At 37.8% G+C, this 72,089-nt stretch overlaps 1 protein-coding gene across 1 annotated transcript; it reads right to left on the bottom strand.

Annotated features, from left to right (window-relative positions):
• Positions 1-31,258: 31,258 nt before the first annotated feature.
• On the bottom strand, positions 31,259-65,491 carry MAL2 (mal, T cell differentiation protein 2). The gene is made up of 4 exons (XM_020975544.2): positions 64,878-65,491; positions 44,774-44,944; positions 38,288-38,443; positions 31,259-33,746 (listed from the first exon to the last, which is right to left on the bottom strand). The coding sequence occupies exons 1-4, from the start codon at positions 65,004-65,006 to the stop codon at positions 33,675-33,677; spliced, it is 528 nt and encodes a 175-aa protein (XP_020831203.1). The 5' UTR covers positions 65,007-65,491; the 3' UTR covers positions 31,259-33,674.
• Between the last annotated feature and the right edge of the window lie 6,598 nt (positions 65,492-72,089).

The raw sequence follows: 72,089 nt of genomic DNA, 5'->3' as shown, positions 1-72,089 counted from the left end.
CCTCCTAGCCTCTTCCAGTCTTAGTGAGCGATGCTCCCTGAGTAATTTGCATGGGATAGGGCGTTATGGGATTTGAAAGTTCTCTTATGTTGAACTGCTTCAGGCTGAAATTTTCTCACACTTCCTTGATGGAGGCTGAAAAAAAAAATCAATTAAAAAGACAGATTTAATGCTTAAGGACTTCTCTGGCTGACTGACTTCCTGGCTATAGCTATGGGTTCCAACTAAGAAAAGCAACACAACCCTTGGAGCTGTGAGCTACAAGTTCTGAGACCTATTGTTATATAGGGAAAAGGTTGCAAAGGATTACATAAAATTTTTTTTTACAATGTACTGGAAAGAATCCTAGAGATCATGGAGTCCAATACTCTCATTTTGTATATGAAAATACTGAGACAGGCAGCTAGGTGGCACAATGCATAGAGTACTGGGCATGGAGTCTGGAAGACATGAGTTCAAATCCAACCCTAGGGCAAGTCACCTAACCCTGTCTGCCTCAGTTTCTTCATCTGTAAAATGGGAAAGGAAATGGCAAACTGTTCCAGTACCTTTGCCAAAAAAAAAAAAAAAACCAAAGCAAAACGAAAAACCAAATGGGGTCATGAAGAGCTGTATGCGACTGACGTTACTAAACAACAAAAATAACATACTGAGACTAAGAGAGGGTAGGTGATTTGCCCAAGGTCACAGGTGTCTAGGATGAGATGTTGACCCTACAACTTTCTGGTTCTAAGTCAGGGATCTACTACACCATGCTGCATTTCAGCAGAGAGCCAACAGATGGCAGTGAAATGGAGACAGAGGAACCAGGCAAGTAAATGACATTAGCATCTCAATGAGAAAGCAAACAGTAGCATCAAAGGCGGACAGGGAGAAGGGTTCCAGAAGGCATATGCCTCTAGAAGCATGAGTTTCCTTGGCTCTGCGTGTTGCCTCTGTGGGTGTCTTCTCCACACCTGTCCCTACCAGGGGTGGAGAACCTGTGGCCCTCAGGCCATATGTAGCCCTCTAGGTCCTCAAATGCGGCCCTTTGACTCATCCTCATGAGTTCAAATCTGGTCTCAGACACTCACTATCTGTGTGACTCTGGGGAAGTCACTTAGCCCTATTTGCCTCAGTTTCCTCATCTGTAAAATGAACTAAAGAAGGATACGGCAAATCACTCCAGTATCTTTGCCAAGAAAACCCCAAAGGGGTTCATGAAGAATTGAAAATGTCTGAAAGACTACATAACATCTCTCACATCTAATTTCTTTCTTTTTATTCCTTATGTCTGCCACACATCCAGAAATTGATCTCCTGATGCCTATGTTACTGAAATAATTTACTATTGCTATAGTTTTAGCCCTTCCCATCTTGAATCTATCCTATTAAACTTTGAGGCCAGCTCTCTATTCAATGTCAGCTAGAAAAAACATTTGAGAAGGGGAGAGAGAAGGCTAGGGATGCATTTCCTTAAATTCTGTTGTATTGATATTTTTCTTTTTGTGTCTATCTTATTTCCCCAACTCAGTTATAAACTCCTTGAGGCCTTGGTCCTGTATATTTTTATATCTCTGGAACTTAACACAGTATCTACCATGGTCAGTGTTTATTGATGATGATAATGCATATGGTGTAAGTTCTGAAAACGTACATGAGCCTGAACCAATTTTTGATTTGCAAGATATTAGAGTTGGGAGTTCCAGAGGCTGTTGAGTCCAGCCCATACCTTCAGAATTCTTTTTACAACATTCTTGACAAGTGGACATTCAATCCTTTTTTAAAGAGCTTGTGGGGAATCCAGTGTCTACTAAGTTAACCCATTTAACCTTCAAACAACTCTAATTGTTAGGTAGCTTTTTCCTTACAACAAGCATATATTTCTTCCACAAAGTCCTACTTCTTTATTGCTTTGGGACATGGAGGTGATCATTGGTTCCCAAAGATTATGCCCCTGGAGCAGAAGCTCTGGTTAGAAAACCTTCAAGTCTGGTTGGAGCAACAGATTGTGTTTACTGACCAAGGACCAGCCTAGATAAATATTAAGAAATAGAAAAAGTATAGGCAAAGTCAGCAAGGAGTTAGTGGTCTGGTACTGTTGGAATGGAGAGTTCAGGAAGGAGAATAATTTGAAATGCAATTAGAAATCCTTTTAATTTGGAGTCAAATTGTATAGGCCCTTAAATGCCAAACTAAGGAGTTCATATTTTCTTTTACTTTACTTAAAGACATTGTCTTCCACAGAGACCTTATCCTCTCTGATGCCTTCTTAACTTATAGGCTGATACCTTGAAAGTATGTATCTCTAGTCATCTCTCACTATCTTTGCACATAAGATTGTGTTGTTATTTATCTTCTTGTACATAGAAAGAAGAAAATTTATCTAAAAAACCAGGAGGCTTCTACTGGGAAAGTTTCCTCTTGTACTGTTGATAGTATATCCTCATGTACTATTGATGCTACACAAGCAAATCTTCAGTCTCACAATTCTCCTACCATATTCTTATTAATCATAAGAACCAAGCAGTGTGCCAATGTAATGCCGGGTTTGTTGTTCCCAAGGACTAAAATGACTACATACTGGAGAAGTAGTATTGTATAGAAGAAAAAGCACTCCAGAGTCAAGGAACACACGAGTTCAAATCCCACCTGCAACATTTGTTTAACCCCATGTGAACTTCAGGGTTTTTTTTAATCTGTAAAAAAAATAAGATTCAAAGATTTAAAATTGGTGAAAAATGCTTGTAGTACTGATGCAATAGGGTCGTTGTGAGGTTCATATTAATTAATGTAGGGAACATGTTATTATCACAGAATTGAGTAAACCAATTTATTTTCAATAACATATGTTAATATGAGGCATTGTTGTCTAGTGGATAGAGAGGTAACCTCAAAATCCCACCCCCTGTTGAACACACTGGCCCTGAATCTGTTCTTTGTTCTTTGCCATGTTCCCCCAATCTCCCCACAGTTGTTTCTCAATCAACTTTGCATTGGCTACACTTTCCTCCCTTCCCTCTCCCTAACCCCTTTGTAAATAAGTTCAACTTCACACTATACTTCACATTCAAATACCTTGCTCCCTTGCCAATTCTGCCTTGCCAGACCTCAACCCTGGAATACTCTCACCATCTGTCTCCACTCCCATCCTGCAGAATGGAGTTGGAGAGAATCACAAAACCATAGTTGATTGGGTCTACTATAAATTTATACTTCATAATCTCAAATGGGCCTTCACTGAAGAAAGGAAATCTTTTTCTGTCTCTAATTTGATATTCCACTCATCACAGCAGCTTTTCCAGATCTTTTCATTCATCTTCAAACCACCCATAGCACCTATTCCCATACTCTGTCTCTCAGCTGAGGACCTTATTTCACTGGGAAAAAAAAATTGAAATATTTCACCAAGACCCCCCTTCCCCCATCTTTTTCCATCCTCCTCATCTCACACCACTCACACATCTTCCCTCCATATCTCTAAAAATAACCTGGTCATTCTACTAGATGTTATGTCAGCTTTTAGTCTAAGAAGCATTGTTATAGATCCACATAGTTGTTTACACTTGGAAAAACACACAGGTTTTCTTTTCTTATCTTTGTCCCTTTTTTATGTTTCTGTCTTCCCGTTATTGATAGGTATTGGTGAAAGGAAGAAAGTCATGGAGAAGAAAAAGAATGCAAAGTGCCAGAAGAGGAAGACCATGAAAATTATTGCTGTAGATTTCATCCAAGGCACCAAATCACATTTCGTGAATTCAAACTAAAACTTTAGAGTTGAGTCCAACATTCAGGTTGCGAATTTTGGAGAATTTATCTCCATGTCATAGATCATATCCCCTTCTTGCCCTGTGTGCTTCTTGTCAATGTTTTCCCTTAAATCCTCAATACAGGTTCTAGTTAACCTTCTGGGGAACTTGAGACAGACAATAACAACAAAAAATTCGGCATATGTTGTTACAAATAAATCTCATTGTTCAAAATGAAGGGACTGACTAGTTAGGAGCAAGGTGGTACATTCCACATGAACTAACTCCTAACCCAATGGTTCCAACCCTACTAACTGTGGATTTTTGGGGGCCTTATTGCCTATATTGGTCTATGTTACCTATGCATTGGTCTACTCCAATCACACATTTTCTCAATTAACAAACACTAATCATATAATTACTATCATGTGGCACTTGTGATTCAGACCTTGTACTCTTACCCTGGGACTATGAACTCTGATTTAGTGGTTATTTATTTTAATCTGCTGAGGCTTGGGTACATCATGCCATCTCTTAGCTATCTCCATGCCATGGCACTGCAAATACACTTCCAACTCTACTTTCCAACTCTAGGCTTGAGGGCATCAGTCAAATCAGAACTACCATTCCTAGAAAAAATATATCAGTCAGTTACCGTATTACCCCAGTCATCGTTTCCTTAGACTTCCTTGTCTAAAACAGTCCTCCCTGACTAACATGTCCCAATATGTGTTGTCTTCTGTTAGAACGTAAACTCCTTAAGGGCAAGAGCTGTTTTGCTTGTTTGTATGTGTACTCACAGTGCTTAGCACAGTGTGTGGCAGAGAGCAAATTCTAAAACCATGATTTTTGGGGCAGCCAGGTGCCACGGTAGATAGAGCTCTGGCCTTGGAGTCAAGAGGACCTGAGTTCAAATCTGGCCTCATACACTTGACACTTACTAGCTGTGTGACCCTGGGCAGGTCACTTAACCTCAACTGCCTCGCCAAAAAACAAACAAAAAAACCCCATGATTTTTCATTCGCTCATTTCGCGATCAAAAGTTAAAATCATGGTCTAATTCATACGTATAATTCAAAATGACAGACTCAGACCAAGTGGGTCACATCATTTGATTTTTGTCTTTCTGTCTGTCTCCATTGGAGTATGCAATATAAAATAAATGCTTCTTGATAAAATAATTGATAATATCCATCTATTTTCTTGCTGGTTTTGCCTCTTCCATTCTAGGACTCTCTCCCTCTCTCTCTCTCCTCTCTCTCTCTCTCTCTTTTCTCTTTGTCCTCTCTCCCTCCCTTCCTCCCTCTTTCTCTCTCTCTCCCAAACATCTGTGAGAAAATTTATGTTTAGTAGGAAAGCGACAAAGCAGTGACCACATGCAGCAAAAAGGAAGCAAACAGGCCACAGTAAACATTTTCCAAGGTTGTATTTTGATCAAAAGTAAAATATGTATATACATATATGTATATATATATGTATATACATATATATAAAGAAGTGATGAAAATACACCTTTAAAAATGATGCTTGGTTAAACAGTGCTTTCATTAAAGTTTCACTCAGATGCCTCATTGTGTATTGCAGGTGACCCTGGATTTTCCAGGGCTATGCAAATAGGATTCAAATTCTAGCAAGTCCAGCCAAGTTCAAGAGGCTTCCAGGACAGGCACTCTACCAGACTGTGTGAATGTTGTTCAAAGAGCAGCCTGGCTAAGTTCAGAGAGGGTGAATCCCCCCTGAAGATTGGCCACCAAATGGTAAATTTAATTTTTGGTTTCAGTAACTCATGAACCCATCAACCAAGGCCTGATAGGCTGTGATCTGAACACATACAAGTGAAATCATGGAGTCTGGAAGAATCCATTTGCAGACATTTGATATCCATGTGATCCTTGGCAAATCATTTAGCCATTTGGAACCTCAGTTTCTTTACCTGTAAATAATGGGGATTGTGTTATTTATCACAGAGGAAGTTGTATGTAACAAATGGAATTATACCAATAAAGCACTTTGTAAACCTGAAAGTACTAAATAAAGTCAACTATTATTACAGATACATGTAAGGATAATTTTAAAAATTAATAATGTATGGGTTGCGCTTCCAGGAGCCAAGAGGCTGAGTGAAAAGGTAGTGGCTCTCACTCTCCCCTATCAACCTCTGAAAACCCAGAAAATATCACCCCAGAAAAAAAAAAAACCTGGAACAGCTGAACTAGAAGAAAGTCAGGGAGCAGCAGTGCAGCAGCCCAGCAAATGGGTCTCCCAGTGCCTCAGCAAAAAATAAGGGAAGCAGCACTAAAAAAGGCCCCAAGAAGATAAGTACCCTGCAGCATTCAACTGAAAAGAGCTGAAGAAAGCAAACCTAAAGACCTAGCCCTGCTGATTCCAGCCCAACACCAGGTAAGCTCTCAGAACCTACAACTGTCAACAAGGAAGAGATCCTGAAGCCCAGGTGGTAGAGCAGGCAAACACCAACACCTGGACCTCTGAGTGCCTCAGTGAGGGCAGGGGGAACAGGAGGAAACCAGCTCAGAAAACCACCAGGTGCCTCGGTACTCTACCACAAAGGAATCTCCCAGTGCATTAGCAGAAATGAGGAAGACAACACTGCAGGGGGCCCTAGGCAGATAAACATCCTGCAGCACCCATCTAAAAGGAGCTGAAGAAAGCTAAAGGAAAGGAAAAACAGACAACCTAGAATTATCTGAAAGTTCCATCCTTGCTGATTCCTGCCCAACAAGAGGTAAGCTGCCAGAACCCTACAGCCTCCAACTGCCAACATAAGAGGCCCCAGCACACAAAGCCAGTGACTAAGACCTAGGCTCCCAACACAAGAAGCTTGGGTCAGCGCCCTCTGTTCCCCCAGCAGGAGAGCTCAATCTCTTTAAAGGCCAGGGAATAAAGAAACACCATGAGTAAAAAGAAAAGTACCATAGATTCATATTATGAGAAGAGTGAAGATCAAGACAGAAATTCTGAAGAGGACAAAATTGTCAACAAACCCACATTTGCAACATCAAAAGGGAATATGAACTGGTCTGAAGCCCAAAAAGCCTTCTTAGAAGAGCTCAGGAAGGATTTTAATAGTCAAATGAGAGAGGTAAAAGAGTCCTTAAAAAATACAATCGGCCAATTGGAAAAAAAATACACTGAAGAAAACAAGTCCCTAAAAAACACAACTGGCCAGTTGAAGAAGGAAGTACAAAAACTAACAGAAGAGTATACTGAAGCAAACAAGTCCCTAAAAACCACAATTTTGGCCAGTTGAAGATGGAAGTACAAAAACTAACAGAAGAAATCTGTTAAAAACTAGAATTGGACAAATGGAAACTAATGTCTCTATGAGAGAGCAAGACCAACCAACCTGGAAAATCGATTCAGGAGAGACAATTTAAAAATTATTGGACTACATGAAAATAATGATGAAAAAAAGAGCCTGGACAGTATCTTTCAGGAAATCATAAAGGAAAACTGCCCGAAAGTCCTAGAACCAGAAGGGAAAATAACCACAGAAAGAATCCACCGATCACTACCTGAAAGAGATCCCAAATTGACAACGCCAAGGAATATAATAGCAAAATTCCAAAATTACCAGATGAAAGAGAAGGTGCTGCAAGCAGCCAGAAAGAAACAATTTAAATATCATGGAACCACAGTCAGGATTACACTGGACCTTGCAGCTTCTACAACAAAAGACCGCAGGGCGTGAAACATGATATTCCTTAAGGCAAAGGAGCTTGGAATGCAGCCAAGGATCAATTACCCAGCAAAAATGAGCATCATTTTTCAAGGGGGTGGAGGTGGATATTCAACGAAATAGGAGACTTCCAAACTTTCCTGATAAAAAGACCAGAGCTCAACAAAAAATTTGATCTTCAAGTACAGGACTCAAGAAGGACTTAAAAAGGTAAATGGGATAGAAAGATGCAATATGTTGTTAATAACGGAGGGGGGTGCTGTTTAATCCCCTACAAGGGAAAATGAGCATCATTTTTCAAGGAAGGAGATGGATATTCAATGAAACAGGGGACTTCCAAACCTTCCTGAGCTCAACAAAAAATTTGATCTTCAAGTACAGGACCCAAGAAAGACCTAAAAAGGTAAATGGGACAGAAAAATACAATATGTTGTTAATAAGGGTGGGCTGTTTACATCCCTACAAGGGGATATGCCACTTGCAACTCTTGAGAACTGTATTATTATACCACCATGGTAAAGGAGTATACATAAAGAGGGTGGATATTAGTTGACTTAGATGTAGTGATAAAAAAAATCTAATCAAGTGGGTTAAATGGATCCAAATAAATAGATTAATCTGATCTAGAAAATGTACTGAGAAAGGAGAGGCAGACAAAGGTAAATTACATTACAGGAAAAGACACAAAATCCTATTAGCAGAGGGAAAGAAGGGAGGGGAGCATTGTTTGAACCTTACTCTCATCAGATTTGGCTCAAGAAGGCATAACATAATCAGTTAGGTATAGAAATCTAACTTGCCCTATAGGCAGTAGGAGGGAAAAGGGGAAAGAAAAGGGAAGGGGGAAAGAAAAGAGGGGGGAAAGAAGGGAGGGAAGAAGCAGTAAGAGTAAAGGGGAAGAAAAGGGAAAGGGATAATAAAAGAGAGGAGGGACTGAAGGAGGCGGTGGTCAAAAGCAAAACACTAGTGAAGGGAGGGAAAGGGAAAAGGAGAAAGAAAAGCATAAATAGGGGGGGAAAAGGATGGAGAAAAAAGCACAGATAGTAATCATAACTGTGAATGTGAATGGGATGAACTCTCCCATAAAATGGAAATGGATTGCAGAATGGATTAAAAACCATAATCCTACAATATGTTGTTTACAGGAAACACATTTGAAAAAGAGTGACACATACAGGGTAAAGGTAAAAGGCTGGAGCAGAATATATTATGCTTCAGCTGAAGTAAAAAAAGCAGGGGTAGCAATCCTGATCTCAGACAAAGCAAAAGCAAAAATAGATCTAATCAAAAGAGATAAGGAAGGAAACTACATCCTGCTAAAAGGCACCATAGACAATGAAGTAATATCATTACTAAACATATGCACCAAATGGTATAGCATCCAAATTCTTAGAGGAGAAGTTCAGGGAGTTACAGGAAGAAATAGACAGCAAAACTATACTAGTGGGGGACCTGAACCTCCCCTCTCTGCACTAGATAAATCTAACCACAAAATAAACAAGAAAGAAGTTAAGGAGGTGAATAGAACATTAGAAAAGTTAGGTATGATAGACCTCTGGAGAAAACTGAATGGGGATAGAAAGGAATATACTTTTTTCTCAGCAGTACATGGCACATACACAAAAATTGACCATGTACTAGGGCATAAAAACTCACAATCCAATGCAGAAAGGCAGAAATATTAAATGCATCCTTTTCAGATCGTGACACAATAAAAATTATATGTAATAAAGGGCCATGGAAAGATAGACTAAAAAATAATTGGAAACTAAATAATCTAATCCTAAAAAATGATTGGGTCAAACAACAAATCATAGAAACAATCAATAATTTCATTCAAGAGAATGACAATAATGAGACAACATACCAAAACTTATGGGATGCAGCTACAGCAGTTCTTAGGTGAAGTTTTGTGTCTCTAAATGCTTACATAAATAAAATAGAAAAAGAAGAGACCAATGAATTGGGCATACAACTAAAAAAACTAGAAAAAGAATAAATTAAAAATGCTCAATAAACACCAAATTAAAAATATTGAAAACCAAAGGAAAAATTAAGAAAATTGAAATTAAGAAAACTATTGAACTAATAAATAAAACTAAGAGCTGGTTTTATGAAAAAACCAATAAAATAGATAAACCTTTGGTTAATTTAATTTAAAAAAAGAAAGAAGAAAACCAAATTACTAGTATCAAGAATGAAAAGGGTAAAGCTACCACCAAGGAAGAGGAAATTAAAACAATAATTAGGAATTATTTTGCCCAACTATATGCCAACAAATTTGACAATCTTAGTGGAATGGATACATTTCCTGAAATAAATCCAGGAACTCTATGAACACAATTACAAAACACTTTTCACACAAATAAAATCAGATGTAAATAATTGGAAGAACATCAGCTGCTCATAGGTAGGCCGAGCTAATATAATAAAAATGGCGATCCTACCTAAGCTAATTTACTTTTCAGTGCCATACCAATCAAACTACCAAAAGATTATTTTATAGAGTTAGAAAAAATAATAACAAGATTCATTTGGAAGAGCAAAAGGTCCAGAATATCAAAGGAACTAATGAAAAGAAATGCAGGGAAAGGTGGCCTAGCAATTCCATATCTTAAATTGTGTTATAAAGCAGCAATCATCAAAACTGCTTGGTACTGGCTAAGAAATAGAGTGGTGGATCAGTGGAATATGTTAAATATGAAAGACACAGTAGTCAATGACTGTAGTAATCTATTATTTGATAAACCCAAAGACCCCAGCTTCTGGACAAGAACCCACTCTTTGAAAAAAACTGCTGGGAAAACTGGAAAAGAGTATGGCAGAAACTAGGCATAGACTCAAATCTCACACCATATACCAAAATAAAGTCAAAACAGGTTCATGATTTAGATATAAAGGCTGATACTATAAGCAAACTGGGAGAACAAGGAATAGTTTACCTACCAGGTTTATGGAGAACAGAAGAATTCATGACCAAACAGGAGATAGAGAACATTACGAAAAGCAAAATAGATAATTTTGATTACATTAAATTGAAAAGTTTTTGCACAAACAAAGCCAATGCAACCAAGATTAGAAGGAAGGTAGAAAATTGGGAAAGAATTTTTACAACCAGTCTCTCTGAGAAGGGCCTCATTTCTAAAATACATAGAGAATTAAGACAAATTTATAAGACTAGAAGCCATTTCCCAATTGATAAATGGTCAAAGGATATGAACAGACAGTTCTCAGATGAAGAAATTAAAGGCATCTATAGTCATATGAAAAAATGCTCTAAATCATTATTGATTAGAGAAATGCAAATCAAAACAACTCTGAGGTACCACATCACACCTATCAGATTGGCCAACATGACAAAACAGGAAAATGATAAATGCTGGAGAAGATGTAGGAAAATTGGAACTCTAATGCATTGTTGGTGGAGTTGTGAAATATCCAACCATTTTGGAGAACAATTTGGAACTATGCCCAAAGGGCTATAAAAATGTGCATACCCTTTGACCCAGCAATAGCACTTCTAGGGCTATATCCCAAAGAGATCATACAAATGGGAAAAGGACCCACGTGTACAAAAATATTCATAGCAGCTCTTTTTGTGGTAGCAAAGAATTGGAAATTGAGAGGATGCCCATCAATTGGGGAATGGCTGAGCAAGTTGTGGTATAAGAATGTAATGGAATACTATTGTGCTATAAGAAATGATAAACAGGCTGACTTCAGAAAAACCTGGAAAGACTTGTATGGTCTGATGCTGAGTGAAGTGAGCAGAACCAAGAAGACTTAGTACACAGTAACAGCCACGTTATGTGATGACTAATTTTGTTAAACTGAACCCTTCTCAGCCTTACAAGGATCTAAGACATCTCCAGAGGCATCGGCACGGAAAATTCTGTCCACATCCAAAGAAAGAAGCATGGAAGTAGAATTGCTATCACTTATTTTTACCTTCTGTTGAGTTTTGTTTCATCTTTCTGATGGTTCCTCGTATTGGTTTTAATTTTTACTTACAACTTCACTAATGTGAAAATATGTTTAATAGGAATGTAAATGTATAGCCTATATCAGATTGTGCACCGTCTTGGGGAGAGTGGTGGGGAGGAAGGGGGAGAAAAATTTTCAACTCAAAGGCATATGGAAGTGATTGTTGATAAATCAAAATAAATCAATAAAATTTAAAAAAAATAATAACATATGGCAATATAAAACAATTGAAACTACATGTAGCAACAAAATATAAATTAGGCTCTGAGATTTAAATAACTTTTATATACACACACACACACACATAACTATTCTATACATACTTCTATTTATTGGTTCTTTCTCTGGATGCAGATAGTATCTTCCTTCATAGCTCCTTTGTAGTTAATTTGGGTATTTATAAAAGCCAAAATGACTTATTTACTCAAAGTTGTTCTTAAAATAGTATTGTTGTTACAGTATATGCAATGTTCTCTTGGTTCTGCTCATTTCACTCTTTTCACTGCAAGTCTATCCATGTTTTTCTAAGATCATCAAGCTCATCATTTCTTATAGCGCAGTAGCATTCCATCACAATCATATAATCATCTATTTACCTTTCTATGACATCTATCTCTTTATCTGATCTATCAATCTATCACTAGATGTCTTTACTCTATACCTTACATATAAACTGTATTCCTGACCCTCAGTCAGAAAATACGCACGCGTACACACACACACACAAACAAATATATAAACAAATACTACCAGGAGAAATTGTTGTGTTGTGTTGTGTTTTAAAGCTGGGATTGCTATGATATAGAACATCCATGACTTGAATATCTTGAAACCTTCTTTTCTATAATATTTTGCTTAATTTTTCTTTGGGTGTATGCATTGTTCTGTTCACGTTATGAGTTTGTGTATGTGTTCATGTTTATCTGGTATGGCAAAACAAAATTTGTTGATAAAATAAGTAAATGACTGTAATTCAAAAGCAAAAATGATCCAGGAATCTGGGATTGTTAATTGAAAGACTAGGAGAAATTCTACTCCCTGCATATACTTTGCCTGCCATCTTCTGGTAGCCTATAAGAATAACAAAATGATTTGGAAGAAGGTACATTGTATTTTTCTTTTCTCTTTATGGCTACTTGAAGAAGAAAGTAGCAAAGTATCTGAGTGGAATAAAATTTTTAAAAAATGAAGAATGATCTTCACTCATTGCCTTGGAACCCATACCATGATGTTTCAGCATAATTGGATACTCAGTAATAGTGGATGGTATACTCTAGAACTATTTAGCTTATGGGTTTGAGAAAATAGTCACCAGGTTGTGAGTGACACAAATACATCGGAGCTTCTGGCTCTTATTAGGTATATGTACACACATATATATGTATTTTATTTGTATATGCACATAAATATGTACACATGCATACACACATACATACACCTACATACATACGTGTATATGCCTGTCTTGGGATCATAAATCTAGAGAGCTGATGGCATCTTGCCCAGGGTTTTTGACCTGTGGCCTCAGACTTTGTTTTTGAAAATATTTTGATGATCAAATGAGGTAACATATGGACAATGCTTAGCAAACCTTAAGGTACTACATAAATTCTAGCCACTATATTTCAATATAATTGGTTTCTTTTGTAATCCTACATATTTCACTTCATGCATTTAAAAAATAATTCCGTCATGGTCTATAGTCTTCACCTGAGTGCCAAAGGGGTTCATGGCACACACACATGCACACACTTAAGATAAAGAACCTCTGACCTAGTCCAAGCCTATAATTTCCTAGATAAGGAATCTGTGGCCTGGAAAGTATGGGTGATTTGCTCAAGGTCACACAGGTTGTAAAAGGCTGAGTTGTTATTTGAATGAAGGTATTGTGACTCCAGGTTCAGCACTCTTTCCCCACACTACATATCACTGGAGAGCACCAGGAAGAACCAGTGTTTTCATCACAAAGTCATTTGGGTATAAACATTTGCTTTGTATGAAGGCCTTTACATTGTCCAATTCAATTTCATTCAATTTAGTGAGCATGTATTAAGCCCCTGCTCTGTACCAGGCCCTGTGCTAGGTACTAAAGATACAAAGACCAGTCCAAAAATAGACTTTATCCTGAAAGAGCTTATATCCAACTAGAGGAAATATGTTCACAAATTTAAAAGTAATGTGTGTATATATGTATATGCATATATATATGCCTATAAATGTGTGTATGTGATATGTTATATATTATATGACATATATAGTATATATTATACATACTATATATCATATATTGTTAACTTTGTGAATGTGAATCCTTTTTCCATATGTATATATGAAAAATATATGTATATGTGTATATATATATATATGTATACGTATATATATGTACATGAAGGCAAACTTTATGGAGAAAGTGAAAGGGGCAGAGAGAGAGAGAGAGAGAGAGAGAGAGAGAGAGAGAGAGAGAGAGAGAGAAAGAGAGCATGAGAGCAGTAATAACATAATAACATAACTGGGAAGATGAGGAAAGGCCTTGGACAGGTGGCACCTCATTTGAGCCTTGGAGGTTACTAAGACTTCTTAAAGATGGAAGTGAGGAGTGAGAGTACTCCAGAAAAAGGAGGACAATGCAAAGTCACAGAGGAGGGAGATGGAATGTCTATGTACTGGGAATGGTTTATTTGGGTGGAACACAGAGTGTTAGGGGGGGAAATGAGAAATTGGTTTAGGAAGGTGGGTGACAGCCAGGTTGTGAAAGGCTTTGAATGCTAGACATCTATTGATTTCTATTGTATCCTAGAGACAACAGAGAGTCACTGAAATCCAAATGTCAGACTAAATGGAAGATACTGGGCAGAAAATTCAGGAAGCACAGTGTGTTGGAGAGACATGAGAAATGCCTCTTAAAAACAATCTATAAAATCATAAGAGACTTATTAAGGTTGAACTGTTTACATTCCTGCATGGAAAGATTATATTTATAACTCATGAGACCTTTGTCAGTATTAGGGTAGTTGGAAGGAAAAACTTTTATGTAGTTAGATAGATAGATAGATAGGGGAGGCGGAGCCAAGATGGTGGAGTGAAAGCAGTGACTTGCTTGAGCTCTCCCCCAAACCCCACCAAATACTCATAAAAAATGGCTCTAAACAAATTCTGAAGCAGCAGAACCCACAAAAAGACAGAGTGAAACAAATTTCCAGCCCAAGACAACCTGGATGATTGATCAGAAAGGTGTATCTCGCTGGGCTGGGAGCACAGTGCACCGTGAACCTGGAGCAGGCCTCAAAGGACTGAATCGCAGGCAGCTGTGGAGGTTTCCAGACTCCTCAATCCACCAATGCCAAAGACAACTTAGAAGGTCAGTGGGAAAAGTCTGTTTCTGTCGGTGCTAAGAAAGGAAGGCAGGGTTTCAGCTCCATTCCCCAAGAGCATGGCGGGGGGGGGGGGGGGGGGCGGGCAGCTGCTTCCTGAGCTTCCAGCCCACAGTAGGAGGGGGAATCCAGTGGCTGATCAGAGAGGGATTGCAGGGATCTCTTTACCAGTGCTGAGGCAGGAATCTCTTGCTTTGCCCATGTTTGGATCTGGGTCACAGTTCTGGGCTGCGGTGCTGGGGTGAAGAGGAGCGCTGGCATGGTGGAGCTTGTAGGGGCTGTGGAGAGAAACCCCTCCTCACAGTTACAGGACAGAAAGGAGTACTTGTAGCCGCAGGCCAGGAAAGGAGTAAACACCTCACCCCTTATCATACCACCTTGGAAGAACTAAAAATTTACAGGGCCCTACAAGTATCTCTGAAAACAGCTGTACACACGCCCCAAAGCTTGGGACAGTACATTCTCCACATTGGAATCAGATTTGTACCTTAGCAAAGAGTTTAAAACTCAAGTAATTGGCTGGGATCATGAGCAAGCAGCACAAAAAGAGGCAGACTATATTATCTTACTTTGGTGAAAAAGAAGATCAAAATATACAACCAGAAGAAGACAACAAAGTCAAAGCTCCTGCATCCAAAGCCTCCAAGAAAAATATGAATCAGTCTCAGGCCTTGGAAGAGCTCAAAAGGAATTTTGAGAAGCAAGTAAGGGAAGTAGAGGAAAAACTGGGAAGAGCAATGAGAGTGATGCAAGAAAATCATGAAAAACAAGTCAACAGCTTGCTAAAGGAGACCCAAAAAATACTGAAGAAAATAACACCTTAAAAAATAGCCTAACCCAAATGGCAAAAGAGGCCCAAAAAGCCAATGAGGAGAAAAATGCCCTAAACAGAAAAATTGGCCAAGTGGAAAAGGAAGTCCGAAAGATTACTGAAGAAAATACTTCCTTAAAAATTAGACTAGAGCAGTTGGAAGCTAGTGACTTTATGAGAAATCAAGACACTGTAAAACCAAACCCAAAAGAGTGAAAAATTAGGAAACAATGTGAAATATCTCATTGGAAAAACAACTGACCTGGAAAATAGATCCAGGAGAGACAATTTAAAAATTATTGGACTATCTGAAAACCATGATCAGAGAAACAGTCTAGACATCATCTTTCAAGAAATTATCAAGGAAAACTGCTCTGATATAGTAGAACCAGAGGGCAAAATAGAAATTGAAAGAATCCATGGATCTCCTCCTGAAAGAGATCCCCAAAGAAAAACTCCTAGGAATATTGTAGCCAAATTCCAGAGTTCCCGGGTCAAGGAGAAAATATTACAAGCTGCCAGAAGGAAACAGTTCAAGTGTTGTGGAAACACAATCAGGATAATACAAGATTTAGCAGCTTCTACATTAAAGGACCGCAGGGCATGGTATGTAATATTCTGGAGGGCAAAGGAGATAGGATTACAACCAAGAATCACCTACCCAGCAAAACCGAGTATAGTCCTTCAGGGGAAAAAATGGTCATTCAATGAAATAGAGGACTTTCAAGCATTCCTGATGAAAAGACCAGAGCTGAATAGAAATTTGACTTTCAAATACAGGACTCCAGTGGAACATAAAAGAGGTAAACAGGAAAGAGAAATCATAAAAGACTTATTAAGATTGAACTGTTTACATTCCTGCATAGAAAGATGATATTTACAACTCATGAGATCTTTGTCAGTATTAGGGTAGTTGGAGGGAAAAAATTAATATTATATATATATATATTATATATATATAATATAATATATATATATATATATATATATATATATATATATATATATATATGTTATATAGATAGATAGATAGAGGGGACAGGGTGAGTTGAAGATTAAGGGGTCTTATCTGGAGAATAAAATTAAGGGATGAGGGAGGATTATATTTGGAGAAGAAGAAAGGGAGAGGTAGAATGGGGTAAATCATCTCACAAAAAAAAAACAGAAAAGAAAAGTCTCTTACAGTGGAAAGGGAAATGGGGGAAGGTGAGAGGGAATGAGTGAATTTTATTCTCATAGGATTTGGCTTAAGGAGGGAATAACATACACATTCAATTGGGTATGGAAATCTGTCTTACCCTACAGGAAAATAGGGGGAGAAGGGGACAAGAGAACAGGGGGATGATAGACAGGAGGGCAGATTGGGAAAGGGGGTAATCAGAAGTAAATACTTCTGAGGAGGGACAGGGTCAAAAGAAAGAATAGAATACATGGCGGGGGGCAGGATAGGATTAAGGGAAATAGAGTTAGTTTTTCACATGTCTACTATGGAAGTGTTTTGCATAACTGCACGTGCATAACCTATATTGAGTTGCTTGCCTTTTCAATGAGGGTGGGTGGGGAGAGAGGATGGGAGAAAATCTGGAACCCAAAGTTTTAAAAACATGTGGTTAAAAAAAATGTTTTCACACGCAGCTGGGAAATAATAAGTACAGGAAATCAGGTACAGAAGTTTTTCCTGCCCTACAGGAAAATAGAAGGGGAAGGGGATAAGAGAAGGGGGGCAGAGATGAAAGAGAGGACAGACTAGGGGAAGGGGTATTCAGAATGCATGCCATGTTGGGGTGGGGGGAGGGGGAAGATGGGGTGAAAATTTGGAACTCAAAATCTTGTGGAAGTAAATGTTGAAAACTAAAAATAAATAAATTTATATTAAAAAAAAACCCAAGATATATCAGGGTAAAAAAATTTTTTTAAATTAAAAAAAATTTTTAAAAATCTCTATCACTTCCTATTTATTCCCCTCTAGCCATCCTTCCCCTACCAAATAGAAACCCTCCCTTGTATCAGATCAGCACCAACAAGAAAACGAATCAATACACGGCTATGAGTGAAAATGAATATCTTTAGACAATCATCTCTCTTGCAAAAGGTAGGAAGCACATTTTATTATTAGTCCTCTGAAGACATGATTGATTATTTCTCTAATCAGAGATGAATAATTTTTCAAAGTAGTTTTCTCCTATGTCATCATAGTCATCATGCAAATGGTTCTCCTGTCTCTGATCATTTAACTTCGTATCAGTTCTTACAGGTTTTTCTGAATTTTTCACATTTATCATTTCTTATGGTACAACAATAATCCATTCCATTAATTCATACATCACAATTCATTCAGCCATTCCCCTTCTGGAAGAGCAAAGAATAGCCATCAATAAAATAAATTGGAAAACCATAGAAAAGCATCAAAAAGAAGGGAAAAAAGAAGTTAAGAAGGGGACGCACAAATCAATTTTGTTACTATTACGTCAAATTTAATGTAAACTTTCAAAAGAAAATAAGCTTTAACAGAAGTTCGTAGAGTTGTTCTTTGTTCATCATATGCCATCACATTAATGTTTATTATTGCTTGGTAAGTTAATATAAAAGAACACTCAGAAAAAAAAACGTTCTTTTTATAATTGAATGATTACTCTCAATGTTGTTTAGTTGTTTCAGTTGTGTTTGACTCTTCATGACCCCATTTGGGTTTTGTTGTTGTTGTTTTTGTTATTTTTTGGTTATTGGCAAAGATATGGGAGTGGTTGGCCATTTTCTTCTCCAGTGGATTAAAGTGAACAGAGGTTAAGTGACTTGTCCAGAGTCAAACAGTTAGTGTCTGGGGCCAGATTTGAATTCAGATCTTCCTGACTCCACCTGTAAAGCTCTATCCACTGTATCACCTAGCTGTCCTCATTCTCATTTCTCCAGAATTTATCAGCTTCGTCCTTTGCTTGAATTCAATAGACCAAATCTACAAAAGAAGCCACAATAGCAAATATTGACAGGGCTCCAAACAAAAGGGCAGAAAGAAAGAATAGTCCAGGAGCAATTTTGTGGCATATAGCAAAAGAAAAATAATCTCATTTGGGGATCTTCCCTGGGACATTGGCTATAATAAAAAGATGTCCAGTCTGTAAATTAAAAAAAAAGTTATCTTTGTCCTGGCACTCTAACCTAGTGAGACATATGGTAGGGCCTCCTACCAAGACCTTGATGGACTCATATGTTCTGTTGGCAACACATGATTCAACCAACACATAGGCACAGCCTGAAGGAATTACTAAGAACAGAATTGCTTTTGTGGCAAAAAGCACTCCATGATTTGCTGTTAATTGTTAAAATTCATTTCTTCAAGGTAAAGTTTCCTACCATTAATAGACAACAGTCATCCAAAAACAAACATTATCAGTTTAATCACAAAACAAAGAAGGGAATACCACTCTCTAAAAATAACTGAACCAGTCAAATGAAATAATGTAAATCAAGCTCTCTGCAAACCTTTAAGTGATATATTATTATTATTATTAGCTAGGTGGCAGAGTAGACAGAAGCTGAATTTGGAGTAAAGAAGAGTTCAAAAGCTCCCTCAGAAAGTTAATTAGCAGTGTGACCCTGGACAAGTCTTTTTATTTCAGTTTATTCTACATAAAATGGAGATAATAATAGCACCTACATCCTAGGATTGTTTTTTTTTAATTTATTTAATTTTTTTTGCTACATTTTAAGTTCTGAACTGTTTCCCTCCCTTGCTCCCCACTCCACACTACAGAAGGCTACCATTTAACATATAGATATATGTATATATGTACACATATGCATATGCTATTTATATCCATATATTTATATGGATATGTATGTAAAACCACACTATGCATACTTCTACTTATCAGTTCTTTCTCTGTAGGTGGATAGCATTTTCCTTCAAAAGGCCTTTTTAATTGATTTGAGTATTTATAATACTCAAAATAACTTAGTCTTTCACATTAATTCTTTGAACAATATTGCCATTACTATATGTAATGTTCTCCTGGTTCTGTTCATTTCACTCTTCATTACTCCATGCAAGTCTTTCCATGGTTTTCAAAAATCAACCTACTCATCATTTCTCATAGCACAGTAGTATTACAACAAAATTAATATACCACAGTTTGTTCACTCATTCCCAAATTGATGGATATCCCTTCAGTTTCTAGTTCTTGCCACCATAAAGACAGCTGCTACAAATATTTTAGAACATATAGGTGAAGCCTTTTTCCCTGATCACCTTGGGAAGTGGACCCAATAGTGGTATTGCTGGGTTAAAGGGTATACACAGTTTCATAGCTCTTTGAGCATAATTCCAGATTGCTCTCCAAAATGGTTGGATCACTTGACAATTCCAAAAATAGCGTGTTACTGTTGTTGATTCCTTTCAGTCATGTCTGACTCTCCATGACCCCATTTGGGGTTTTCTAGGCAAAAATATTGAAATAGTTTGCCATTTCCTCCTTCAGCTCATTTTACAGATGAAGAACTGAGGGAAATAGGGTTAAATAACTTGCCCAGGGTCTCACAGCTAGTAAATATCTGAACCAGATTTGAACTCTGGTCCTCCTTATTCCAGGGCAGGTGTTCTATCCACTGCACCACCTAGCTGCCCTACCTATGTATTAGTGTCCCACTTTTTTTACATTGTCTCCAACATTTGTCATTTTCTCCTTCTATCAGTTTAGCTAATCTGATAGATGTGAGATGATATCTCAAAGTTTTTCAAATTTACATTTCTTTAATCAACAATGATTTAAAGTATTTTAACATGACTTTATATAGCTTTCATTTCTTTATTGGAAAACTGCCTGTTCTTATTCTTTGACCATTTATCAGTTCTTCCAGGGTTGTTCTGAGGATCAAATGAAATACATATGTAAAACACTTTGCAAAATGTAAAGTTCTATATAAATGCTAGTTGTTGTTTTATTGTATGCAAATGAATGTATAACTATTTTTGAGTGTAAGGGAAACCCACCAAATCTTATTATTGGGAAAAACCTCAGAGATCATTTATTCTGATTAATACTGAAATAGTAACCCTCTCTATATCTTCAACAAGTGTACATCTAGCTTATGATCGAAGACCTTCAGTGAGGTCTTCTACCCACTACCTCTTGAAGCAGCCTATCACACTTTCAGAGAGCTCTAATAGTTGGAAAGGTTTTCCTTTAATCAAGTCTAAGTTTGCTTACCTCCCTCTTCTGCCTATTGTTCCTAGGTTTGATTTATGGAGCCACAGAGAACATACCTAATCTCTTTTTTTTACGTGACTGCATATCAAATGCTTTTGTAGGAAGTGCAGTGAAACATGTGTCAGCCTTAATGCCAAACAAAAAGATCAACAATTTTGATGTTGGCAGATATGTATTAAAATGTGGCTGGGGGAATTGGAGGGAAGAGGGTGGGGAGGAGCCTGTCTGTTTCACCTAGCCTTCTGTCCTTGACCTTAGTTTCATTTGCTGGAGCTCTTCAGAGAAAGTTGAACTTCCTTGCATCAGGTCCCATACAGCTCCTACAGGGGGAAGGTTTTTTTGCTGGTATGGTGACAGGGGGAGGAAAAAGTGAAAGGAGTCTCTGAAATGAGTTTTGGGATAAAGATGCATAGTTGATAAATTAATGGTCTTGAAAAAGCATTTTTTAGAAATTCTAAGTCCCTTGTTTGAGACAAAGGATTCTGAGTCAGTAACAAGAGAAATGTAGTCAAAAGAACAGGTTTCACTTTAGCCTGAAGACTTCTGTTAGCTTTTGATAATTTTCTGGATAGGATGGTGCCTCATAGCATTCAGCAATTCACTAAAAGGGCATCAACCCACCCACGTTTGGCATTAGCTGCACTTTACTGATGAAGAAACAAAGACACATTGCTTAGGGTCAACCATCAATAAGCATTCATTGAGTATTTACTGTGTACCAGGTACTGTCCATGGTGTCATGAACAACAATATACCAGGTACTATGCTAGGTGCTGAGCATACAAAAACACAAAATAAACAGTGCATTCTCCTAAAAAGCTTGTGTCTATCAGGGAGACAACATGTAAACATATAAGTATATTAACATCTATGTGCATTAAATATAAGATGATTTTGGGAGGAGGGGGAATCATGAAAAAAACCTTTATGTAGAAGGTGACATTCTAGGTGAGTTTCAAAGGAAATAAGAGATTCTAAGAGCTGAGGGTGTGGAAGGAGTAAATTCCAGGCAAATAGGACAGCCAGTGATAATCACAGAAATAAAAGAGGTGTGATAAATAACAATAAGCCCAGTCTACTTGGCCTGCAAAGTGTAGGAAAGGTAATAGTGTACAATGGGGTTTGAAAGGTAATGAAGGACTTTACAAGCCACACAGAGGAGTTTATCTTTTATCCTAAAGGTAATAGGGATTACTGAAGTTTATTGAGTAGGGCAGAAACTTTGTCAAACTTACACTTTAGGAAAAACACTTCAGTAGGTTTGTGAAGGATTGATTGGAGTAGAGTGAAACTCAAGGCAGGATGACCAATTAGTTGGTTATTGGAGTGCTCTGGGAAAGGTGAGGAGGACTGAACTATGATGGTGTCCATGTGACTACATAGAGAGAAGGGAGAAGATGCAAGAGATGTTGTGGAGGTAGAAAACATAAGATTTAGGAACTGATAGGCTATGTGCGGTAAGGAAGAGTGAGGACTCAGAAATAATACTGTGGTTGCTTCTGTATTGATATCCAGGCTTGAATTTCCAACTGCTTATTAAACATCTTAAAATGAATATCACATAGATATATTAAACTCAATATGGCCCAGACTCCCCATTTCTCCTCAGATGTTCCCTTCTTCCAAATTTCCCTATCACAGTCAAGGGCACCACCATCCTCCTCCCACTCAGGCTCACAATCTAGGTGCCATCCTCAACTCTTCATCCTTTTTCTCCCCCATATCTAATCTGTTGCTAAGACCTGTCAGTTTTATTCTTGTAATATCTCTGCCATATTCCCCTTTTTCTCCTCTGACCCTGCCACCACCCTAGTGCAGTCCCTTTTCACCCCACACCTGAACATTAGCCTGTTATTTCATCTGCCTGCAACAAGTCTCTCTCCATTATTCCATCAGTTGTCACATAGTAGATGATTAATAAATGCAGGCTGAATTGAATTAGTTTTGTGCCCCCTAACTGTGGGTGATCTTTCTAAAGCACAGGTCTGACCACACTACTCCCTTATACAATAAAGTCCAATAGCTCCCTGTTATCTCCTTATCAAATATAACATCCTTGAGCACTTAAAGCCTTTTACAACTGGCTTCTCCCATCTCTCTAACCTTTTCACACCTTCTACATACCACACCCCCATATACTCTTCAATCCAGTGATAATCCAGTCTCCCTGCTGTTCCAAGAACAAGATACACTCCAACTTCTCATGGACGTTTTCACTGGCTCTCCACCATGCAAGGAATGACTTTTCTCCTCACCTTTGCTTCCTGGCTTCCTTTAAGTCCCAGCTAAAATCCCATTTTGTACTGGAAGCCTTTCCTGAGCCCTGTTAATTCTCATGCCTTTTTATGTTGATTAGTTCCAACAGATCCTGTCCATAGCTTGTTTGTACATTGCTTCTTATGTGTTGTCTCCCCCATTAGATTGTGAACTCCTTGAAAGCAAGGATTGTTATTTAACCTTTCTTTGTATCCCCAGCACTTAGCACAGTGCCTGGTACATATAGTAAGCATTTAATAAATGATTAGTAAGTGATCTGATTTTATGTTGTCTTCTCCATCAGTCTATGGGTTCCTTAAGAACAGGGTCTATCTTTTGCCTTTGTTTGTATCCTTTGCACTTAGCACAGTGTCTGGTACACAGTAGGTACTTATAAATGTTTATTGATTAGCATCTTCCACAGAAATAGGAAAGTTTGCCAAGTGGGCTGAGCTTTAGAAACAGAGAAGTTAGGAAGAGGCATTTTTTTTTTGAGAGAAACATTTGAAAGTGTTGAGTTTGAGATGTCTTCACATATCTAATTTGAACTATGCAATAGGCAATTGGAAGTGAAATACTGAATACTTAGGACAGAAACGTAGCATTGAATATATAAATCTGGGAGTGATTAGTACTGAGATGATAATTAAGCCTCTGGAATCTAATGAGGTCATTGAGTGAAAGAATATATATAGAAAAGATGGCCCAGGGCAGAGCATTGTGGTACACCTACAGTTAGGGGGCACACAGCTGATTCAATTCAACAAGCATTTATTAATCAACTACTATGTGACAGGCACTCTGCTAGAACTGGGGATTTTAAAAAAAAACTATAAATGAAACCATCTTACTCACCTTAAATGTTACATTTGTCTAAGGGTAAGAAAAGAGAAAACAACAGGTAGATAGATAAGTATATATAAACAACATAAATCAACTTAATTTAAGGGGGAGACGAAAGACAAAAAAAAACAACTGAGGGAATTAGAGGAGGCCTCTACTAGAAGGTGGTCCTTGACTGAATGTTCAGTGGAGCTAGAGGTTCTGAATTCAGACTATCTAGAACCCACGCCTCCTATGCCAATGCTCTTTCTGCTAGACTGAAAACTTTTAAGATATGTATTGTTTTTTGTTGTTGTTCTTGATCTTTCATTTTTGTTTGTTTCTTTTTTGTGTTTTTGCCAGGCAATGGGGTTAAGTGACTTGCCTAGGGTCACACACGTGTCAGAAGCAGGATTTGAACTCAGGCCCTCCTGACTCCAGGGCCAGTGCTCTATCCACTGCACCACCTACCTGCCCCGATCTTTCTTTTTTTTTTTTAATTTAAATTTTTTTTATTTTTTCCATATGCTTTTGAGTTGAAAATTTTTCTCCCTTCCCCCCCTACCCTCCCCAAGATGGCACACAATCTGATATAGGCTTTACATTTACATACCCATTAAACACATTTTCACATTAGTGAAGTTGTAAGTAAAAATTAAAACCAATACGAGGAACCATCAGAAAGATGAAACAAAACTCAACAGAAGGTAAAAAAGTGATAGCGATTTGACTTCCATAGTTCTTTCTTTGAATGTGAACAGCATTATCCATCCCAAGGCCTCTGGAGATGTCTTAGATCCTCATAATGCTGAGAAAGGTTCAGTTTAACAATCTTAGCCATTGCATAATGTGGCTGTTATTGTGGACAAAGTCCTCTTGGTTCTGCTCACTTCACTCAGCATCAGACCATGTAAGTCCTTCCAGGTTTTTCTAAAGTCAGCCTGTTCATCATTTCTTACAGCACAATAGTATTCCATTACATTCATATACCACAACTTGCTCAGCCATTCCGCAGTTGATGGGCATCCTCTCAATTTCCAATTCTTTGCCACCACAAAACCGATCTTTCATTTTTGAAGAGGAACAATGACATCACAGGTGACATCTTGATTTGTGCATGAATTGCAGAATTGCACAAAGTAATCAACTTCACTTTCTCTTCCTGAGTCATCAAAGTCCTGTGGTAGGACAAATGTCTAGACCATCTGCAGTGGCCCAAGACGCAGTCAACAACAACAACAACAACAACAACAACAACAACAACACATGATGTAGAATTTGCATCAAGTTGCTGGGGTATAGTGGAATGAGTACTGGTTTTGGATTAGAAGATCTGGGTTGAAATCAAGGTCTCATCTTTTGTGTAATCATGAGAATACCACAGGGATCTTTCTTGGCCCTCATCTCTTCACCTTCTATACCGTTTTACTTCATAATCTCATTGGTTCTTATGGATTCAATTATAATTTCTCTGCAAATGACACTCAGATTTATTTATCCAGCCCTAGCTTTTCTCCAGACCTCCAGTCTTATCTTTCCAACTACTTATCTGATATCTCAAACTGGATGTCGCATAGACATCTTAAACTCAATGTGTTCAAAATCAAACTCATTACATTTTTCTAAAAATTCTCTACCTAAATTCCCTGTTACTATTGAAGGTAATCCCCAGTCTCCCAGTCAGCCAGGTTCACAACCTAGGTGTCTTTCTTACTCTCATTCCCCCATATTTGATCTATTGCCAATGCCTGTCAATTTTATCTTTGTAATATCTCTTGTGTTCCTTATCCCCCTCCTCTCCTCTGACATTGTCACTTTCCTGGTGCAGAACCTCATTACTTCACACTTGAACTATTGCAGTTTTACTTCTGGTTGATCTCCTTGCCTCAAGCTTCCTTGCTCTCCAGTCCTTCCTCCCCACAGCTATCAAAATGATCTTCATAAAACATAGGCATGACCATGGGTCTCTACTGCACAATAAACCCCACTTGCTCCCCATTTCTTCCAGTATCAAATAATGAATCCTCTGTTTGGCATTCAAAGTACTTCATAATCTGACCCTCTCCCACCTTTTCAGTCTTCTTACGCCTTACTCTTCTCCATATACTCTATGATCCAGCAACACTGTCTCATTACTGGACTTCAAATAATATATTCCATATCCTACTCTAGGCATTTTCACTGGCTAACCCCTCCCCCCACGCCTGGAGTTCCATCCCTCTTCATCTCTATCCTCTGATAGCAAGTTTCTTTCAAGTGCCAGCTAAAATTTCATCTTCTACAAGAAGCCTTTTCCAGTCCCCTTCAATGCTAGTACATTCCCTCTGAGCTTACCTCCAAGTTATCCTGTGTATATTTTATGTGTACCTAGTTGTTTGCATGTTGTTTTCTCTCATTAGATTATAAGCTTCAATGAGAGTGGTGACTGTTTTTTGCCTTTCTTAGTATCCCCATAACTTAGCTTTAACTTCATCATCTGTAAAATGGAAGAGATTGGACTTGATGGCCTTTGTGGTTCCTATCATTTTTAAATCTATGACCTTATCCTTCAGATTGTTTACTTCTCAAGAAAAACAAGGCAGAGGATAGTCCAGAAACTTGAAAAGAAGAAGACAGTGGAGAAAGGACAGATGATTTTATTATAAATAGAATACATCTTGTCAATATCTTTAAAATTATATGCCTCTTATGCCAAGTGGTTAATAGATAAATACACAATTTTGCACACAAGAGAGGCATATCTTCAGAAGAGGTATCATCAGATTTCTTTCAAGGAGAAAGTGACGAATGTTGGAGGGGATGTAGAAAAAGTGGGACACTAATTCATTGTTGCTAGAATTGTAAACTGATCCAATCATTTTGGAAAGCAATCTGGAGTTATGCCCAAAGAGTTAGAAAACTGTGTATACCCTTTGTACCACTGTTAGGTCTGCTTCCCAAGCTGATCAAGGAAAAAGGAAAAAAAAACCAACCAACCTTGTATGTTCTAAAATATGGATAACAGTTCTCTTTGTGGTGGCAAAGAACTCAACATTGTAGGCATGCTGGTCAGTTGGGGAATGGTCAAACAAATGTGGTATATGATTGTGATGAAATACTACTATGTTATAAAAAATGATGAGCTCAATGATCTTAGAAAAACGTGGAGAGACTTGCATGAAACAATGAAGAGCAAAATGAACAGAACCAAGAGAACATTGTACACAGCAACAACAATATTGTTTTAAGAACATCTTTGAGCAAAAAGTAATTTTGACTATTATAAATACCCAAATTAACTAAAAAGGACAGATGAAGAAAGATGCTATCTATATCCACAGAAAGAATTGATAAATAGAAGTACGTATAGAATGATTTTATATACATACATATATGCATACATACCTACATATACCTAAATATACACACACATATTTGTGTCTAATGGTAGCTATCTCTAGGGCAGAGGGAGAGAAAGAAGAAAAAAAGGGGGAAAAAGAAATTTACATGACAACTTTATGGATTAGCAAGTTTTTCATAATAGATTTGCAGTTTTGTATGCAATTATCTTTTTTTAATTATACTATATTACAGAACTGTTTGTTTTATTCCATAAATTTAAAAAATAAAATAAAATTTTAAAAAAGAGAAAGAATACCCAGTCAGATAATAGATTTAAAACTAGAAGACATTTTATGGGCCACCTGGTCCAGCCTACCACTCAAATGCAGGAATAGGATTTGAACCCAGGAACACTTGACTCAAAATTCAGTTCCTTTTCCACTATGGTACATTGTAGTTCATTACTCATACCACCACTATAGGCTGATTTGTTTGTGTTATTTCCTTTGGAGTTGAGATTCACTTGCAGCCTGGGTGGCATGAAGCAATTATCATATTGATAGTGAGCAAGGGGATGGAGGTGATAATTGTGTCTTTATTTTCCCAAAGCCATGAGTTAGTTTAGTAGTGTGTACATAAGCTTCTACTGTCAATTTTGTTCAAATGTCACTTTGAAATAGTTCTCATCGCACAGTAATATAAATTGTATTTTTTTAGTAATATAAATTTTAGACCTATAAGAGACCTCAGAAGATTTTATACTTTGACCACCCCATTTTACAGAAGAGGAAATTGAAGCACAGGTTAGCGAAATGTTTTGTCCAAGATCACATAACTAATCGCTGGCAAAGATACAAATAAAACCCATGTTTTTTCACTCCTAATCTATTGCTCCATCGAACTAGCTAGAAGTAGCCAATCTCTAGCCAAACTGTGAAGCATAATATAGTTTACTCTCAAAAATTTTTAGCCATAAATTTCCAGTGTTCCTCAATCAACAGAATGTAATTAAACATTATCAATAAATTATAACTCCTGTGAAAGGGTAGCTTGTTCCAATGGTTCTTTGATGCACCCGGACTCTATTGCTATGGAAAATGATGCTTGAAATCAGGTATAATTAGCATGATTCATGAGAGAAAACTGCAGCTAGAGTTGCTTGTAATATGAGACCCTCATATTTCCAAGGATGAAATTTAGAGATAACTAAAAATTACGCATCAGACTCAAAAGACCAAGCTGTTCGTGTAAGACCTATGCCTATTTTTAACCAAGAATCTAGGCTAAAGCAAAGACAGATTCAGAATTATTTGTCAAAGCAAGTGGCCATTTATTCTTTGATACTTTTTCATGTTAACATGTAGAACATCTGGACCACTTTATTTAATGTCAAGTTAAAACCAGAGACTTTCTAGTACTGTTTTGTGTGTGTGTATGTGTTTGTGTGTGTGTGTGTTTGTGTGTGTGACTACAGATGAAGTTTCTTTTTAGTTTGGTAATAGGTACATCCACAGTCCTTGTGCAGCTGTGTTACCATGGAAACAGGATTAGATCTGCAGCAAAAGGACCTTGGTAGTAATCCTCATTCTGCCACTTATTAACTGTGTGATCCTAGACAAGTTCCTTAACCTCTCTGAGGTTCACACTGTTTTGTCATCTGCAAATACTTGTGAAAAAAGTGCCTTGGAAACCTTTAAGAACTACCAAATGTGTTGTTAGAGGCTTGTGTAAAAAAATGGAATGAGGGGATCCAGTTCATCTGTTGTGTTCACATTTTGAGAGGGATGCTGATGAACTGGATATTCCCAGAGAACACTCAGGAAGTGAAGAGACTGGAAACCCTATCATGCCAGAGTTGAAAGAATGTGGGATGCTAGACCTAGAGAACAGGTCTTCTCCTTCCTGAAGAAGTGATAACTGATTGAATATTTGAAGGGCTGTCATGGGAAAGGAGGATTATATATGTTTTGTGTGATTTCAGTGGACAGCACTAGGACTTGCTGTAAGAAGTTGTAGGGAATCACATTTTTGTCTCACCATAAGGAAGAACCTCCTAAAAATTAATTCGTTGTTGTTTAATCTTTTCAGTTGTATCCATCTCTTCATAATCTCCTCTGAGGTTTTCTTGGCAAAGATATTGGAGTGGTTTTGCCATTTCCTTCTCCAGCTCATTTTACAGATGAGGAAACTGAGGCAAATAAGGGTAAGTGACTTGGCCAGGGTCACATCACTAGTATGTTCCTGAGGCCAGACTGGCACTCAGGAAGAGGAGTCTTCCTGATTCCAAGCCCAATACTCTATACCTGAGCCACCTAGCTGCCCCTGACACATAAAAAATGTTTGCTGACTTCCAACACCTTACATTCTTTCTAAGTTTTAATTTCCTCAAAAGGTAACAACATTGAATTTTGAACATTATATAGACTACAGGGCCAAACAAGTAAGGTCAGGGGCCCAAGATTGATTTCTTGCTACAATTGTAAGGCTTAAGCCAAATTCTCAATTTTTGAAGTTTCAGTATCCTATTATTTGACATTTTTAAACACATGTGCTTTCACTGCTTTCTTCCAAAGTGCTGTATACTATATTTTGGGGATTTTGTTTTAAAATTAAAATAGGGTTTGATTAAACAGCAACAATTCTTACCAGTTGGTTGAAAAGGAGCCATTTCCAAGTGATAATTGTTTCCATGTGGCTACTTAGGTGAGCAGGCTTACACCCACATCAGAACAAGATTATAGTGACATAAAATTAATATGAAAGGCCTGTGACAATCAGAATCACAGGGATGGAAGGTACCTTAGAGGGCAACTGATATAACCCATATTTGAAAAAATACCATCTATTATATGTAACACAAATGATTATCCAATCTTTTCTTTGAAAATTTTCAGTGAGGAAACTTAACTATCTCCCCAAAGCCCATTCTACTTTTGGATAGTTAAAATTATTAGGAAGTTTTTCCACTTCTCAAGCCTAAACTGACCCCTTTGGAATTTCTAGTCGTTAGCCTTAGTTTTGTCTCCAAGGACAAACAGAGCATGTCTATTCCCTCTTCCATGAAGCAGTCCTTCATATGTTTAAAAAGAGCTATCAATTTCCTCCAAGCCTTCTCAAAGCTAAACATTCACATTCCTTCAACTGATTCCCACAGATGTTTACTCAAGGCCCTTCTCCATCCTCTGGACACAATCCAGACACACGATCTCTTTCTTAAATGTGATACTAAAGACCGACTACAATACTTTTGATGTGTTCCAGTAAGGCCACAGCATAATGGCTCTATGCCATCCCTATTCCAAGACGCCATGTCACTGTTAACACAGCCTCAGTCTGTATTACCTTTTTTTGTCTTGTCATATAGCATTAATGGATTACATTAAGCTTGCAACCTACAAAGTCCCCAGGTCTTTTTTTTTTCAGATAAACTTTGAATTAGCCCAGTCTTGTACTCAAAAAAGTTGACTTTTTGAGCCCATGTATAACATTTTGCATTTATCCTTATTAATGATAATGAATACCAATAGCTGGCATTTATATAGTACTTCAAGGTTTGCAAAGTACTTCACATACATTATCTCATTTGATCCTATTAATCATATTAATTAATTTAGCCAGTCAAGATCTTTTTGAAACCTTCATCATCCAGTACTTAATCTAACCTTATTGGCTCTGTGTCATTTGGCAATTTGATAAATCATGCCATTACTTAAAATGTCAAACAGCACGGGGCCAACCGCAGGCCCTTGTGTACAGTGTTACTAAAGAGAGTCCTTGCATATAGACTAAGAATTGATAGTACTAGCATACATATGAAGAAATATGTTTGTCATAGGCCACCTGTACAGGGTCAAAGACCTCCTTCACTTAGAAAATCATAACCTAACATAATGCACTGCACAGAGTACACTTTAAAAATGTTTCCTGCTTGTTTCCTCTTTTATAAATAAGCAGGGAAATCAGAGCTACTTTAAAAAGCACTCCGTACCTCATTCAAATCACACTCAGACCTTTAAACTAGAATTAACACGGAATTATCTGAATAAAACCTGCTAGGAAAAGGATTAGCAAATGAATACTTTATTAGAGATTCATAACACTTAAAAAAGAAGTCTTATTTAATTATAGAATTACCAGGACTTTAAAATCATCCAAACATTCTTTTTCTTTTTACAGTTTTCAGACACACAATGAAGTTTTTAAATGCCATAATTTTTGTTCAAGTGTTTGTCGTTCATTTCACAAATCTAGTATGCATTTAATCCACAGAGATAAGTATTCACAGTAAAGATAAGTGTTTAAACTTTTCCCTTAGCAATTTAAAAGCTTTTCATTACAAAAGCACCTCCATAACACTTTATTTTGAGAGAATTGTTTGATTTAATGTTACCAAGCACAGAACTCAGATGTCTTACTGGGAGAGAAGAGGAGACAGCAGAGCCAATGGAGCCCACTTACTTCAATACAATTCTAGCTAAAAGAGACTATCTCCTTATGGCACAGTGTATAACTCATATACAAGTCATAATACAAATGTGAATAAGTGATATACAAGTAGAAATTGCAGATTTTCAAAGAGAAGAGGAAGCTTCAGAAAAGACATACGTCAGTGTGATACATAAGGAAAGAAGACAAATTTCCATAAGTCATACACACAGATGAGTCACACTATAGTCATACCTCATATGTTTCACATCACACAGACTACAATTTACATGTTGACATATTAGGGCATTAGGAGAAATATAACTTGCCCTTTGATCAGCAACTACCCCCAAGCTGCCACTTTTTATGGCTAACCTATGGTTTATGAGGTGGCTTGGCTATCTTGGCTTAGTATTTATACCCTTAAAAAAATCCAACATATGTGGCACCATTTGGGATGGGATTAGTAAACACACAAAGGGATGAGGGGCATGAGGACCCAGTGGTCCTCTTATTCTAAAGGAATTTCTCTCAAGATAAGCTGGAAACACCTTGTTGAGCTAACATGGAAAGGGTTCTCATATAACTCCCACAGTGTTCGCATTCAAGCCTTTATAGTTCAAACATTTTGGCACCTTTCCGAAAATAATAAAGGTACATTGCAATCAATATCTGCATGACTCAACCAATAGAGACTATATAAATATATATATACACACACACACACATATGTGCATACACAATATATAGAACACATATATACACATCTGTGCATATATACATGTGTGTATATATACACACATATATACACAGTGCATATATTAATATATTATATGCATATACACTGGTGTATCTATGAATACACACATACACATATTACTTAAAAAAACCCTAGCTTCTGCACATCTATCATCATTTCTAGGGCAATATTAAAGCATTAAGATTTTATAGACAGAGTTGCTTTTTTAAAAAATCCATTCAAATTCAGCTTCAGAAAAATTTTAAAAAAAACTATTCAGAATAAAAGTAAACAATTTTGAAAAATACCCACATTCATGAACATATTTATACAATACACTGAAATATATCTTGAGACATAAATAAATCTAAAAGACAAAAAAACTAAAAGAGCTACATATCAGTTCCAGTGTTCATCAGTGGATGTGAGGGCCTCAGTGTAGGTAGGGGTAAGAACAAAGGCAATTCCTTTGAGAGAGAACTATGGTTCATTTCTTCTACAAACTTGTCAAGTAACCAAATAGTTTCCTAAGTGGCTAGGAAGAATCATTTTGTCTCCAATAAGAAAACAAGTCTCCCTAATACCCAGGAAATATGAAGACACAGTAATGAGATTGAGTTCTACATATGGCTTGGAGTATCAGGCATTTTTTGAGGCATACCTCTAATAGTCAGGTTTTATCAAATCTCACAAACATGGCATTTTATATATGAGAGTGAGGCAAATAATCAATATATGTTTAGTTTAAAGCATAATTTGTATGGAGACTTAAAAGGTAGAAATAAGGTCAAAAGGGTTCCAGTGACCATATATTTAAGAGATACCACTTAATAGCTAATGATACTCATAATAATAGCTAGCATTTACATAGCGCTTTAAGGTTTACAAAGCATTTCAAATATAAGAACTCATTTGATCCTCGTTGCAACCCTATGAGACAGGAACCACAAATATTATCTCCATTTTAGAAAAGAGGCAGCTGAGGGTCCAAGCAGTTAAGCTAGTAAATATTAGAAGTGGGATTCTGAACCCAAGTCTTTTCAAGACGCTTCTGTTAATTATCAATTTTAAGGTGCAGGTTTCTAAGAGTAAAAACCCAAATTTAACTGGGATGAAAGGCTCTTCATCTGTTAAAATGATTTTAAAAAGTAAATTCCAGCTAGGATGTGGGTGAAAATTTTTTTCCATAGAGTATCTCCATATACAAAAAGATTTTGGGAATGTATCACAGCTAAAACAATATGGTACCAAAATTATTCTCACACATACAAGTACACAAACTAAACCAAATATGGAGAGCTAATTGATCTGGAGTGTTATGGTCGCCATCTTCGTAAAGCCAGGGCCAGACTGAAACCGTAACAAGCTGTTGTCATGAAGGCAAAAATCTAAGAAGGAAAATTAATACATTAGAATGGACACTGTGGCTTATAAAACGCAGAAACAATTTCATCAGATAATATAAACTCCGAGGTCACCTCTCCCCCTACTCAATAGTTTTATATTTTCATTAGAGAATTATTGCTGTTATTTAAAACTAGTAGCATTACCCTGATCAATCACTTCTAATCAATTCTGTTTGTGTATTTTTATGTTGAGTGATATTTATGTTTTGTTTCTCCTACCTAATGTAAGCTCTTTAAGGGCTAAGACTATGTGTACTTCTTAACATATAAATACCATAGACAATTATGCCAGAAATGCTTTATTGTTATTTTTTTTAATAAAATTAAATTTTTTTTCAATGATCAAGTATTTATTCTTCTCCTTCCTAGTCCCTCCCCCACTGGGAAAAAACTCCAAAACCTTGTAACAAATATACATAGTCAAGGGAAAAAAAATCCTATATTAGCTATGTCCAAAAATGTGTCTCATTATGCATATTGGTTCATCGCCTCTTAGTCAGGAAGTGAGTAGCATTCTTCATCCTAAGTCCTCTCTTATGCTCTTAAATTTGTAATAAGCTAGTTAACTTACCTGAACAGACTAAAACATTTTTGAAATACATTTTACAATCAAGCTGATTCTTTCTGAGTCCAATTACAATAGTTCTGACTTTTAGAAGCACCACTCTGTCAACCTTCATTACCTTCCTATTAAAATTCTCGTTTTAAATAATTTTCACATTTGTGAATGGCCATTTGGTAAACATTTGGTCATCCTTTGGGCTCCTGAATGTTTGTCCCATCCCCTCCCCCAAACAAAAACAAAACTGAACAACCAGCCAATGTATCGAAAGATTCCCTATGAGATGACTTTCAGTGTATCTATTTATCTGTACATGGCCAAGGTGGAGAGCAACTCTCAGAACTCTGGTGTGTATCAAATTATTTCTCTTAAAAAGGTGTAAACTGTTCTAGGACTGAACAAAGGCAGCTCACACAAATGAATCATTGCATTATCTCTATTCTAAATTTGTGTGGGAATGCTATATGTATATGCTGGGCCCTACAGAATACTAAGTATTCAATTCGATTCTCTAAAGTACTTATGTATGACCTACATTATATAAGTACTCGGCACCAAACTAGGTATTGAGATGAATGCAAAGGAATAAAATACATGGCCCCCATCTCTAAGTAGCCACAGTTATGTTATATAAAATGTTTTTTTTAAAACATTCATTATGTAGCTACTCATGCAAAATACTTTCTTACTGGGCACTGAAATGACCAATTTGAAGAAGACAGTCCTTGCCTTCAAGGAGCTGACAATCCACATAGGGAAGGGAAAGGGAATGATGAGTTTGCACCAAGCATAATATCAAGTAAAATATGATGGGGGGAAAAGGAGAGATCCAGATAAAGAGTTCTGTGAAGGACATGGGATATAAGCTAAAATTTGAAGGAAGAGAAAGATTACAACTGGCAGACATGAGGACAAAAACAATGTAGGTAAATGAACAGAGGTGGGAGAGTATAGGATAATATTGGGTAACAGCAAATAGAACTTTATTTGTTCTCAAAGGCTAATGTGAAATAAGGTTGGAAAAATAAATTGAAGCCAGACTGTGGAGGACCTTCAATTTTAGCCTGTAGGCAAAAGGGACACACTGAGGGTTTTGTCCAAGGGTGTGACATAACAATAACTAGACAACAATCTAGCTGATTCTTTCTGAGCCCAATTACAATAGTCATGACTTTTAGAAGCACCATTCTGCCAACAAATTCAAACAAACTCATCTCCTTAAAACTTTTCTAAGCATCTTACATATCATTATTTCATTTAAGGCAATCCATAGTATGGTTAGACTTGTGCCTTAGAAAGATTATTGAAGCTACTATGCAAAATATAGATTAGATAGGAGAGACTGGAAGCATAGCTTAATTCAAAGCAGTTGCTCAAATGTTGACTGAAAAAATTACACTGACTGAGAAAACCTTGGTGATATCAGAATATATGCCCTCCCTCTTATCTCTTTAATATCCTGATTAAAGACATTTTGTTGGTTACTGAACACAAAAATTTTTGCCTACCTCAGCAAAATGAAGTGCAATCTAATGTAATCCAAGTGGATAAGAATCTATGATCAACGATCCTCAATCTGTGTTTCATTATCTCTTCCTCTCTCCTGGCTTCTTTCCCTCTGCCTACTAATGCATTCAGGTCAACCCAATTCTTGGAAAACCTTCCCTAGTCCCTTCCACCTCTCTAGGCTGTCAAATTCCTTCCTTCTAGATATTTAGAAAGGGAATAATCTATGCTTTTCTTGACATTCACAACACTTAGTCTTCAATACACCACAATCTAGTTTCTGTTCCCACCCCTCTACTGAAGTTACTCTCTCCAAGGTCACTGTCATCTTCATCATCATCGCTAACAGTTATGTAGTGCTTTAGGGTTTGCAAAGTGCTTTCCATGTTATTTAATTTGATCAATTGCCTCCTAGTTGACAAATCCCATGAGTACTTTCCTCAGCCTTCACCTCCCTGAACCTTTCTGTACCATTTGACACTATGGTTCACCTCTCTTTCCTTGATTTCTACACCTTTCTAATTGCTCCTTCTGAGTCTTCTCTTAGGTATGTGTATCCCATGTCCTTCACTTTCTTTTCTAATTTCTCTATCCTCTCACCACTGGTGATCTCATCTACTCTCATAGCTTTAATACTATCACTCTAAAAATAACTCCTAAATTTCTATGTCCAGCCCCAATCTTATCTCTAAGGCTCCAGGCCTGTATTTCTAAAGAGTTTCTAGACATTTTTCCTGGATGTTTGACTCCTGAAACTCAACTCAGCCCTTAAAATGAACTCACCAATTTCCCTACAATACCTACCCCTCCCAGATCCATTCCATTGGCTGGCACTGCCATCCTTCCAGTGACTCAGGCTTGAAATTTAATTCATCTTTAGCTTATTCTTCTTCCTTGCTGCCCACATCCAATCCTCTGCAATTTCTCACTTCCATCCTCTAACAACCTAGCTTAGGCCTTCATCTGCTCTTCATTTAGATTATAGTATTAATAGTTTCCAAACTGGACTTCCTGTTTTCAGCCTTTTATTCATCACACTGCTTCCTAACCTTTGTAACCCAAACACTCTCTGCATTCCGGAAAAATTGGGCTACTACTAGCTGTTCTCTGATCTCTTTCTGTCCTGGGTGTGTTCATGCAGCTTATCCATCCTCTATGTCAGAAAATGGTTATATTCCTTTCTCCAGGAAGCATTCCTTGATTTCCTTGCACTAGAAGTGATCCTTTCTCCTCATCTTCCATGGTTCTGTTTATCTGCTACTTTATATGCACCACCCTATACATAGTAGATAGGCTATGTCCATTGAATTTTAAGTCATATTAGCTTTCATTGTGGACTTGTCCCATTCCTCTACTAAACCATAAATTCTTTGAGAATTGGAATGTTATTTTAATGCCTTTCACAATGCAGGTCCTATGTAAATTTTTACTGAAATGAAGACTACTGAAATCTAGAGTCACTCTGATGTATTGTCATGTTTAATCATGGCATTTTGTGAATGGCTTTGAAGAAAACTTTCCTTGTTCCATTCCAAGAGAAAAAGTTTCTGCCATTTGTAAAAATAACTTTAGAGAAGACCAAGACATCCAAATGCATGCCAATTTTGACATATTTCACAGAAAATATTTCCCATTATTGTTTTGTATATGATTATTAGTACATAGTAATTAAATCATAATTTAACGTCATTTGTAATGATCATGTGCCCTCCTCTTCTACTTGGGAAAACCCTTCTTTCTTTCTTACCTGTCCCTCATCCCCAACTAATTGCTGGAAAATGGAATCTAGCCAATTAGAAAATTTATGTTGGGCAGATACATGGTAGGTGTGTCTGGAAAGCCAAACTACAGAACCCTGTTTCTTATCTACTCTTTCCTTTTAAAGCTTTTATGTCCCCAATTTTGGCTGTCCAGGAATGAATCTCTTTCATGATATTTTCCCCATAGAATAGCTTCTTGTTCCGTATTCATCAATATTGCATTCATGGGCCCAATTAATGTATATGTGTGTGAAGGGAGAGAGGGAGAGAGAGAGAGAGAGAGACAGAGAGAGAGAGAGAGAGAGAGAGAGAGAGAGAGAGAGAGAGACAGAGAGAGAGAGAGAGAGAGAGAGAAGTGAATGAGTGAAAAAGAGAGAAAGAACTGAGAGGCAAAGCATATTAGCTATATGTATATAAAATAGATGGTGTTGAAAATGAATACAGTTCTAAAATTCACCTTGACAAGATGATTTAGAAACAAAATTCTTGAATATTAACTATGTTCCTCAAATCATGCTGAAAGACAACTAATCCTGACACAAATCCCATGAGATGACAGCAAATATCCTCTTACCTGAGAGATAAAAGCAAAATTGATTTTTCCCCATGTTGTTTAAATTAGGGAATATTAAGATCCTAAGAGTTGGGGGTGAGGCATGGCTAAAGAGGAAATAAACAGGGATGTTGGAACTTACCGAGGCTGCTACATTTATACTATACTGCCTGTCGTTCAAAAGTGGCTGTATATCCACAGTCACATTGCAGTGTAGGCTGTGCAGGGAAGTAGCTGCTGCTTCCAACAGAAAAGCTCCAAAGTAGAAAACGAACACAACAAAATGATAACCAAAATCCTAAATGGAAGAGTAAAAGATTTTTTTAAAAAGTTTGAGTTAGGCATACATTCCTTTCCCTTTTCTGTTCCATGGCATCATCCATCCATTCTGAGAATGGCTTTCCTGGGTATCAAGCTGAGCCAGCGCTCTCTAGTACACCAGTAGGTCCTGTCAAGCTGGGAAGTCTTTGAGTATGGTTGTAGTGGAGTGTCTGTTGTCCAGTGCCCTGCTTAGCTAAGGTTGGAGAGGTTAATTATGAAACTGGCTATAGGGCAATGACAGCACATCGCTCAAGGCACCTAAGTTATATAGGAATTAGGCTCTACGTTAGTGGATGGAGCACTCAGACTGACAAAATTACATTTCCTTTAAAAATGCATGTACTCACTTTCACATGAGGCACCGAGGTATAGTGGAAAGGCCATTGGACCTGGACCTGGCTGAGTCCTACCTTAGACACTTACTAGCTAGCATTTATATAGTGTTTTAAAGTCTGCAAAGTGCTCAACATATGTTAACTCATTTGAGTCTCATAACAATCCTATCAAGTAAGTGATATTATTATCCCCATTTTACTGATGAGGAAACTGAGACATGAACAAGGTAAAACATTTGCCCAGGGTCATACAACTATTAAGTATCTAAGGCAGAATTTTAACTCGGGTCTTCCTGATTCCAAGTCCCATTATTTATCCACTGTGCCATCCAGCTTCCAAAATTCTCAGAGAGGTGAGGGGGAAATCACTTAACCCCTCTGTGCCTTATTTCCTCATTCATAAAATGGAATGGCATTCTATGGACTCTAGAGTTATTTCCAGCTCTAAATCTACAAAACCATGATATGTAATATGTTGAAGTTGAGATTTAAGAAGAACATGCCATTTAGCTATGCAACCTTAATTTTGTAATTTACTTTCAATAAAATAGCAATGCTTAGACTTTATCAAATAAAAGGTCTCTAATTTATCATGAGGCAGAATGGATTTTTGAGAAGCACACTTGTCTTGAAGTTTAGAAGACCTGGATTGGAATTTTAACCATTTTTCTTATTTATGTGACCATATGCACAAATGTCAAAAGTAAGAATTTATTTTTAATTCAAATCAGTATTGTATGTGTACTTATACTGACATGTACGTCCATATGAATGTATTTTACACATATATGCACATATATGTATTTTACCCCTGATAACCATTTTATTATAAGAAATCTGGCAATTTCAGAGTGCTAATTAAGTCAGGGATTTCATTAGAATATTGTCACAGGGGAGAACAGAATATGTATTTACTTATATATGTTTATGTTTCCCACCTATAAAATATACATATTCTATATAGAATATAGAACATTCATAAACTCTTTGAGGGCAGGGACCATTTTCATTTTTGTCTTTGTATTCTTAGTACCTGATAGTAAGCACTTTTATTTCAATCAATTCTTCTACCATGAAGTGGAATTTAGAATCATAGGATATTAATCTAATTCCTGTGCCATTAGCTATATGACCATTGTAAATAACTATAACATCTTCTAATCCCAGCTCCATAAAGTGTGTGACCAAAGAAAGTCACTATAACACTCTCCTAGTCATGGGGTTGTTTGTTTTTTTCTTTTCATCTGCAAAGTGGGGGGCTTAGACTAAGTTATCTTTAAAGTCCTTTTGGTTTTAAATATGATCTTCTGAGATACTTAATTATTTTAGCAATTTTCATATATATATATTCCTAGGATAATCTTTAGTATAAACCCAACAACAATTTTTCTTTTCTGGACCAGATAACACCTAAGGTTTGTTTGTTTTTTCCCCCTCTTTATGATTCTGGTAAAATGGTTTCTCAACAAAGCCAACCCAAGAAATAAGTGATGTGTGCTCCTGAATGGAAAGTTTCAGATCATGGCCACCAAGATAGTTGTCACCTTTGAAACTCACTTTCCATAGCTACGTTTCTTATACTTGGTATCCTACTCCTTTCCCTAGCTATGGGGAGGTATATATGTGAGTGGGGATAATTCCTGGTGGTTCTCTCTCTTGGTTTTCCTTTCCATTATCCCTTTTCTTCTTAAAAGAAGTGTGGAGTTCAGAAGGAAAAGTCTATTAACATCAAATAAAAACTTTGTCTAGAGTGCAGGTTTGTGTAAGGCTAGCTAGTTCATTATTATGAAGCAACAATTTCACCCTGAATGTCAGAAAGACTTTCAAACACTAAATATCTACTTAATTGGACATAATATAATATGGAAAATGCTTTAATTAACTCCACTTAGTTATTACCCTTTGAGATTAAAATAAGCCTTTTTGGACAAGCATTTTCCTTAGAAATTATTCTCATTCTAAATTTTTTCTTTAACCAGGAGAATTAAACACAAATACACACATATACTACATCTGTCATCCATTTATCAAAATTAGGTAAGTCAAAGTCATTCCCCACCCTTCAATTATAATACAAAACACAAATCCAATCAAAATATTCATTTCCTATGCTTGATAGACAATTATTTAAGTATGTAATTCATCTAGTCTTTAAAAAAAACTAAACATTTAGGGACCCCTAGATGGCAGAGTGGATAGAGCACTGGCCTGGAGTCAGGAAGACCTGAGTTCAAATCCAGCTACAGACACATGATACTCACTCACTACCTGTGTGATCCTGGGCAATTCACTTAACCCCAGTTGCCTGGCCAAAAAAAAAAAATTAAAAATAAATAAATAATAATTTAGGTCTAAAAAACCACATTTATTTCAGTTGCTGACTGTGAAGAGAACTGTGCTAAGCACTGGGACAGATACAATGATTAAAAAGACTCTGTTCCCCATTTTTATGGGATTCATAATTCAGTAATCATTCTGTTTTTCAACTCTCACAATAGTAATTGTGCCATTTTTCAGATGACTGGTGGAGGAAAATACCACTGAAGTAATTTATCAGGTATCTTAAAAAAAAACTCACAAGCAAATAAAAAGGATGAATATGTGAATTCAACTCCATATTGAAAAGGAAAACTAAACTACTGTTTAGGGTTTCAAAATCGTAATTTTAGTAGGCTATTTAACAAAACAAAATTTAGTGTGCCCTTCAAATGTGCAAACATGTTGAGAATCAGAATTTCAGAGTTGGCAGGGACCTCAGTAGTTACCAAGTTCAATCTATACCTCAAATAAATCTCTACTATGGCACACTTACTAAGTAGGCATCCATTCCAATGTGAAGACCTCAAGTGGGGGAAAAACAGACCCCTTCCATAGGTAATCTAGTCTGCTTTTGGACAACTCTATTTATTAGTAAGTTTTGTATTAGCATCAAGTCTAAATTGGCTTTTTTATGGCTCTGAATTCTGTCCTCTAACAGAACCTATACAGAACAGTCTAATCTCTCTTACATATGATATCTCTTCGAAATACCTCAGACAGCTGCCTTCAGCTCCCTCCCTTGCATTTTCTCCATGCTAAACACCCCTACTTCCTTTAACAGATAGATGTTCATATGGCTTGGGCCTTAGGTCCTTTACCATTCTGGTTGCTCTCCTTTAGACCAGGAGTTCTTACTGCAGGGCTCACAATTTGAAAAAAAACATTATAATTATATTTTAACACAATTGGTCACCTTTGTAGTCCTATGCCTTTTATTTCATGCTCTTAAAATTCTAATTCTGAGCAGTTCATAGACTTCATGAGACAGCCAAAGGGAGCAAGCCATTGAAAACACAACACACACACACACACACACACACACACACACACACACACACACACACACACACGAATCTTTGCTCTAGATTCTCATGGGGCCATCACAGCAGAAAATAATTTAGAAGTTTTCTGCCTACCACATGCAGGCTGAAGCAATTAAAAGTGATAACAATCTCACAGCTACTCCACAGAACTTGTGGAACAATAGGAATCTACCTAGTACAAGGTGTCCATTAATGTGTATCAAAAGGCAGGCCATTTGAACAGAGGCTACTTTCAAAGATACTCTGAATAAGCTAAGAATTACAAAGTAAATGAAAGAAAAATCTTCTAAGTGGGGCAGACATTCAACAAACTCCTCAACGATTTCAAAATCAGGGATCAACTTGTGGTATTTATGCCAAGCATTACAAAACAGTGTTGTGGGTATCATAAGATTGAAGACTATTGTAGCAAAGTAGATCTTAAGAGGTCACCTGAAAAAAAAAAGAAAGAAAAAAAATTTTTTAAAAGAGGTCACCTGGTCTAATTTCCTAATTTTGGAATTGAAGAAACTGAGGCCCAGAAAGGGGAATAAATTATCCTGTTGAGTTGGGACTAGAACCTATATTTCCTGGCTCTCAGTTCAGTGCTCTATGAGACTAAATTAATGCTAGGCCTAGCTTTGATTAATGGGCATTGCTAATGACAAATAATTAAAGTTTAAAAACTGCTGTCCACACATCAAACTTAGGGTCAATTATGCAAGTGTAATTATCTCCATTTCATAGATGTAGACAGTGAAATTCAAGAGATACTAAGTGACTTGCCCCTGGAGTAGGAAGTGGCTAAGTCAGCATTCAAACACAGGTCTTTTGATTCCAAAATCAGGGGTAAATCTATTCAACCAGGCTGTTTCCTTGACAAACACTGATAGAAAACATAAGTTAGTCCTTCTGTATAGCATATGGAAAGCACTGTTAGTCACTCATTGACCTTTCTGGTCATCCAATTTACATGATATGATAAATGATAAAAAAAAAAGTACTCTTTTACACATTTATCTAAAGAGTGAAATGGCATTCTCCAGTCCAGGCAAATGGACTATCCATCTTCTCTCTCTGGACCTTTGCCTTGGCCACCTTCCATTGGTGGAATGGACTCCTTCCTCACTTCCACCTAAGAGAATTCCTTATTTTCTCAAGAGGCAGCTCAAGCACAACCTCCTACCTTGAAGATTTTCCTGACTTTCTACCACCCCAACTGAAGGTATCCTTTCTCCCTTCTAACTACTTTGTATTTATTCTGGATATATTTACACTCTGTGTATGTGTGTATATACACACATTTATACACACACACACACACACACACACACAGATGTCTCCCCCCAAAAAATATAAACTCTTTGAGAACAGTGATTTACTTTTGGTTTTGTATCTCCAGAACAAAGCTGGGTGGCACAGTGTATAGAGAACTGAGCCTGGAGTCAGGCAGACCTGAATCAAATCTGACACTCACTAACAATGTGACCCTGCACAAGTCACTTCACCCTGTTTGCCTCAAGTTTCCTCATCTGTAAAATGAACTGGAGAAGGAAATGGCAAACCACTTCAGTATCTCTGCCAAGAAAACTCCATATATGGTCATGAAGAGTTGGACACAACTCAAATGACTGAGCAACAATAAACTCCACAGCCTAAAGTATAGTAGGTGCTTGATACTGTTCCTATCACCTGATCAGTCCATATATGACTCCATATCCATATCCCCTCAAAGATTCTTCACAGGAGTTGTATATGATGGATAAGACCCAACCTCACTTTATAGATGAGAAAAACTAAGGCTTAGGGAGCTCATGATTTGAACTCTCTCAATTTCTATTTTTCTCAGCTGTAAAATATGGATAATGATATCACTTGTCCTATGTACCCCATTGTAATATCAGGAAAGCACTGCACTCCTTAAAGCACTATGTCAATATCAGTTATTATTTGTTTTACCTAGACAATCAAGAAAACATTTTCAAGTAGCAACTCCTTCTTTCATGTTAGCTTGTTCTTTGTCCAACAAACACCTCTGAAGTAGCAAGTCATGTAGTAAGCTAAGTAGGAATTTTGCAGAAAAGTTGTACTTCTCTAAAGGTGAGCTAAGTATTCATTATTAAACTGTACAGGAGCCTCATTCTTCCTATCCATACCCTCTCATCTTAGGTACCTATTCAAATAGGTAATTAAGAGTGTTAAATCCATAGATAATGATGCTCTGACATGGCTGGCTTATTGGCTTTGTAAGCAGTCCCACTGCATCTTATATTCTTTTTTTTTTTTTTTGCATCTTATATTCTAAGCAAAGGAATGGTTTTGTTCTTTACTTTGTCAAATTACTTTTACAATCCTGTTTTACTTTATTCTGGGCAGGAAATGATTCCAATAAGCCAACAAGCCAGCCATGTCAGAGCATCAGTACCTATGGACTTGACACTCTTAATTACCTATTTGAATAGTACCTAAGATGAGAGGGTATGGACAGAATATTACCAGACTGAATAAAAAGCACTTTGCAAACTTCAAAACACTATATAAATTCTTTTCTTATTCTTATCAATAATTCCAAGTTTACATTAAATTATCCGTACTATTTTTTGCTGTATACTTTAAAATGTATTCTCTTACCAAGAAGTTCCAGTTGGCATCAATTCTAGTCACCATGCCTGAAAGGAACACACATAAGAACAGGAGGGAAAAGAAAAAAGCTGTCACTGATACAAACATCACCCATCCTTGTAGTAGAGGTAGAGGTACATTGGAAGATGCTACCAAAATCCAGACAAGTCCTCCAAATAGCTGCAAAGAAATAAAAAGAAATATTTGTAGGTCAAAAGGCATTTGTTACACAAATCCACTATTTAGTACTGTTAGCTGCCCTTTCACACATTTATGTTTCCAGGGGTACTGAAGCTAACTCCAACTGGCCCTTGAGAACAAACTTAAATTTTCAGTGTGTTTCGTCATAAGTACAGTGAAAGAGGGGTCATGGGGAGAAAGGGAATAAGCATTTATACAGAGCCCATGTACCAGGCAGTGCTAAGCACTTTACAAATAACATCTCATGTTATCCTTACCACAACCTTGGGAGGTGGGTGCTCTTCTTGCTCCTATTTTACAATTGAGGAAACTGAGGCAAAAAGAAGGCAAGTGACTTGCCCAGTCCAAGGCCATATTTGATTGCAAGTCTTCCTGACTCCAGGTCCAGCATTCTATCTACTATTCCACCTAGCTGATGAGCATTTATACCTTGGAAACTGGCAACTGCTACAATTATTTTGTTGATAGTCTAATCTTAAGAAAATGTTGGTATGCAGATTAAACTGAAAAGTATGCCATGAGTTTTCAGAATTCTGTTTGTAAAACATTTAGCAGCACAGCCATTCCCTCCTTGAGGAGCAAGGACTGTTTTTTAAGACTTCTATAAATGCCTTTTCTGTACCTAGTATAGTGACTTACACATAGTACTGGCTTAAAGAAGTTCTTTTTGGGGGAATCATTGTTTATATAGTCAATCTAGAGAAGTATCCTAAAATAAGCACTTAAATATATCAGGTACTTATGAAAGTGTAACAAATAGATGCAAAATAAAACACATTCCCCAACATATCTGCAGTAATCTATTTTAATTATCCAGGCCAATAATAACATATTTGAACTCTAATACCTCAGCACACCCACACATCATACAAGGAAAAAGCACTGAAAGTTAATTTGGGAAGAATGGCTGGCCTAGACCAAATGAATACAGTGCTAATGACAAAGTTTTAAAGACCTTTGGGGAATATTTTTTGAAAGACGAATTTTTTTATTGATAGCTCTTGTTTTCATATCTTTTAGATTTTTCCATGTCTCTCTCCCTTTCTGAGAGTTAGTTCTTACATTATAAGAACAGCATTTACTGATACCAATTTATAAGTCTGTAGTAATTACTATGTTCCTGGTTGTCTTTTTGCAATTATGACAACACTGATCATCTGGAATGGTCTTTTCTTTTAGAGGTCTTGAAAACTGATCCCCAAGAATGGCTGAACAAATTACTCTGCGTGGGTGTATGTGTATGAGTTTGTATATACATACATATATATATACACACACACATACATATATATATACACACACACATATATATACACACACATATATATATACATACACACATATGTGTATATATATACATACATACATATGTATATATATATACATATATGTTGCTGAATACAATATAATCTTACAGTACTATAAGAAAAGAAAGACAAAATGAAAAGACAAACAACGGAATTTTTTTGGAAGCAAAGGAAAAACAAAAAGAAGAAAAATTCCTTGAAAACATTATACATCTGTGGACCTTGATCTCTGCAAAGGATCAGAGAGAGAAGTGTCTTTATATAACTGCTTTGAGGTCAAACTTTTTCTTTGTAATTTGACAACATTCAGCTTTGATTGTTTTGTGGTGGCTGTTCTATCTACATATAGGACATGCTCTTTGGCTGCTATTCAAATTCCCACTCAAACTGGCAATCAGGTCCCCAGAGAACAGCTGCTCCTTCTAGGAAGAGCCCTGAGGAGCTGGGATTTGCTTTCTATTACTATAGCTCCAAAGCACTCACTAGTAGGCTTCCCCACAATGATTGTTGGCTGAGATCAATTAGTCAGCCAGACTTAGCTTTTAGAAAAGGAATATTTTGTTAAAATGGTACAATTAACAATGATTAGAATGAAACATGTCCTCCAAAGTATGTGATACACTTTGTTCACAAATACATAGAAACCAGTGGAAAGTGGGCTCGAGCTTAAAATGTACGTGTGACCAAAGAGGAATTTGCAGCTCTTGGTTTCTGGAAGTTATTTTCTCCCTGTGATGGGATTTCCCCTGAGGGATGATAGCGGGGGTAGGTTTCTGTTAGGCTCTTTCTAGAGTCTTTTTTAGTTTTGTTTTTTTTTTTCTTTTTTGGCTAGGCAATAGGGTTTAGTGACTTCTCCAGGGTCACATAGCTATTAAGTGTTATGTGTCTGAGGCCAGATTTGAAATCAGGTCCTCCTGACTTCAAAGCTACTGCTCTATCCACCATGCCACCTAGTTGCCCCCTCTTTCTAGAGTCTTAAAGCTGCCCTTTCCTCCTCGTGTTTGATTTAGCTCCCTATAAAGACATTACCACCAGTCACTGTTATGTCAAGGATTGTATTTACATGCCTGTGAAAAAGTCCAAATACTCTGGTCCTCCAGAGTTCCCAAGGTCCTCCTCTGAGTAAGAGGAATAGGGAGGGAAGCCAAAGAACTCTCCTCTCCAATCCCCCTTCCCCCAATTAGTCTTTGGGTTTGACTGGAAGTCTTCCACCATGTGAAACCTATTTCAACCTTGCTTGTTGGTTTTATATAAGCCCATATAAAGTGACTCACCCGAAGTGAAATATACTACCTATGCAACATCACCCCATTGCATGTAATGACTTTCAAGGACTTTGAAACTGATTAAGGACTTTTGCACCTAGTCTAAAGCTTTTGACTGGGTCACCCAAAGTGAAATATTAACTGGTTAATATCATTATTTTTAAGTGTGGGTGGGTTGATTATTTTGTTCACTGGACTAACCCTTCCCTTAGATATATGTAATTTTCCTGGCTCTGCTTACTTTACTTTGTATCAGTTCATACATGTCTTTCCATAATTCTCTATATTCATTATGTTTGTCTTTTCTTACAACACTGTAAGATTAAATTATATTCATATACAGCAATTTGTTCAGCCATTCTCAAGGATCAGTTTTCAAGAACCCCTAAAAGAGAAGATGATTCAAGATGATGACTGCTGTCATTATTGCAAAAAGGCAACCAGGAGTATAAGAATTACTATAGCTTTTTTAAATTATAGAATCTAGAACTAGAAGAGACCTCAGGGCCTTCCCTACATTCTCTATTTTTTAGATGCTTTAAGAAAACAGTCTATGCACAATGGTGGTTTTCCTGATGGAAAGATGAGAAAGGGATATTAGTCATGAAGTCCACAGTTGAAAAGAGCATTTGAAACCATATAATCCAATTTCCTCATTTTATAGATAAGGAAATAGACCCAGAGAGTAGAGATGACTTACAAAATTCCATGCAGAAAGTTAGTCAACAACCACTTGCTATGTGTCAGGCACTGTGTTAAGCAGTGGGGAAACAAAGACAAAAACACACCACCCCCACTTTCAAGGAGCACACCTTTTAATACGTAGTAAGGCTAGTAAGTAGCAAATGTATGTTTCAAGCCAAGGGCTTTAACTTAAATACATTGCTACATCCACTACATTATGTTTTTATAAGTAATTCTGTACACAGATAACATCTTCACACTCATACAATTGATTAAGGGGTACAGAACACACAACATCCTGCTGTAATCTGATGTTTATTGATTCCAATAAAACATATAACTGCAAAAAAAAAGCCTTAAAATTTACAAAAAGGTGTTTCTCTTGCATATAATAAAATAATGCAAGATTCTTTGATAGATACCACCACAAAAATAACTTTTTCCCCCAACAGTCCTCTAACTACAATTATTAAGTAAGGCAGAAAAGAGAAATGTAGGTTCATTAAAGTTATTCTAACACCATGGTAGATGTCTTATGCATAAATTCAAATGTAAGGGGATCTTAAAAAAATGGCAAGGTTCTCAAAATTGTTGAGGATGACATTGTATTGATGGCACTGAGTCTCAGAACACTAGATCCTCTTTAATGAGCCACGCAAAAGAGCCTGGTTTAACAACACAGAAAAACCCAAGTGGGTAAAGAATAACATTTGCCTATTTTATAATATACAGTTGGATGGGAAGTCAATTGAGTTAGTTTATTAGTACATTTATCTCGCTCAGGCATTGCAGATAGACACTGAACCGGGCCCAGAATTGAATAGGGAGAAAAGAGATTGCAGATGGAATTTCAGTCATTGGGCAATGCTTTTAGTGAGTGTAAGATATACTCTGTTTCAAATGATAACTTTTAAAATACTAATACTCTCTGGGGACACTATATGGTTGTGAATCATGGAACATCACAATTTCAGAAGAATCAAAACTGAAGATGACCCAAAGGACAACGAAAGATTCATGGTGGGTATAAGTAGAGTGAAGCATATTACTAACGACTTGCAGGTAAGAAGTGGTATAAAATACATCTTCTAGATGCATGCTGTTATGATTTTTAACACCCTCTGCCTGATCCCTTTCCACTATCTATTCATTAATTCAACAAACATTTGTTAAGCTTATACTCTGTCCTCTGCATGGTGTCAGGATTCCAATGAGAGAAATGAAATAATCCCTTCCCTCAAGGAACTTACCTTCTATTTAAGAATCTGCTCTTATAGATGCAGAAGGAAGGAAGATGGGCATAGATGACTAAAGGTCATTTAAAATATTTCTTTTTATTTGTTCTATGTTGAAACAGGCAAATAATCTATCACCCAATTGCCAACCTATTGGTGATAGGCCCCTCCATTCTTAGTTTGGCGGCTTGCAGACTCAGTCTGTCAGCAGAATAATACCTGAATCATTTCTACTAGCACAGCTTTCAAGAACCCAGGGTCATCTGGATAACCTAGAGAGATATCAGAGGAAGGATTTTGTGCAGGTATGAAAAATGTAAAGTGAAATTACTTTATGTACCATAAAATCAACTTCAAAACTAAAATGATGAGAAATCAATCTCTTCTCATTTGAAAGGCAGAAGTGTTTAAAACAATCCTATTTAAGTGACTCACAGGTTCCCCTAAAGCACATTTAATTTTTCCTACCACCCACCCAGGGATCCATCAGAGAGAAATTGAATGTGCTTCTAGTACAAAAATACTGTGCACCTTGGGACGACTTAACAACAATTTAATAGAGATTAAAAACATTACCCCCCACCCCCATGCTATAATGGTATGCTGGATCTGGAAGTCATCTGGAAGTCATCTGGAAGCCCTACCTGACCAGTACAGCTTTTGAAGCTAGGTTGAGGTCAGGCTTGAGAATAGTTCCCACTCTGGGATCCAATTTCCTCATTTTATGAGTGCCACAAACAAGGCTACTTGGCCACTCACTCTTTTCGCACCACCTTTATAATCTTCTTTCCATTTACTACATTATCCTCCAGGTGCTCATCTCTGAAATTGAATTTTAATAAATAATATACACTTACACTAGAACTTCTCCCTGATGAGCTCAGAGCATGTTATGGCCATAAATACAACTACGCTTGCAATGTTTCCTGTTTCATGGGGATGGGCTTAGCGATGTCCCTGTTTTCACAGGAAAAATAAAAAGAAAGAAACACAAGTAGCCAAAAGGTAAAATCTTTCAAAGGCCCACAAACAGTGGCAGAAAAAGGAAAGGAAGAATTCCAGGACAAGTCCAAAGTAGATCTTTTCTCTTGGGTCTTGAAATTCTATTTGCCACTTTGAGTTTACTCTTCTCTCTCAATCTAAGCTATCACTGACATGTGTGAGAGATTTTAGGTGGGGGCTCCAAACTTTCTTATGTGTCATGGACTCCTTCAGGCAGTCTGGTAAAGCCTATGGACTCCTTTTCAGAATGGTTTAAGTGCATAAAATAAAAAACAACATAGGATTACAAAGGAAAACCAAGGTTAATGAAAAATAATGTAAAATATGAAATATAAAGTCTATGAAGCAGAAGTTAAGAACACTTGCCTTTCCCCTTGTCTTATGATTTGATGTCTTATCTACAATTCCCCCAGTTCTGGGTCTCTAGTACTCTAGAGAGAAGATTGGCTCTATAAATCACAGCACCTACCTCCCAAGGTTATCGTGAGCCCCAAATGAGATGATAATTATAAAGTGCTTAGCGCAGTGCCTGACACACAGAAGACACTATATAAATGTGGCTTGACCATGGTCACAATGTTCATAAATATCTAAGGTAGGATATGAGTCTGCATTTCCTGACTTCACAATCCAGCAGCCTTTCTGATATTCCACACTGCATTGTTACTCAGTATGGTTAATAAGGAACGATCAAAGTAATGCTTTCAGGTCCTTAAAGGTAGAATCACTCATAAGCAGTAAGAGAGTTAATAGTGCTTTCCCTGGGGACATGAGTGGGATCGGCCACAGGGAGAACATGAGGTGATTGGGTTTCAGTCCGGCTGGACTTGCTGTTGTATGAGAAGGCCCAGATCCCCAAGACCTAAAATCTAATCACATCAGCTCTGATGATATACAAACTGCCAGCAGACTCCTCAGTAACATGGCTATTGGTTTTCTCTAAAGAGAATTGACCTTTACAAGAAATAGGTTTCTTTGGGGAACCTCACTTCACTTTGTGATAACTTACTTTCACTTAGGTGACTCAGGCTGTAAAAACTTTCCTCAAGAAACTAATCTCATTTATGCATTTATGGTCTCATGCAATTTTTATTGCACAACATTTTCTGTTTCAGGTCTTTATGCTCTGGACAGGCCCTGGCATACTTAAAAGGAGTAGCTTGGTTGAGTTCCCCCACTCCCACCAAAGGAAACTCAGAAAGTTTTTATTTACCAAGGACTTGCACAGAATTTAACCTGTAGAAATAAAAGAGGTATTTGTTTGTTTTGCTTATGAGGGTGGAAAGTTGGAAAAATATACAGGACTGTGATATGCATATTAAAGACTCAGGATGGCAGGATAGGAAATCTCAGTTGAATTTTCAGATATTGTTTTCCTCCTCCTTGGATTCTACTTCTATGTGGCAGGAACAGCCCTGCCCACATTCTTCTTCCAAATCCTTTCCAAGATTCTATTCATTTCCTCATCAGTTCTCTTCTCTTAGTCATCTCTCTCTAGATCTATCTAATCATTTCCTAACTAATGAGTCTCTGACACCTATAACATACATAATGAAGTCATTCTTCTTACCTGCACCTTATGGAAGCCTTAGCTTCCTTAAAAGCACCACTCAGGTGCCTCCTACATAAAGGGTTTCATGATTCCCTTAGTTATTTGCACTTCTTCGCTGAAATTATATCACTTTATGTATACTTTGTCCTTAATTACTTCTAGATCTTTAACATCTTCCTGTAGCAAAATCTAAGTAAGTTCATGGAGGATGAGGAATTTCTTGTTTTTTACAGACACACACACACACACACACACACACACACACACACACACACACACACACCCCAGCCCCCCAATCAGGGAGTAAGACTTATAGATGAGTTCTGTCACAAAAGTTTGCTTCTATGGGAAAATGCATAATACATTCTTTCATCATAGTAATTAGATTCCAGGCCAGCCTTTGAAAACTTATTTCCACCCCTGAAATACAAAATTATGGAACTTGTTTACTATTTAATGCATAATATATGTATTACAAAATGACTATAGAAAATTATCTTCCCTATTCCAATGTGGAAGGGCAGCAGTACATTTCCCCTGTTCAACAGTTTCAGCAGGATGTGCGGCATTAAACCACTGGCAGCTTAAACTTAGGGTTAAAAGAAAAGGCTCTGCAGAAGGAAGAATGGACCTGAAGGTAAAGGCTGGGGGGGGCTGGAGCCTCTCACCACCTCTTCATGTTTGTTTCCTTCTGAGGTTCCAGAATTTCACCTGCCTTCTCCTTCCAATTCTACCACCCATGGCTTTTGACTAAGGATTCTTCCCTGACTCCCTGTGGAACAAGATGCAGTCTCAAACGTCTTCCTTACCCTCCTGTCCCCAGAGCAAGCAAACATCCCTTCTAAGTTTTGCAAAGGACTTTTGCTGCCAATAATAATGGTGGGGCCCCAAAGTAGAAAAGCAAAACCCCTCACTCCCATGTCTCTCTCTCAACTTTTTAACCTGGATCCTACCAGGAAAGACAAAGACTGACAAAAGGTGATGGGTTTGATGCAGGAAGAAGATTTATGTATATTTAAGTTAAACCCCCCCCCCCCATAAAATCTCACACTAACTGGGGCAGGACTCTGGTCAAACGGTTTAAGACTATAGGAGTGTAGTAATGAAAAATGAGTTATCTGAAGAAAATGAGGTGAAGCCATAGAGTTTTGCCCTCTTATTATCTCTTAACATGACCCAACCTGACTCCTTGAAGAAACTATGCCTCACAAACTGCATTGGGGAAAAGGGACTAGAATTGGGGGCATGAGTGTGGTATTGATACCAGCCAACATTGGGATCTATAGCAAGCAGTGAAAAGGAAGGGAAGCCCAAGGAAGAGTAACATGGGAGTAAGAGGGATTCTTGTAGTAACCCAGCACCTGAATTAGGGAAAAATATTAGTTCTGAAATCTTAAGTCCTGGCTTTTAGTTGCAGCTGCAAAACTCACTAGCTGTATGACCCTGGGTAAGTCATTTAATCTTGCCTTAGTTTCCTCACCTGTGAAAGGAAGGAGCTAGACTAGGTGATCCCTAAGTTCCCGCCCAGCAATGCATCTGTGATCCTATGAACCTATGATCTATAAAATGCTGATACTCTTATGTTACCTATCTCATAGAATTGTGTAAGGTAAGCAGTCTGTAAACCTTAAAGCATTATAGATGAGTAAGGTATTAAATTAGTAAAGATGGCAAAAGAAGAAAAGGTTGATATTGGAGATGTTATGAAACAGTAGGCACATTAAGATGTTTTGGGTGAAGCTGTGAATTGGGCAAACCGTTCAGGAAAGCTATTTGGAACTATGCTAAGAAGGTGGTTCAAATGCCCATGCCCTTTGGCCAGGACATCCCATTGTTAGGCACAAGGAGGAGTTCAAAGAGAGGAAGAAAAGTTCCCTATGTACCCCAATATTTATAGCAACACCTTTGCAATAGCATAGAAGTAGCAACAATGTAAATGCATGTCATCTGGTAAATGGCTAGATAAATGAATGGAAAAGAGCATTATTATTCTATTAAAAGAAATTATGAATATGAAGAATTCAGAGGTATTGGGAGTTTTAAATGAATTAATGTTGAGTGAAATAAGCAGAACCAGGAAAAGCAGATAGATACAGATAGATGGATGGGTGGATGAACAAATATATAAACAGATGATAGACACAGATATTTATATCTATAAAATAAAACATTGTTAAAAGAAAAACAACATGAAAATGAACACTGAGTAATTATAATGTCCAAGCTTGCCCTGGAAGAAGATACCAGGAGATGCATCTTCTTTTCTTTATGGAAATGGTGGGACTATGGGTTAAGGAACATTCTGTGTACTGTTAGAATTGTTAAATGTGTTAATTTTGCTGGACTGCTTTCTCAGAAAGACCCACACATTCTCCCCAAACCTCTACCCCGTCCTGTCCCCTATTGTCTTAATTTTTTTAAAAAAAATTACACTGGATAGCTCTCTAGGTAGGGAGGGAAGAGAGATATATTTGGAAATGAAAACAATATAAAAATAAAAGATCAATCAAAACTGTAAAATTTTAAGGAATGAGTTATCATCTTTATATAAAGGACAAATCCAACTTAGGCAAACAAATAAGGACTTGTCTACATGTGAAATTTAGGCATGTAATAAGACAAACCAAAAAAATACTCAACATAGATTTACTTTTATGATCTTTCACATTTAAATTCTCCATTGAGTTTAACCAAATATTCTAGTTTAGTTTTCTGTACAGCTGCGGATATGCTTAAAATAGAAATCTTTCAGGCAGAAAATAAATGTCTACTCTTTACTCCATCTATCTTTATGTTTATACTGATCAAACTCATTTTGGGAGACGGAGGAGTCCTTCAATCTACCTCCATACCTCATGTCTAGAGGCAACTATTTCTACCACTTAAGTTAAAATGCTCATATGTACCAAGGTTTTGGCATCAGCTATGAACTCCATATTTCCACCTATATCCTCCACATTCTTACCTTTCACACATTCCAGTTTTCTAGAATTTGATCATCCTTAGTTCAAGCTCAAAAAAAAAATGCAAGGATTTTGTCAAGCAGTGGGATAAAGAAGCCCTAAGAGTCAAAAGCCCTAGGTTATAAGTAGATACAATGCTACCACCAATCATCAATGTGTATAGCCAAGACACTTTATGTCTCTGGCTCTTAGATTCTTAACATAAAATAAGAAAGCTGGATTTGATGACCTCTAAGTTAATTTCTACCTGCAACATTCTATCATTCTTGAAAAGGGGCTAGATTTCAGAACAATATGACAAAGATTCTGGCTGAATGCTATGTACTTAGAACCTAAGAACTGGCAAGGAACTATGGTGATCAACTATTTCAGTAATTTATTTTTTTAATATCTCCACAGAACCATTAGTTTGCTTTCCAGCTCTTTTTATAGATGAGGAAATTGAGGCAAACAGGGTTAAGTGACTTTCCCAAGGGTCATATGTCACATAGCTAGTAAGTTACTGAGGCCAGATTTGAACTCAGGAAGATGAGTTTTTCTGACTCCAATCCCAGTGCTTTATGACACTCAACTGTTATCTCTCTCTCTCCCTCCCCTTCACTATCCCCTTCACACACATACATATTTGCATCTAGTTACTTTAAGCCTAGTGGATTTTTTAAAAAGTCATTTCTACCATTCCTACCACCTGGAAAATGCATTTTTATCTTAGTCAGATGGGCAAATTTCTTATCCTTGATCGAGGACTCTTTTATTTACAACAACCTTGTAATGTATTTTGGACACAATTTGGTCAAAAGATTGCAGACAAACTTCTGTATCACTAGTCCTTAACTCTTGAGATTTCTTACAAGGTTTTCATCAGGGAAAAGTTGGTTGAGAATCTGTGACAAGGATATAAGTGTAACTCTTCTCATGACATTTTAAAGATTCCATTTTATTCCCTCTGGGCTATTTTAAATTAGGAAATGAAGGAAAGAGACAGCTCCTTTTAATTGATGAAAAACCTTCTAGCATTAGCAAATACAACTTTATGCTGGTTTTAAGACACTATCGCCCAACACTCCGTTCCCAAATCTAAGACCTTTTTTTATTTTTAAATATAAATTTATTTATTTTTAGTTTTCAACATTCACTTCACAAGTTTTTGAGTTCCAAATTTTCACCCCATCTCACCCCTCCCCCACTCCAAGATGGCATGCATTCTGAATACCCTTCCCCCAGTCTGTCCTCTCCTCTATCTCTTCCCCCTGCTTCTCTTATCCCCTTCCCCTTCCACCTTCCCGCAGGGCAGGATAGACCTCTGTACCCCATTTACTGTATTTCTTACTTCCCAGCAGTATGTGAAAACATTTATTTTAAACATGTTTTTAAAACTTTAGATTTCAGATTTTCTTTCTTCCTCCCTCCCCACCCACCCTCATTGAAAAGGCAAGCAACTCAATATAGGTTGTACTGTGCAGTTATGCAAAACACTTCCATAGCAGACACACTGCTGAAAAACCAACTCCACCTCCCTTAATCCTATCCTGCCCCCCCATTTATTCCATTCTTTCTTTTGACTCTATCCCTCCTCAGAAGTACTTACCTCTGATTACACCCTTTCCCAATCTGCCCTCCTCTCTATCATTCCCCGCTCTCTTGTCCCCTTCTCCTTCTATTTTCCTGTAGGGTAAGACAGATTTCCATACCCAATGGAATGTGTATATTATTCCCTCCTTGAGCCAAATCCTATGAGAACAAGATTCACTCATTCCCTCTTACCTTCCCCCTTTTCCCCTCCACTGTAAGAGACTTTTCTGTTTTTTTTTGTGAGATAATTTATCCCATTCTACCTCTCCCTTTCTTCTTCTCCGAATATAATCCTCCCTCATCCCTTAATTTTATTCTCCAGATAAGACCCCTTAATCTTCAACTCACCCCGGCCCCTCTATCAGATTATCTATCTACATATACATATATATAATTTTTTCCCTCCAACTACCCTAATACTGACAAAGATCTCATGAGTTATAAATATCATCTTTCCATGCAGCAATGTAAACAGTTCAATCTTAATAAGTCTTTTATGATTTCTATTTCCTGTTTACCTCTTCATGTTCCACTTGAGTCCTGTATTTGAAAGTCAAATTTTCTATTCCCCTCTGGTCTTTTCATCAGGAATGCTTGAAAGTCCTCTATTTCACTGAATGACCATTTTTTCCCCTGAAGGATTATAACTCAGTTTTGCTGGGTAGGTGATTCTTGGTTGTAATCCTATCTCCTTTGCCCTCAAATATATATTCCATGCCCTGCAGTCCTTTAATGTAGAAGCTGCTAAAATCCTTGTGTTATCCTGATTGTGTTTCCACAGTACTTGAATTGTTTCTTTCTGGCAGCTTGTAATATTTTCTCCTTGACCAGGGAACTCTGGAATTTGGCTACAATATTCCTAGGAGTTTTCCTTTGGGGATCTCTTTCAGGAGGAGATCTGGATTCTTTCAATTTCTATTTTGCCCTCTGGTTCTAATATATCAGGGCAGTTTTCCTTGATAATTTCTTGAAAGATGATGTCTAGGCTCTTTTTTTGATCATGGCTTTCAGATAGTCCAATAATTTTTAAATTCTCTCTCCTGGATCTATTTTCCAGGTCAGTTGTTTTTCCAATGAGATATTTCACATTGTTTTCTAATTTTTCATTCTTTTGGATTTGTTTTACAGTGTCTTGATTTCTCATAAAGTCACTAGCTTCCAATTGCTCTATTCTAATTTTTAAGGAAGTATTTTCTTCAGTAATCTTTTGGACTTCCTTTTCCATTTGGCCAATTTTTCTTTTTAGGGCATTTTCTCCTCATTGGCTTTTTGGACCTCTTTTGCCATTTGGGTTAGGCTTTTTTAAGGTGTTATTTTCTTCAGTATTTTTTTGGGTCTCCTTTAGCAAGCTGTTGACTTGTTTTTCATGATTTTCTTGCATCACTCTCATTTCTCTTCCCAGTTTTTCCTCTACTTCCCTTACTTGCTTCTCAAAATCCCTTTTGAGCTCTTCCAAGGCCTGGGACTGATGCATATTTTTCTTGGAGGCTTTGGATGTAGGAGCTTTGACTTTGTTGTCTTCTGGTTGTATATTTTGATTCTTTTTCACCAAAGTAAGATAATATAGTCTGACTCTTTTTGCGCTGCTTGCTCATGATCCCGGCCAATTACTTGAGTTTTATACTCTTTGTTAAGGTACGAATCTGCTTCCAATGTGGAGAATGTACTGTCCCAAGCTTCAGGGGTTTGTACAGCTGTTTTCAGAGATACTTGTAGGGACCTGTAAATTTTCAGTTCTTCCAAGGTGGTATGATAAGGGGTGAGGTGTTTACTCCTTTCCTGGCCTGTGACCACAAGTATTCCTTTCTGTTCTATAACTGTGAGGAGGGGTTTCCCTCCACAGCCACTACAAGCTCCACCACATCAGTGCTCATCCTCACCCCAGCACACCGCCCAGAACTGTGACCCAGATCTAAACACGGCCAAAGCAAGAGATTCCTGCCTCAGCACTGGTAAAGAGATCCCTGCAATCCCTGTCTGATCAGCCACTGGATTCCCCCTCAGTCTGTGGGCTGGAAGCTCAGGAAGCAGCTGCCTCCCCCAGGGATATGCTCTTGGGGAATGGAGCTGAAACCCTGCCTTCCTTTCTTAGCACCGACAGAAACAGACTTTTCCCACTGACCTTCTAAGTTGTCTTTGGCATTGGTGGATTGAGGAGTCTGGAAACCTCCACAGCTGCCCACGATTCAGTCCTCTGAGGCCTGCTCCAGGTTTGCAGCGGCCTGCACGCCCACGCCACGCTGCGCTGTGCTCCCAGCCTGGCGTGATACACCTTTCTGATCGATCATCCAGGTTTTCTTGGGCTGGAAATTTGTTTCAATCTGTCTTTTTGTGGGTTCTGCTGCCTCAGAATTTGTTTAGAGCCATTTTTTATGAGTATTTGGAGGGGTTTGGGGGAGAGCTCAAGCAAGTCACTGCTTTCACTCCACCATCTTGGCTCCACCTCTCCCCAAATCTAAGAGTTTTAATGGGCTAAATGACATCCCAAGTTCTATTTCCTATTCCTTAAAGCAGACGTTCTTAACCTGCGGTCCCCAAGGATAGCTATAAAGGAGTTCTTTCACTTAGATGGCAAAAAAAAATGCATTTTTATTTTCAATATCCTCTAGATGAGATTGAGCATTTCCTTCAATTATGAACACAGATAAACAAAACACTATTCTGAAAAAGAGTCCAGGCTTCCTTAGCAAAGAAACAAAAGAAGTTTAATAACACCTGATTTGCAGGAATCCCATCTCTAACATCTAATCTCAGCTGGATAAACTGAGAAGAGCTCTTTCTCTCACTCACTTCCACCAACTCTTCTCTTTCATATTCACTCTCTCCTAATGCATAGGTTCCTTTCCCTATTATCTACAAACATGTCCAAGCTCACCTTGATTCTTAAATGTTTATTCCACTCTGTCATCCTCAAATCTATTATTTTCTAAGTCTTTTTTTCTCAGTCAAACTCCCAGCAAGAGTTTTCTAGTGCCTCAATTTTCTCACCTACAACTCATTTCTTAATCCCTTTGGAAACAATTTGATTCTACCACTCAACTAAAATATTTCTTTCTAAGAGTTCCAAAGATCCTTTAAATAATATATCCAATGGCTTTTTTCCTCTCTTCATTCTACTTGACCACTATGAACTTTTTGAAACTAATGACCACCACCCTTCTCCTTTTGGACGTCCTCTTTTTTCTTGGCTTTTATGACATTGCTCTCTGATCTCATCCTACTTGTATGTGCTCTTCCTCAGGCTCCTTTGCTAGATCATAACTCCTCTTCCATCCACTAAGCATAGGCATCTATCAAGGTTCTACTCTGGACCCTCTTCTTTTTCCTCTTCCATCTCTGCCTTAGTGATCTCATCAGCTCCCAAGGGTATTAGGTCTAAGCAGATAATTCCCACCTCAATAGACTCAGATAAAATCTGTCTTGAATTCCAATCCTACATCACCACCTGACTACTAGATATCTCTTTGTGGATGTCTCATAGGCATCTGATGTTCAGTATGTCCAAACTAAACACCTTCTCCACTTCTCCATTTTTGTTGTTTGCATCACCATCTTTTTAGTAACACAGATTCACAGCCTCAGAACCACAGCCTTGGTTCTTTCCTTTTCCTCAACCAATTGCCACATTTTGTCAGCTGTACCTCCACAGCACTCCTCATACCCATCCCCTTGTTTCTACCCATACCTTTAGTTTAGGCCTTCATCACCTCTCACCTGCATTATTAGAATAGGCTCAAAATTGTTCTCCCTACATACAGGCTTTCCTTTATCCAATCCATCTTCCACATAGCTACCAAACTGATATTCCTAAAGCACAAGTCTTACCATGTCATTTCCCTACTCACTAAGCTCTAGTAGCTCTTTCATTGCCTTTAGGATAAACTTTAAGTTCCTGTATTTGGTATTTAAAGTCTTTCCCAATCAGAATTCAACCTATATTTCCAGACTAATTTCACATTACTTCTGCTTACCCATTCTATATACCAGTTGATCTGGCCTACCTTCTATCTTTTACCTCAATGTCATTACAGAGGCTATTCCCAATGCTAAGAATGTTCCCCCCTCTTACATGGGCTTCTTGGAATGCCTAGCTCTTTTCAACATTCATCTTTAGGTTCTGCCTCTTACTGGTAGACTCTCATGATCTCCCTAGCTCTAAGTCTCCTCTCACCCCAACGATTACTATTCATTGATTTTGATTTACCTGCTTACATGTCGTTTCTTCATTGAAGGGTAGCAACTATTTCATGCCCTGTCCATAGAAGGTGTTTAATAAATGATTGCTGAGTTGAACTGAATACTTCCAGTGCAGATGAACTCACAACCTCTACATGAAGCTCATTCCAAGGTATGTATTGGGAGCTTAAATCTATATAACTTGGGAACATGTTGGGGTAACTTTCAAGTCTGAAAATTTAGCTTATAGTCAAGACTACAAGTAAAAGACACCTATTTTTATGGGCATCATATTGCTATATTTACCACAACCCCATGCCAACCAAGTTCACTCTCTTTACCTCAAGAACCGCCATTTTCTCACTTTGAAACCCAATTAGGGTTAACTATTAAGTTGAGTAGAATTTTAAATTTTCTTAAATTGTATACCAAATATGCTGAATTTAACCAAAAACATGTAATTGTACTTCTCTAGTACAGACATATTTCACAGAGGTTCAGGACTCTACATTGTTGGGTTATGTCACTTCTTTTTTCTTGTCTAGAGATTGGAAGTGTGAAGCATATTAAAATCTCCAAAAGATCATAGGGTTTAGAGAGCTGGAAGAGGCCTTAGGGATAATTTAATTCAAAGATGAGAACACTGAAGTCCAAACTTACCATTTAAGTGACTAGCCCCAAGGGCATACATTCAATAGATGGTAATGTCAAGTTTCCAATCCAAGTCTTCTAACTGCAAACCTGGTGCTCTTTCTAAAGTAAAATTGGTTAGGCATTTTCCCTGAATGCTCCAGCTACTTTCTTACAAGGTTATCCTGCACCAGCCCGTACCAGTCTCCTTCTACCTCTGGCCTTAATCTTGTACATATTGGTATTCAAATATTAAATGATGCTAATCAAGACCTTTTCTTTCCAGGAATTTAACTCAGGAAATGTGACACACTGAGTAGCCATGCCTTCTCAAGTTGGATTTTGAACCAATGATGAAGAGACCAAGAACCACAAAGATGATTATTTTGGTCACAATATGACCAAAGTGGCAGGTATGAGCAAAAGCCAAAGTATATTCTTCACATACACAAGTATGGAACACATCTGCCAGTTAAGCCATACCCAAGATTATAAACGTGGATGTAGGATGTTATTCGTGTTGTACGACGTTATTGATCCACCTCGCTTTGTTTCCTAAAAGTTCTAATGGATTTGTGTTATGTTTTCTAAAATATCTGTCTCCCTTTTTGAACAATACTAGACATCAGAGGGACAGTTGACCATGGCTAGGAGTGAAGGCCACGGCCACCGCAGAATCATATTCTTTGAGTGAAATTAATTTCTGTGTAATTCAAATATATACATTTGACCCTGTTCTACCAGCAAGATGTCATAAAAAAGAGCACTGAATTTAGAATAAAACGAGTTAGAATCTTGCCTATGCCATTTTTACACTGTGGCCCTACATAAGTCATTTGATGTCTCTGAGACTCAGTTTCTTTATCTCCAAAAGGAAGAGACTGGATGAGATTCTCCCAAACATGTCTTTCAACTTGAATGTTCTATAATCCCTAGTTGACTGTATCATAGTACTAAGATGTTGGACACATTTTTGAGACAGTAAGTTTTAGATTTAAGCAGGATAACCAAATTGAGATGTTCTGTAGACAGCTGGATATGGGAGAGGTCAGAACTTGACATACAGATCTGGGAGTATCTGGGAGCCACTCACATACTAGCAGAAGTTTCCAGAGGGTAAAGGACAATCTGTTTAGCACTAAGTCTTAGAATATTTATATAAGCAATGTGTAAAAAGAAGAAATATTGAAAAATAAGATATCAGCAAAGACACAGAAAGGGGTCCAAAAAGTAAAACCCAAATAAGCATGGAAATTCTAGAGTAAAGAGTGCAATACGGGCATGACTAATAAGGTCAAGTGTCCCTGAGAGGTGAAGAAAAATGGAAAACAAGGAAAAACATTTATTTGCTCAGGAAAGGGTGACCTCTTAAAATATGTGAAACCAGAGGTCAGATACATAGAGTGACCTTAATAAATGCTTGAATTGAATTTAAAACAAGCAATAAGGAATGGATGCAGTCAATTTAGGCTACCCCAATAAATATGGCTATGTGGGGGAGAAGGTGGAGAAATGGAGTGCTAGTTGGAAGGTGAGAGGTGGTAATGGTCAAATAATGTGGTTTTTTTCTTCTTTTCACTTTGCAAGTAAAGGAAGGCCTGAGGCTGTCTAAGTGAGAAAGAACAAGAAGAATGGGAAAAAAGAGGTCAGTGATTCTAGAGAGAAGGGAAAAAGTTCATGAGAGTGAACATAAGGTCCAGGCCCCTCCTGAGGTGGGAATGGATGGAACTTTAAACAGGGCAACAGATATAAACTTTTTGAAGATGAATATCAGCCTTTTCTCATAAACTGAAGAGCAGATGAAAGGGGGAAGAAATATTTGGTTTTGTGCAGTGATGAATACCAATTTATCTTATCAATAACAAATCTTTCACAGACTTGAAACATCACCTTGCTATCCTCTTCAAACTAAAGCATTCAAAACTCAAAAAAAACCCCAAAACTCTTCTGTTTGTTACTTTCCAAACTGTTTTACTTTCTTACAAGCCCACCTCAAAAGCAGTGCCATCTTCTCTCCATTAATTTTGCATGGATTCCCAGAACCCATCATCACTAGGTTCACTTTCAGATGCTTTTTGATGTGGGCTCAAATTCAAAATTGCCTCCTTACTGATGTTGGTAGCCTGTAGTTAAGTTGAGTTTTCATTCTCAGATTTAAATCTGAGCTAAACTTGACTGGGGTGTGTTGGCAATGATGGCATAATGAGACAGAATACCAAATGCTCCAGATCCAGCTCACAACACAAAACAGAAACTGAAGCACCCAGATCCAGGTTATACAAACTCCAAAGAGGAAGGGTGAAGAGAAAAGCCCACATCAAGCAAACCAACCAACCTTCAGAAAATAAGGTTGTATCTGGAATTCATTCCTTTATTTGTCATTCTCAGTGCATGATGCAATATAAAGTTGCCCAATTTTTATTTGCACTTTCCCCCCCTTTTCCGGTCCATGCTAAAGCTCTCCAACCCATAAAATACCATTTGAAAAGAGAAAGAGAGAGAAACTCCCCACCCAAAGAAATTTGGACTACAGTCTAGGTGACACAATATGGTCAGAGGTGACCCCACCCACACCTGCAAGAGTCATGCTCATAAAAGATTGTGTATGTGTGAAGGAGAGGAAAAAAGGCAACGCCAGAGTCACAGTTTTACCCTCCTCCCAGATTTCTCACACCCACCTGGTTTGGAAGCTGCCAAAGATCCTAAACCTAGACTGCGAGCCTCTTCTCACTGCAAAGTGTGTGTGTGTGTGTGTGTGTGTGTGTGTGTGTGTGTGTGTGTGTGTTGTGGGGAGGCCCACAAAAATTCATACTTCCAGTCTTCTACCTTCCTCCGTGAACTCCCCCTTATACCCTCTCCTTCCAGTCCCTAAGTGGGAGCCTAGAGGTACAATCCCTCATGGTCACTGACTCACAGAGGTAGCTACACCTTTTCCCAGCCAACAAAATGGCAGTTTAGCAACAGGCAGGCGAGGCTGACAGAGCCTGGCTTTGCTCTAGGTTCCAGCCACCCTTCTGGCACGGCCCTTTTGCAGGAGCTCCGGCCACCTCATCTCCAACCAAAGGCAAACAACCCTTTTCCCCTTCAAGGTGCCGACCCATTCCCCATTTTGGATCTTTCTCCTTTTGCTCCTATCTTAAGCAACATGCAGAGAGTACCCAAATACGGAAACTAAGAGACAGGTAGCTAATGTAACAGGTGCCAGGGCAAGCAGGGGACCAGGCCAAACGGGGTGGGCTCCACCAGGGTAGGGCGGCGCGGAGTGGGGAGGGGGCGGGGTGAAAGCTTGGGGGTGGAGAAGAAAGGGGGTGAGCGAAAGGATTTGGGGGAGGAGGGAGAGGACAGAGAGCGAACACAGGAGCAAGGGAACTGGGGGTTACAGAGTCTGGCATGGACAGAAGAATGTTTCTTCGTTGATTCCCTGTCCCCTCGCGACCCTGATCCCCTAGTCCCCACCTTTACCTACCCCCTCTCCAGCTCGCTTTCCTGACCCTCTTCCAAACGCTTTCGCCCGCTGCCCACTTACAATCTCTAGACAGACGAAGGCTCCCGAGTAGGTCCGGAGGATATCAGGTCCCACCGGCAGGGTGACCCTGGGCGCTGGGAAAGCCGCAGTGGGGTTGGGGGTCGGTGGCATAGATCCGCCGGCCGACATGCTGTTGCTGCTGCTGCTGTTGCTGCGTTTTGCTGCTGCTGCTCCAGCTACTGCGGCTACCCCTGCTGGGTGTGCAAAGGCTGCGCGACGCCCGCCTCCACGGCTGCCAGTGCTGCCACCGCTCAGGCTGGCGCAGGGATTGCTGCTCTCCGCGCGGGGTCCCAGGAGTGCCAGGAAGGGAAAGCAAGGGAAGAAAAAGGAAAGGAAGGGAGTGGGGAGACGCGGCTGAGTAGCAGAGGCACTTCCCTTCAGGCAGGCGGGGGGCGGCTCGCGCCCCGTCACGTGAGCCCAGGTGAGCCCCGATTCCCCTGGGCGTTTTCCTCGAGTCACGTGTGCCCAGGGCTGGCACAGGTGCCATGCCCCGGCCCTCCCGATGCACAGCCTTCTGTTGTCTGTCTCTCCTTTCCACCAGCTTTTTTCCTTCCCCGAGCCTTGGGCACTCAGTGAGCAACTCTGTGGAGCACCAGGACTCTCATCTTCCTCCCACCATAAATCGAAGGGAAGTCCATTAACCTATTGTCTCTTTTTTCTTCTTCTTCCTCCCACCTCCCTCCACTTCCTTTTTCCCAAGCTTTGACCTACTTAGTAGTTAGATGGAGAACAAGAGACTCACTACCTGCCAAGGTGACCTATGAGGTGCAATCACAAGCTATTTCCAAAAGACAGGATTATTTTTGGGAGGTGGTGGGAAAAGGTTAAGTGGATTTTCTAATTTTAACTTTTTTCTTTTGTAAAATCACATTTTCTCTCGTAGTTAAAATACATTATTTTGCAGTGATAGTCATACATATTTTCCATGTAAATCATTTGTTCTTGCAGATACCGCTTAAAAATTATTCTTCCTCTAATTCCCTATTGTTTGTGCTTTATTGTTGTTATTCATTTCAATAGTATTGGACTCTTCGTGACCTCATTTGAGGTTTTCTTGGCAAAGCTGTTGGAGTGGTTTGCCGTTTCCTTTCCAGCTCATCTCTTACAGAGGAAGAACTGAGGCAAAGAGGGTGACTTGCCCAGGGTCACACAACTAGTAAGTGTCTGAGGTCAGATTTGAACTGAAAAAAAATGAGTCTTCTTGACTCCAGGCTCAGCCCTCTATCCATGGTGCCTCTAGCTGCCCTTTTATGTTTATGAAGAGGTTCTTAACCTGGGGTCTACGAACTTGAAACAGTCATAACTCTTTCAAAATAATTATTTTCCTTTGTAAAATATTATGTTTAATTTTTTGCATTTCAACACATCCTTTGAAGAACACATTATAGTCTTCACCCAATTGCCAAAGAGGTCCATGAAATAAAATTGAGAACTCTGTCAGGAACCTGAATGTGGAGACTCTTCTAGATAGCACATCTGAACTCTGAACCTCTGTACCTGCTGCATTGTACCCAAGTTTTGTCCTGGATTTTAAGGATTAATTTTAAAGGGAAAAAACAGATGCAGCTGAGGGTGTGTTAGCCAACAATCTCAAAAGAAACAAAAAGGGACCATGTTAACACCAGAAAGGCAGATTCCCATTTAAAGCTTAATCTTATAGGTGATTTTTAATCACTATCTCCATTAGGCCAGTAGGAAGTAAATTTGGGTATATATTCTGAAAAACTGGCATAGAGTCAACGATTTTAATGAGTGAAATTGTTGGGTGTGGTAGTAGTACCAGGACATAATAATAAAACTGAGTGTAGATGAAACTCTGTGACTACCTCTTACCTTCACACCCAGGGAATCCCTTCCTTTGTACTTACTAGGTGACATGTTCCTTTGAGAATTTACAGCTGTCCAATCATACATCAGCAATATACCTAGCAATTAATAAGTACTTTCCAAGGGGCCATTTGGATGTATTTGAATCTAATCCCTTTATCTTGTATAGGGGAATCAACTGAACTTTCCTCTAATTAGTGATTTAGAGACCAGAGGGAAACGGTCAAATAATTTAATCTATAGACAGTTTCTTAGATTTTCATAGAATCTAAGAGTTGGAAAGGGACTCTTCTAGAGAGCCATACCTGAAGAAGTACCCCCTCTATAATACATTGGACACATACTTAAAGACCTTTCATGAACTCATTATCTTCCCAAATAGCTCATTCCATTTTTGGGTAGCTTTAATTGTTAGGAATTGTTTTTTCCTGTCCTGACATTAAGCTTAAATTTGCCTGCTTTGTACCTTCTACTCTGCTCGTATTATTCCTTCTGGCATTGAAATAGGCAGCTTTACAGTGTAAAAGGGGAAGGTAGTCACAAAGTGCTACACTATCATACATGGATGGCAGTTATGGTATAAGAACAGTATATATATATATATATATATATATATATATATATATATATATATATATATATATATATATATATATATACACACACACACACACACACATATGCATATACATATATATATGTGTGTGTGTGTGTGTGTGTGTGTGTGTGTATGTGTGTGTGTGTATGTGTATATATATGTATGTGTCTCTATAACCTATAATTTATCCTGGATATATCTTGTTTGTAATTGATGCTTTGCATGTTGTCTCCCTCATTGGATTGTGAGCTTCTTGTCTTTTGCATTTCTTTTTATCCCCAGCACTTAGTACAGGGCTTGCTATTAGTAGGTAATTATCAATAATGAATTGCTTTTAGGAAGTGGTATAAAAATATCATCCAGCAGATAAAATATCATCAGAAAATGAGTTGAATTCATCATGCTGCAAGAACAAGAAATAACAGGTGCATCCAGGTGTTGTACCTAACCCCAGGGAATGTTTACAAAAAATTAAATAGTATATTGAAAAGATGTTCAGTGAAGTTTTATGGGAGAATATAGACAAGAAGTGCACAAGAAAAAGCATGGATAGATTGAAATTTGTCATATAATAAGGGAATGCTTACATCAGTGAGATCCCAGATCCATTGAAGTATTGAATTAACCCTAGCCACATCTCCACAGTCTTGGACTTTTATTTGAAATATAGGCTCCTCTTCTGAATCTTCCTTTTTTAAACTTCCTAGTATTTTCTTTTTTCCAATTACATGTGAAGATAGTTTTCAACATTTATCTTTGTAAGATTTTGAGCTCCAAATTTTTCTCTCTCCCTCCCTTCCCTCCCCTCTCCCCAAGACAGCAAGCAAACTGATATAGTTTATACATGTACAGTCATATTAAACATATTTTGACATTAGTCATGTTGTGTAAGACTCAGAACAAAAGCAAAAAACACGAGTAAGAAAAAACCAAAAACCAAAAAAAAATGAAAATACTATGCTTCAATCTGCATTCAGACTCCATAGTTCTTTCTCTGGATGTAGTCAGCATTTTCCATCACAAGTCCCTTGGAATTTTCTTGAATCATCGTATTGCTGAGAAGAACTAAGTCTATCATAGTTGATCATTGCAATATATTGCTGTTCCTGTGTACAATGTTCACCTGGTTCTGCTCACTTCACTCAGCATCAGTTTATGTAAATCTTTCCAGGTTTTTCTGAAATCTGTGTGCTCATCATTTCTTATAGAACAATAATATTTTATTATATATTTATATGCCACAACTTGTTCAGCCATTCCCCAGTTGATGGGCATCCGCTCAATTTCCAATTCCTTGACACCACAAAAAAAGCTGCTATAAATATTTTTATGCATGTGGGTCCTTTTCCCATTTGTATGATCTCTTAGGGATACAGACCTAGAAGTAGTATTACTGGATCATATGCACCGTCTTATAGCTCTTTGTGCATAGTTCCAAATTGCTCTCCAGAATGGTTGGATCATTTCACAACTCCACCAACAATGCATTAGTGTTCCAATTTTCCCACATCTCTTCCCCCCCCCCTTTTTTTTGTTGGTTAGGCAATGGGATTAAGTGACTTTCCCAGGGTCACACAGCTAGTAAGTATTGTGTGTCTGAGGCAGGATTTGAACTCAGGTCCTCCTGAATCCAGGGCCGGTGCTCTATCCATTGCACCACCTAGCTGCCCCTGTTGCGCCACCTAGCTGCCCCTTCCCACATCTCTAACTTTATCATTTTCCTTTTCTGTCCTATTAGCCAATCTGATAGGTATAAAGTGGTACCTCAGAGTTGTTTTAATTGCATTTCTCTGATCAATAGTGATTGAGAGCATTTTTTCATATGACTATAGATAGTTTTAAATTTTTCATATGAAAACTTCCTATTCATATCCTTTGACCATTTATCAGTTGGGGAATGACTTGTATTCTTATAAATTTGACCCACTTCTCTATATATTTGAGAAACAAGGCCTTTATCAGAAACACTGGCTGTAAAAATTGTTTTCCCGCTTTCTGCTTTCCTTCTAATCTTGGTTGCATTGGTTTTGTTTGTGTAAAACCTTTTTAATTTAATGTAATCAAAATTATCCATTTTGTATTTCATAATGTTCTCTGCCTCGTGTTTGGTCATAAGTTCTTCCCTTCTCCATAGATCTAACAGGTAAACTCTTCCTTGCTCTCCTAATTTGCTTTTGGTATCACCCTTAATGTCTAAATAATATACCCATTTTGACCTTATTTTGGTATCTTCTGAATCTTCTTATACAACACTTACTTCTCTCTCAGCAAAGGACCCACTTTACTGAGAAAACAGAGCCATTATACTCCCCTAACTCTGTACTTCAAAACTATTTCCATGACATTCTCTGTTTTCTTAGCTTTTGCTCATCTTTGAGGAAGAGGTCCTTCTGCTTGTCAAGACCAAACCCTCTACTTATGCCCTTGATCTCATATCTACCAATCTCCTCTAGGATTTTGACTCTTCCATAATTTGCTCTTTTTCTCATTTTAAATCTCTTGTAAACTAGCTTTTGTCACTGCCACTTTCCAATATGCACAGGTCTCCCACAACCTTAAAAACACTGGACTTTGCTAACTCCATTCCCAACTATTATCCTATTCTCTTTTCCCTGTCAGAACCAAATGCTTAAAAGAAAAGAATCATCTTGTACTTGTTTTCTCCACTTTCTTGTCTCATTTTGATGTTGCAGCCCTTTGTAATATGGCATCTGACACCATTACTTAACTGAAATTTCTCTATGCAAAGTTGCCAGTGTTTCTCTTAACTAATAAATCAAATATACTTTCTTCAGGCTTCATCAAAAGCTGACTTGGGTTTTGTCAGTATTGATCATTTCCATCTGCTAAATCCTTTCCTGGTTCTCCTATGTGTATGATTACCTCTACCCAATCTCCTTTGCTGGATTATCACCCATTTCCCTGTCATTGAAAATGCATTCCAGGACTCCATCCTGAGTACTCCTCTTTCTGAATATTGCTTTCTTTGGTGATGTCATGAACTTCAAGAGGGTTAAATTATTATATGAGAGCAAGTGACCCCCAAGTCTATACATCCAGCCCTCATCTCTTTCCTGAACTCCAGTCCAACAACAGCATTGCTAAACAGATGTATCCACCTTTAATTGAAGGACTGGAATTTAAGAATATGTCAAATGACCAAGCAGTATCAATCGACACAACGCATTTTATTTTATCCAGTAAGCAAACAAAACAGAGATTACATGAAAAATGTTATTTCAAAGTTAAATTATGAGAAATCTTTTTTTGTATCAGTTTAGTTCTTCTAGTGTTAAATCCCCAACTCAACATGGATCAGAAGATGATTATCGTTTCCCAGAAACTCGTACCTCCATAAATCTTCCTAATTTCTATTGAGAACAACACCATCCTTTCTTGCATAAGGTAACAACTTCAGTCCTCACTGATTCTTCCTTCTACTTAACCTTCTCCCCATAACCAATCAGTGGCCAAATCTTGTCAAGTCTACATAAATGAGGTTTCTTGTATCCCCTTCCTCCTCCTCTACTGCCCTAGTTCAGGCCTGCTTCACCCATTACTTCCTCTATTGCAATAGCTATAATTCATGTCCCTACTGCCATTTTCTCTCTTTTCCATCTTCCATGGAGCTGCTAAAAATAATCTTCCTAAAATGCACGTTCAACCAAGTCTCCTCCCTGTTCAATAATCTTTAGATGTTCTTTTATCTTTAGCATAAAATACAAATTCCTCATGATGTTTGAAATTAAACTGTCCACAATCTAGCTTCAACCTGCCTTTCCACATTTACTTCACATCACTTTCTTTCATGCATTCTAGGCTCCAGACAATCTCCTTGAACTTAATATTCCATTTCTTGATTCTATACCTTTTCATAGACTATATTCCCTGGCAGGAATACATTCCCCCATCTACGCTCCTCAGAATTCTCTTCATCCTTTAAGATTAATCCAAGGTACCACCCTCTATGAGAAGTCCTTCCTTCTCCTTCCCCATTGGTTAGCACTCTCTATCTTCTCAAATAACATTATTTATTCGTTAATCTATGAACACACTATTTCTTCCAGGAGACTATAAGCTCCTTGATGACAGGTTCTGTTTTGTCTTTGTATTACTACTGATTGGTATAGTGTTTTGCAAATTAAAGAAACCTAATATATGTTTGTTGAATTTCACTATGAGCAACTGCTCTCTTTAACCTCTACCAGGCTTTTGTTTCTTCCTCTTAAATTTTTCTTTCAGATCTTCAGCCCATTTTCCCACTCTCAGGATCTCTTTACATCATTATTCTGTCACCTAACCTGTTAGTTTGATGAAATTCATGTCATCCATAAGTGTAATAAGCATAACATTTGTCTTAATCCCAATTGCCAATAAAATCTTAAACAGACAGAATAAGGCTAAGAATCAAGTCTATTAAAATACTTACTGTAGGTTCACATTAAACTGTTAATCAAAGTACTTCTGTCTGATTATTCAGCCAGTTTCTAAGCCACTTAACTATACTATCAACCAGTCTAAATCTCTCCATGTTATTCTCAAGGATGCTATGAGATACTTTTTCATATGACTTGTTGACATCTAGAAATATTAGGTATAATCATTGAACCTCTTTTCTTGAGGTCTTTAGAAATAACATGGTATCCAATGCATTGTTGGTGGAGTTGTGAAGTGATCCAGCCATTCTGGAGAGCAATTTGGAACTATACCCAAAGAGCCATAAAACTGTGCATACCCTTTGATCTAGCAATACTACTAGGTCTGTATCCCAAAGAGATCATAAAAAT

Source organism: Phascolarctos cinereus, unplaced genomic scaffold, assembly GCF_003287225.1.
Source record: "Phascolarctos cinereus isolate Bilbo 61053 unplaced genomic scaffold, phaCin_HiC Scaffold_4;HRSCAF=312, whole genome shotgun sequence".
In the NCBI taxonomy this organism is placed as follows: Eukaryota; Metazoa; Chordata; class Mammalia; order Diprotodontia; family Phascolarctidae; genus Phascolarctos; species Phascolarctos cinereus.
The sequence above is the reverse complement of the archived record's forward strand: the minus strand, read 5'-3'. Positions and strand labels throughout refer to the sequence as shown.

Bases quoted from the DNA above. Each gene is read 5' to 3' on its own strand.
- MAL2 (XM_020975544.2), bottom strand. From the start codon at position 65,006: ATGTCGGCCGGCGGATCTATGCCACCGACCCCCAACCCCACTGCGGCT. The intron at 38,444-44,773 runs GTAAGAGAATAC...TCTTCCATTTAG, and splicing joins ATGCCAACTGGAACTTCTTG to GATTTTGGTTATCATTTTGT. The intron at 33,747-38,287 runs GTAAGTTCCAAC...TTTCCTTCTTAG, and splicing joins GTATAAATGTAGCAGCCTCG to ATTTTTGCCTTCATGACAAC.